Source organism: Crocuta crocuta, unplaced genomic scaffold (genome assembly GCF_008692635.1).
Source record: "Crocuta crocuta isolate KB4526 unplaced genomic scaffold, BGI_CrCroc_1.0 scaffold24, whole genome shotgun sequence".
Classification (NCBI taxonomy): Eukaryota; Metazoa; Chordata; class Mammalia; order Carnivora; family Hyaenidae; genus Crocuta; species Crocuta crocuta.
In genome coordinates this window covers 15,088,909-15,160,997 of record NW_027530974.1, presented here as the reverse complement: position 1 = coordinate 15,160,997, position 72,089 = coordinate 15,088,909, and the positions used below count along the sequence as shown (strand labels likewise).

At 43.5% G+C, this 72,089-nt stretch overlaps 1 protein-coding gene across 1 annotated transcript; it reads right to left on the bottom strand.

The window, feature by feature from the left end:
* Positions 1 to 23,906: 23,906 nt before the first annotated feature.
* On the bottom strand, positions 23,907 to 59,076 carry STMND1 (stathmin domain containing 1). The gene is made up of 8 exons (XM_077769986.1): positions 58,986 to 59,076; positions 57,058 to 57,230; positions 51,888 to 52,062; positions 49,473 to 49,561; positions 38,417 to 38,597; positions 33,428 to 33,579; positions 25,466 to 25,597; positions 23,907 to 24,576 (listed from the first exon to the last, which is right to left on the bottom strand). The coding sequence occupies exons 1-8, from the start codon at positions 59,074 to 59,076 to the stop codon at positions 24,289 to 24,291; spliced, it is 1,281 nt and encodes a 426-aa protein (XP_077626112.1). The 3' UTR covers positions 23,907 to 24,288.
* Between the last annotated feature and the right edge of the window lie 13,013 nt (positions 59,077 to 72,089).

The following is a 72,089-nucleotide window of genomic DNA, read 5'->3' as shown; positions in this document are numbered from 1 at the left end:
CTCTCTCCTCTTCTCAGGTGAGACTTGGCCTCTCCTTTCAGAAAGTCTGACCCAAGGGGACAGAAGCTGCACCAGTAGACACCAACCTAGGGTGATGAGCTCTCTCCCATTCTCTATACCTGCTGTCTAGCCTGAAAACACCCTTCCTCAGCTGGCCTCCTCTCCTGCCCCTGCCTACTTGCTTCGCCCCCAAAGAGGGATCTGATTCCACCTGAGATGGCTTCAGGCTCAGAGTGTTTTGAATGTGATAGACTGGTGTTCAAGGGTTTGGTCCAGGAAAGAAATTATGAGTGGCCTTCATTCACGTAAACGTCAGTCTCTAATTGTCTAAGCGTTTTTGTTGGTTTCTGCTACGACTTGAACGTGATTGGATCCCCTCAACCTCGCTACTGAGTACTATTTTGAAATTTTCATCTCTACCTACAAGGGCTTGGTCTCACAGCCCCATCAGTGCAGCTTTTTTTAGGCAGCGCACGAGCCTAAGGGTGGAGTGTTGGCTTCTTATTAGCATTTTCCAACCGCCTGGCTTGTGTGCTCTTATGCAGATGTGCCGAATGCTTTCCTTTTATGTAAGTGTCTGATCCACCACCCTGACTGCTTTCATCTTGCTCAGATCTTCCAGGGCCCTTTTAAGGTAGCAACAATTTGGCAGGTCTAGTCAAAGAAGCTGGCCTCCTTATATCAGAAGTTAAAATTCCGACATAGCCCTAAAATTTCGTGAGACAAATAGTTCATGGATTTTCAGTTTGATGGTACATTAATTGCGAATTGTTGTTGTTTTTTCTCTGTGTGATAAAAGATCAACTGGAATGAGCTGGAGCATGAAGAGGGATTTAATAGAGTACTGGGGTTTCTTACATAATCAAAGGAAACCAACAGCCAAATAGCGAGAGGGAAAGGATGTGGCTCCAACTCAAGGAAAGATCACGACAGCCTTGAAACAGCCCAAGGTTTTGTGCTTTGTCTACACTTCCCTCTATGTGTTGACCTCATTATCACCCCAGACCAGCCCAAATTTTACATCTTGCTGAGGCCACAACTAGAACAGGGCCAACTCACTCTCTCCTGGTCCCTTGGTCCCACGGTAAAATAAAGCGTCAGGGAAGGGCTGTGCTCGGTTCAGCTTAGGCAAGAACATTGCTCCTGGATCCAAGAGCCACACATATCTGGAAAAGTTGCTTCCTTTGGACACTTTCTGAACTTACATCTAGGTCACTGACTGTAAGTCCTGTCTTCTTTTATGTAATGCAAATCTGGATGATTTTGGTGTGTACCTATCTCATTTTGAAGACATTGATGCTTTGAATACTATGGTGTTTTTTCCCTTCGACAGAACCTTCTGGAACAAGCAGAAATATCCATCCCAGCAAAAAAAAGTCTACTATTCCAAGTTTATTAAAATGGGTCAGAAATTTTATTTAAAATACTGTATTAAGTACTATTTCATAAAGAATATTTAGTGTTGGGGTGCCTGGGTGGCACAATTGGTTAAGTGTCTGACTTGGGCTCAGGTCATGATCTCACAGTTCATGGGTCTGAGCCCCATGTCGGGCTCTGTGCTGACAGCTCAGAGCCTGGAGCCTGCCTCGGGTTCTGTGTCTCCCTCTCCCTCTCTCTGCTCCTCCCCCAACTTGTGCTCTGTCTCTCCCTCTCTCGAAAATAAATAAACATTAAAAAATTAAAAACGGGTGCCTGGGTGGCTCAGTCAGTTGACCGTCCGACTTTCGCTTAGGTCATGATCTCGCGGTTCGTGGGTTCGAGCCCCGCGTCGGGCTCTGTGCTGACTGCCAGCTCAGAGCCTGGAGCCTGTTTCAGAGTCTGTGTCTCCCTCTCTCTCTGACCCTCCCCTGCTCACGCTGTCTCTCTCTCTCTCCTAGAAATAAATAAAACACTAAAAAATTAAAAACAAAATTAAAAACAAAAAATATTTACTGTTACGGATATAAATTTAACAAACTATAATATTGTGTCTAGCAAAAAAACCCTCTTTTCTGTTTTAAATATTCATTTCATTTGTTGAGGAACTAACACTGAGATTTAAAAGGGATGGTTGAATTCTGGAAAGCAGTATGGATATTCCTCAAAAAATTAAAAATAGAATATGACCCAGCAATCACACTACAGGTATTTATCCAAGGGATACAGGTGTGCTGTTTCAAAGGGACACATGCACCCTAATACTTATAGCAGCACTATCAACAATAGCCAAAGTATGCAAAGAGCCCAAATGTCCATTGCTGGATGAATGGGTAAAGAAGAAGTGGTATATATATACATACACAAAGGAGTATTACTCAGCAACCAAAAAGAATGAAATCTTGCCATTTGTAATTATGTGGATGGAACTAGACGGTATTATGCTAAGCGAAATTAGTCAGGGAAAGACAAATATCATATGACTTCACTCACATGAGGACTTTAAGATACAAAACTGATGAACATAAGGGAAGGGAAGCAAAAATAATATAAAAATGGGGAGGGGGACAAAAACATAAGAGACTCTTAAATATGGAGAACAAACAGAGGGTCCCTGGAGGGGGTGAGGGAGGGGGGATGGGCTACGTGGATAAGAGGCATTAAGGAATCTACTCCTGAAATCACTGTTGCACTAAATGCTAACTAACTTGGATGTAAATTTTAAGAAAATTAATAAAAAATAAATAAATAAGAGGGGTGGTTGATAACAGCAGCTCTGGGTTATGTCCCCATATGTTAAAAATAAGAGTGTGGGCAGTATGTGTCACGGTCCTTTAAAAAGACAGGTGCTCGTTCCAACAGAAAAGCAGACCGGACTCAACCACGAGGCTCAGCTTTGTTGCACTTAGTCATCATTTCATAGAGCAAAATTCTTCCCTTCTCCCGTGCATTCCACCATCCTGGTTCCCTGGAGTAGCTCACACTGCATTCAGGAATACTTCTTTGCCCAGTTCGAAGGGTGAGCCCAGAGGCCAGAAGACCAAGCAGAAACCGCCATCTCTTGCTGGCATATAGTGCAGAGGGGGAGATTTGGAGACCAACAGTCCTGGCTTCAGACTTAGACTTCATTGTGCTGAACACAGTATTTAACCCTTGAGGGTTTTGATTTTCTCATTTGTAGAGTTGAGACGATTTTACACAGGGTTGTGTTGAGTATTAAAGGAGATTATCTGTGTTAATGAGTTTGGCACATGATTACATGGCAAGACTTTCACTTGGTTCTAACCATACTCTGACCTCACCCCCTTTTCTGGGTTGTTCCGGTCTGTCTCCTTGGTCCCCTGCACGTCCCCGGCACCAGGCAGGTGGGAAGGGCCATAGCCCCACTCATGTTAGCTTTCCCTCCGGTGGTGTCATTTAACCAACAGGTTCCCCTCTCTCTTCCCTCCTTACTGTTTTCACATGAGTGCGGGGTCATTTCCATTTGGCTGGCCTCACAGGATGAACACTCATCCGATACGGACTGTCCTCCATCCTGTGTGTCCAGAGGCCCCATCAGGGTGAGAAGTTTGTCTTGAGCAGAGTATTACGGTCTTTCAAAAGCTATGACTTGGTAGGTGTTCTAGTTCTTTCTTGTCACCATCCGTATTTACTTGTGGGCTCATTCCAAATACCCCATGTTCTTTGCAGAACATTTCTTAGAAAGAGGAAGCAGAGTTTGTGTAAATACATCAGCAACAGATTGAGGGGCACTTCGAACAAGGGGGCTGGCGAATCCTTTCCACGGCTGGCCCGGTCCCCGGAGGGAGAGTGACAGAAAAGAGAGTCAACTGGCGATCCGAAATAGTGCCATGTAAATCCTCAGGCACCAACATCCTCATCCAAGAAACTGCTATAAATGTCAAGTGCATCACATTTGCTGAGGCAGGATCAGAGGACAGCCAAACTCTCGGCCATTGCCAATGGAAGGATGATATATTACCGTTGTTTTCTGTGCTCATTAATATCCGGTTTTCCTGAGGTGACATTTCTCCTCTTGCTAGAAGGAAGCAAATATGTCTTTGGCTTTCTCTGGCTCTGGATATCAAGCTTAGTTTTCCAACACAAGAACCCAAATTCATTCTGATGGTCTGTCTGCGTCAACATAAATGTCAGAAAGGAGAGCCATGAGGCAGCACACAATTTGGCATTTGGGACACCCGGACACTCCAAAATCCTGCCCTTTCTGGGAGAGCTTAGAGGAACGGCAGTGACTGGCAGCCCCTGGAAATGCTGATCAAACTTCCCGAGAAGCTGCACAATCATTTTTGGGCAGTGACCCCACCTCGAGGGGGTGTTTTGGGGCCCAACCCGGCTTTTGCTGAATCTTGTATATTATTCTAGCTTGAGGACTCAACCGCAAGGCCCAGGGCCAAAGACGGTCCTATTTCTGTTTGAGAAGAGTCAGAAACACTTGTCATTTAATTCTGTCTCAGATAACATTCAGATGCTTTAACCCATAAAAATAAATCCAATTCTTTGAAGTCTGATGTGTGTTTGGATCTTTATACAGAGACAATGGGAGCTGTATTTCATTATTGGCTTTAATAGCAAGAGCAAGGACTAAATGTCTGTAAGATGAAGCCTGTGAAGCCATTTTAGAGCCTATAATTGTCTTGATAATTGGGGGGGAATGCACTAGAATTCAATAAAATAGTAAGGTAGATTTAAAACATTCTCGAGACAATATTTAGACTGATAGTTATAAATACTGTTCAAGTGGGCCTAACTTTATTTCCCAATTAGCAAAAGATAAGAAAACCACCTCTGATTGCTTTAGATGCAGACCATGAATGAAGAGCCACAGAATGAGATAAGGGCGTCTCTAAAGCTCACAGCTCATGAATTTGTCCAGAGCGCCCCCTAGTGGAAAGATCGGCACGGCTGCAGGCCGGCAGGGAGGGATAATGTAATGAGTTTAAATTTAAGAGAAAGTGAACACCCTTTGATGCCTCATTTAAGAACGATTTTTCTAATATGTCCGTATATATTTTGCCTCGATAAATATAGTGAGCATAACCAGCGATTTCTCAGGCAAATCGGAATGATAGTGCTTCAAAAGCATCCTTTAGAAAAATCAGTTTCCTGTGCAGAGAATCAGGTTGGTAGTGCAGACAGGGAGAGATGGTCACAGACTCTCTCAGCCTCTGTTACATGTTTTGAATAAGTCTCTTTGTTTTCATACAGCTTACCTCTTAATGACAAGAACTTAGTGTATACAATTTTATAGAGTTGATGCCACTGGTTAATGAATTTGTAAGCTATAGTTAATAGAGTGACCATATATGTGTGCGTGTGTGCATGTGTGTATGAGTGCATATGTAAACACACACACGCATGCACACACATATATGTACATATACATATATACATATGTGTATATATATTGAAGCATTCAGAGTGGGTTTACCTCCCACACCCCCTAGCTGGGAGGTCCCTGAGGACAGGAGCCATTGTGTATGGGCCTTGGCACCTTGAATGCTTCGCATAGAGCTCTCATGATGGGGGATTTAAAGCAGTGGTTCTCAACTTTGGCTGTACTTTGGGATCCTCAAGAGAGCTTTTCAAAAACACTGATGCCAGTTCCCACCCCAGAGACTCTGATTTAATTGGTGTGTAGACATGTGCTTGGCATTGGGAATTTTAAAAGTTCCCCAGATGATTCTAATGTGCAAGTCAGTGTTGAGAGCCATTGATCATAGGAGTAAATTCTCCAAGTGCGGAAACAGCAGTATCCCTTCTCAGGTGGTGGAAGGAGGCACGAAGAAGGGCTTGGGTGACACAGAGGTCCCCGGGATTTGCTTGTGAACACACGGCAATGTGTGTGTCCCTGCAGAGCTGCCTGGCGTGAGAGTAGAGTATTGTGGGAATTTTTCTGGCCTGATTGTCATGAGTAGTTGGGATGAGTTCTGTAGAACGGGAAGAGCTTGAGGGCCTTCGAAGATTCCAGAATTAAACTTCACCCCTGCCACAGGTTTACAGGCTATCATATAAACAAGCAATTCACAAAAATGGAAATAATAAAACTATATTAAAAATGTTTAATTTCAGCAATAACAGTATGAAGGCAAATGGACCCTTCTTCCTCTTAATTACAATAGAGTTATTTTGATAATACTCCGTGTTAACAGGGAGAGTGTAAAACTGAGTTTTGCTCAGCAGCGTGGATCAAGGATGATAAAAATGTATACCCTTTGACCCCCTGATTCCCCTTCTGAGAGTCTATTATAAGGAAACAATTCACCATTCTGGAAAATCTACATGGACAAAATATTCATCATGGTGGTCTTTAATGGTGCAATATCAGAAATAGCCAAAGTATCAAATAGGAGAAAGGTTAAAAAAGATATGAAAGTGATCTAATCACTGGGTGGAATATTATACAGCCATTATAAATATAGAGAAGAAAACGCTGCACACAAAAAATGAGCTCTGGTGCTAAATAAATCATGATATAACACTATTTGCAAACTATGATTTCCATAGGTTTTGTTTTGTTTTGTTTTTAGAAAGTCACTTGGGACATACTCAATTCCAAAGTATTTCTCTCCTAGGAGTTATTTTGACACACCAAACATTTGTTTTCTGTGTGGATTGGCTTACGGTGCCTCCCTTTTTGGATTCAGGTCTTCGATCTAAACTGTCTCTCCTCTGAAATGACTGTTGCTCCTTTACGTCAGAAGTTACTATGACTGGGTACAGACACTTTCTAAGTTTTTGACTATCTCGCACTTTCTTAGAAGAGCCAGAGATCACCAAAAGGGGGAAGCTATTGAGTTCAGTGAAAGTTCTCTCTTTGTGTTGCACAGAGGAGAAATGACAAGCCTGTCCTATTCATCTTTTAGCACCTGTTCCTTAGGTCCTTCCCCCTTCGGTTGAAATTTCCACCTGTTCTTAAATCAGAGAGCCTTGCTGACCACCTTAAAAAGTTTTGCATGCCCACCCAGCTGGGGACATGACTTACGAAAGGCAGACCAGAATCTCCAGCTCCAGAAATGATAAAAATAACCAAGCAGCAAAGCGAATGCACAGACAGGGAATTGCTACAAAATGAGTAAGGATTCTCTCGCAACCCCTTCTGTGAGAATTCCAGAATTTACACGGATGCTGAGGCTTTGGAGTAGAATGGAAAGAGTTACGCACGAGAGAGCGAACTGGGCCACCGCCAATCGATGGACGCTTACCGAGCTACATGCCTATTAAGTTATGGTAGCGGACCTGTAATCTATTATTAACTTATCACAGGCTTATTAACCTATTATTTAAAAAATTAGTTAGTCCAGGCCATTTCCTACACTGTGGTCTGANCCACGCTCCTCCTTCCCCTCCTCTTCCTCTTCCTCCTTCTTCCTCTTCCTCTTCCCATCTATTCCTGTTCCTATTCTTATTCTCTCTCTTTCCCTTCCCCCTTCTCCTTCGTCTCTCCCTCCTCTTTCTCTTTCCTTTAAGGAAAACAAAGAGGACTTTTATTGTCCTTCTTAACTACAATTCCAAAGGCTTATTGTTTCAGGTATGACCCAGGGGCTCAAAGGGTGATTTGATTCTTTCTGTATCTTTTGGCTTTATCTCCTTTTTGTTGACTCAAGATTTCTTTCTGTTGGACGGAATGGAGATCATTCTAAACAGATGAGAGCGGCCCTCGGAACAAGGCGACAGAGGAGGCTATTTGGACTTTAAGACTCTCTATTCATTTCTTTGTTTATGATTATGGTAAAAAACAAACAAACAAACATATACCATAGGGGAGCTTGGGTGGCTCAGTCAGTTAAGTGTCTGACTATTGGTTTCTGCTCAGGTCATGACCTCAAGATTCTGATTCTGTGGGTTCGGGCCCCAGGTCAGGCTCTGCAAGCTGACAGTAAGGAGCCTGCTTGGGATTCTCTCTCTGCCTCTCCCTCCCTCTCCCCCAAATAAATAAATAAACTTAATAAAAAACCTACAGAGCATCAAATTCACCATCTTATCCATTTTAAAGAGTGCATCAGTGATAAGTATGTTCACGTTGTTGTGCAACAGACCCTTGGAACTTTTCATGTCACAAAACTCTAAGCTGCCTGGACGCCATCTCCTTACTGCCCCTCCCCCGTGGCCCCCAGCCACTACCATTCTGCTTTCTGCTTCTGTGAGTTTGGCTACTCCAGACACCACACGTAAGTACAATCATGTGGCCCGTGTCTTTTCATGACTGGCCCGTATCTCTTTGAGAACATCCTCAAGGTTCACTCACATGGCGGCATGTGTCAGAATTTCCTTCTTCCCTAAGACTGACAAGACCCATTTGATTACTTGCTTTCTTTAGCCTACAAATATGCTCAATGATTCCATCTCATAATAATAGAAAGAACGAAAATGATAACTTCTTCTATTTTCTCTGATAAGCCCTTAAACTGGTGTCTTTCTTCTTTTTACTTATTATCGTCAAAAAGCCCCAACTAACCTGTATTCGGTCCTCTCATCTTTGAGATTTGGATTGTAGCTCATCACTTTTCTACAGCTATTTCTTTGAAGAGTGTTAGAACGTTCTGGCATTTAAAAAAGAAAGGGTGCCTGGGGGGCTCAGTGGGTTAAGCGTCTGACTCTTGATTTTGGTCCAGGTCATGATCCCCATGGTCCATGGGATCAAGCCCCAAATCTGGCTGCTTGGGATTCTCTCTCTCCCTCTCTCTGCCCTTCCCCAACTCACACTCTCTGTCTTTCTCAAAATGAATAAATAAACTTTAAAAGAAAAAAAAAAAGTAGTTCTTCTATAGCATGATGCACTCACGGGAAATCTATTTCTGTTTCTTGGCTTATGTTTTCTTCTAGATGAGGTTCTTTGTCCATGCCTTTCTTTCCTTTCGCTTTACTTTTCTTTTAGTTTAATTTTGGGTAGTTTTGTCCTTAGCCCCAGAATCGCCTGTAGAGCAGACAGAAATTCCTCATGCTTTAAACAGACAGCTCTTCTCAGACACCTAATTGTTCTTCTGTGGTATAATGGATTCTTCTTGACATGTTCCTCACCTGATTTTGAGGGCAGGTTATTATGTCTTCCCAATGTTAAGGACAGGTGTTGCTGTCAGCTCAGTTTTCTGTAGGCTGGAGGCAGTAAGAAAGATGGAAGCTGACATCCAGGCTGAGGCTGACATCTGAGCCTGGGTACGTGAGTTCTGAAAGTGTTTTGAGATTCTTTCCAATGTGACAGAGCCCACTTCACCCAGTCAGGGGGACGCCCAACCTCTAGAAGGTTGGGCTCATCACCCCAACTCAACATGATGTCTTGGAGGGTGGGAAGCCTTCCTAAGTCTTTCTAACATCTTTCAGGACCCTACGAGAGAGAAAGGCTTCTAATCTGGAAGACTTTTCCACAGGTTTTCCGGGAATGCCATTCTGTGTCCTTGGTCTACTTCTCCATGGATCCGAAGGCGTTAGTGAGAAGGCTCGAGATTTTGTTGACTCATTCATGTTCTTTCCTCAGTAGTGCTTTCGGGGGAGGAGAGAGCTGTCAGGAGCCACAGGGATTGTATCACTGCAGAATCGTGTGTCCCTCTGTCCCTGTCTCTTTTTCAAAGTGTAGGACATGAAGGGACTTCTTTTTTTCTTGCTTGATTACTCCTGTTAAGTTTTTATTGTTTCTTTTTAGCTTTTGTGGTTGTTTTCAATGTTTCGCTCATTGCTTTAGCAACAGTCTCTGGGTTGGCTTTGGGCGGCCATCTGTGCCTCAAAGTCCGACAGCAGCGTCCTCATTATGAAACGAAACGATCTTTTCTTGGTACTCACCCCCCTCCCCACCTCCTCAGCATTTTAACACAGCTAACTCTGCCCTTATCCGACCCAGGTTATGGGATATGCTCCTGTGTGGCCCTAGGATCTCTCTTTTTTGGATTCCTTCTCCCTAAAACGAAGCTGTTGGACTACTAGCCAGTTCTTAATGTTGGCTGTACATTAGAATCACCGAGGGAGCATTGTAGAAGTATGTCAGTCCCAGGAAATCTAATTTATTTTGCTTGAGGTTGAACCTGAGCATGAACACTTAAAAAAAAACACCTCTTTTCAGGGGAATCAGTGAGTGGCAGTAGTTGAGAGCCACGGGTCTCTGCATGGTGACAGCCCCACTGGGCTCTGATGCTATAAGGCTGTCCTCCCCTATAAAGAAGGCAAGTGGCCCTTACCAGAAATCCCTCCACAGTGCAAGTAGTTGAACAACTTCAGTGAGAGGGAAGATTCCATGAACAGAAAACACGAAATACAGAGAAGACCTAAGTAGAGCGGAGGAGGAAGACCCCCCTAAACAGGATACTGATTCTGTTTAGTAAATCAAGAGTAGGATCCGGAAGTTATAATTTTAAAAAGCCACCCAGATAATTTGGGTAACTGGTCATATTTGAGAACCGGATGTCTGGAGATATCCTTTGCTTGTCTCCTGCCAAACCTTCTGAAAGGTCTTTCTAATGCATCCTGTCCCGCTTAAACTCACGCCCCTGGCTTTTTCTTTTTTCAGGCCTGAGCTATTTGGCGGTGCAGATTCAATCTGTCTCTCCCCAACTGTTACTAGGACAGTGCGTCTCTAATTTGAATGTGGATCAGAATTAGCTGGACGCCTTGATACCATACAGATTCCCAAGCCCCATGACCAGAAATTCTGAATTTCTGACCCTGAACTCTGAGGATGGGGCCAGAATTTGGGTTCTTACCGGGTCCCCAAGCGAGGCTGCGGCCACTGGTCTGGCCCACACCTCAGGGAACATGGGACGGGAGCAATCACCCTACACCCATTGGTGTGCTTACCAATCGCCTAAAACCCTATCGTGTTTACAGGATCAGGCCCGACCGTGGAGCAAGCCACGTCTCTCCCCTCGGCATCGCTGGCTCAGGCACAGCAAGCATTCCTCTGTTCTACCACCCTGCCTGGTACTTTCACACTCCAGGCTTTGCACATCCCATCCTCTGCCCGGAGTCTCTCCCTCCTGCTTCTATATTGGGTGGACTCCCACTCATCAGTCAAGACTCTGCCTAAATGTCACTTTCTTCACGAAACCATCGCAGAGCCCGTCAGTAACGCAGTGCCTCTCCTCTCTCTTCTGTGCTCTGATATGGAGTCGTCACCTCGCATTTTGATCATCTATTTGCACATCTGTCTAATGCCTTGTGAGCCCCTAGAAATCAAGCTCAACATATTCTCCTTATCGTTACCTTAAGACCTAGCACAGTGGCCAGCACAAAATACATGCTAAATGAACATTTGCTATATGAAAAGTTGGCTAGTCAAGCTATAAAAACTAGCAAAGAGGCAGGTGACTTTTCCCTTAAGGCATGAAAATACTGCAAGTGAAAAGACAGATTCACTCATGAGATGGGGGGTGGGCATATCGGAACGACCTGGAAAATGTTTTCAGGGCTGGACTTGGTGGAAAACATGTAGATTTCCTGAAAGAACCTCCTGAGACCATTGTCTTCTCTACACCTGAATTCAGACCACCTTCCCCAGTCCTTACTCCACTCTTCCAGAAAGGCGTTAGTATTTCAAATCTGATCAGTACCAAAGAGAGTCTGGGTGTGGTCTCCCTCTTCTGAGCAAATATAACTGCAATTATTTCAGTGACAAAAAGCCAGAGAACTGACTTGGTAACCCCCTTCACATCTGAAATGTAGGACAGGCTGTAATTAGGAGGATAGAGATCCAAGGTTCTTCCTTTTATTAAGATGAATGCCAGTTTCTTTGGGCTTAAAGACACTTAAGTGGTCACAGAAGAAACTTAGTGTCATTCAAACAGAATAAATTACAGTCATCTATTCTCAGGTGTCTAAAATATTGGCTGGGCGGGGGGAAACCCTACATTTATAGATGATTGTGAGGGTGAGGATGTTTTTCTGTCACTGGCTGGTATTTTGTAAAACATGTCATTGTGCTCAGCTTTGCAGAATTTATGCCGCTAGGAGTTGTACATTCCGATGAAAGCTGGCTGCAGGACAGGGAGCCGTGGGCAGAGCATAGGTTGGTAAAGGATTTACAAAGACATGGGAGTTGGCTTGTTCTGAGTTTTAATCTTTCCTTTCAGTAATACCACGACCTTGCAAGGACTTGGAGATCTGCCTGAGCTTGTAGTCCAGAAGGGCAAAGTACTGTCTGTCACGAGTGGTAGGTGGTGTCTGTGTCTCCAGACATATTCTGGGATTCAACCACTAATGTGGTCCAGAGAAGTCACCCGTTCACTCATCATTCAACAAGCTTGTATGGGGGGCCAGTCCTATGCCTGGCGCTCTTGTAGGCCCTGGGGAGACAGCAGTACACAAAGCAGACGCAAGTGTCAGCCCGCATGGATCTTACACTGTAGTTGGGGAGACAGGCAAGAAACCAAATGTGTATCTGTATGTGTATGGGGGGTGTGTGTGTGTGCCTGTGTCTGTGTGTGTTTAAATCATTATGGAGAAGAAGAGAGCTAGAAACAGGCTAGAGAATGATGAGAGTAGACAGCTTGCGGTTTTCCACTAGGGATTCAGGGAAGACCTCACTGGTCGGAGGAGTTGGAGGAAGGGCCCCGCCACCATCTGGGGGAGGACGCTTCCAGGCAGAGGAAACTGGCACAACTGGTTTGAGATGGGACCAGACCTGGGGCGCTGAGGAACTGAGAGGTGCTAGCGAGACTGGAGCAGAGTGAGTAGGGAGCACACCAGAAGGTGAAGTCTAGAGAGCTTGGGGTGGGGTGGGGGCATCCTTGTATATGGCTTTGCAGCCATTGTAATGATTTGGGCTTTTACTGAGTGTGAGATGAGAGGTCGGGCAATGTCAATTAGAAAAAGGATGGGGGTGGGGTGCCTGGGTGGTCCAGTCGGTTAAGCGCCCAATGTGATTTCCCCTCAGGTTTTGATCTCACAGTTCATGAGTTCAAGCCTACCTGGCACTCTGTGCTGGCAACGTAGAGCCTGCTTGGGATTCTCTGTCTCCCTCTCTCTGACCCACTTGTATTTTCTCTTTCTCAAAAATACGTACACTTTATTTTTTTTTTAAAAAAGGGTAAGATCTCTTTTATGTTTTAACAGAGTCACTTTGGCTGCTGTTTTCAGAATAGACGGGAAGGAGACAGAGCAGAAGCTGGGGGATGAATTGGGAGGTCACGACAGCCGTCCTAGTGAGAGGTAGCTCTGGCTTGGATAGGGACATGGTACACAGATGGTGAGAAGTGGTCAGACTCTGCATATAAAGAAGAGCCAACAGGATCTGCAAAAGGATGGGGCAGAAAATGGGAGAGAAAGAGAGAAGTCAAGCATGACATCAAGGGTGGGGCCCAAGCCACGGAGGTGGGGATGCCATTCATTGAGATGGGAAAGGCTGTTAGAGAAGCTCTATTTGGAACATGTTAGGCTGAGATGCTGATGAGACACTCAGGTGGAGTCCGGTCTTAGGGAAGACATCAGTGTTGGATAGAAGGTCATCAGTCATCTGCATGTAGGTGGTATCTGACTGGACTGGATGGATATCACTAAACATGATGTAAGTCGGAAAGAAAAGAAGCCCAAAGGAAAATGTCTTGGGCTGTTTAATGGGAAGAGATCAGGGATACAAGGAAGTGAAGGAACTGAGAAGTCAAGATGTGGGAAGGGTATTCACGCAGATATTGAAATTGCCAAGAACTGGGACAGGAAGAATGTTGGAAATCTAGGAGCTGAAATAGCGAGGGATAGACTATCCGAAATTTTGATTATCATGCACTCAAGTAGAATAATTCAAAATGCTCTAAACCCGGTAGGTATTTAGTGTACTATTGAGAGGCATAATGGCTTGGATTAATTATCCTTCAGCGCCACCTGCTGGACACAGACCAAAGTAAATAGCTATAAGGATGAAGCCTCTAAGGAAAGTCTTCCATGTAATTTTAATAAGTTTCATGACAGGTGCAGAAATATAGAAGAGTCCTTAGTGTGCTGTGATTAATTAGATAGTCACTTTGGCATTTCACCAGAGGTAATAAATTTCTCAAAGCTTGGCTTCTGAAATATCTAGAGAAGAGACAGAAGAAAGAGGAAGCCCAGGCCCACAAAGGGATAAAAGAAAAGGAAACAGGGATAAGACAGAAGAGTTGTCTATTCTATAATTTGGCCTTTGGGAAATACAGCTGCCATTTTATTTTTTTCATGTGTACATGTATTTCCCCCTACCCCACCGCACGCTAGTTCCTTAACATTTTCTATAATCAAGCACTCCATTTTAAACATTATTAGTGACATGCTCACCCTACCAATAAGTCCAGTACAGGTCCAGGTGGAAAGTAAATGTTTAATATTGGCCAACAATTGGAGTAAGAAGAACTCAAGAGTGAAGCTAGTTGTACAGCAATGTGAATGTACTTAATATACCAAGCTGTACACTCAAAAATGTTGAGATAGTAAAGTTTATATTATGTGTGTTTTTTATTCCACAATTAAAAATTTAAAAAGAAATAAGGGCAATACAAAGGATCCTTGTGCTGATGGAAATATCCCATACCTTGACTGTATCAATGTCAATATCCTGGTTGTGATAGTGTACAACAGTTTGGTAAGATACATTGATACATTTCTTTATTGTTTAACACGGTGCTAGTTTGGCTTTTTATCATTTTTAGTTGAAAGCATCCTCACTGATAAAATGACTTGGCTAGGGGTTTACTCCAGGAATGGTAGTATTGTTCAGTATTGGCAACGACGCTGGTATAATTCATTCCATTAATAGGGCAGAGGGCAGAAACAACACATCCATTTTGGCATATTAAAGAGACATCTGGGGAAATTCAAAATACGTTTGTGAGTGAGAGATTCTCTATTATCAGATAATAAGAAAAAATGAATACAAAAATACTAACAAGCTCTCTCAGAGGATGCGGAAACATTTGGGGAACAGAGCCACCTGAATGTGCCCATTTCTCTCCCTTTACTCCAACTCTCATCTCCGTGGGTTTTCTAGGCCACACGGCTGCTGTAGTCTGTAGGAAGCTGGAGGAAAGCAAGGTCTTAGGTTTAGTTGGACTCTAGCGGAGAGAACCAGAATAAGGCTTTCTCTCCCAAGAGCAGGATGTTTGCCTGGAGACCAGGCATTTGACAAGGGTGGATATTGGGAAGGATGTAGCTTTCGGAGATAAAGGGAGCCCCTGGTGATAACCACCATCTGCCTTAACAAAGTGTGCCCGGCTACCAGGGTTCTATAATGTTAAGAAGTTAACAGGGTTAACTAAGCCTTCTTTGCCCATGAGATTGGTAAAGTACATGGAGACCACCGTCAGGGAACTCTCCCCATGTACACACAGCACTGGGGGGCTGGTGGCCTGACTTCTACGCGTGAACTCCCTGGAATGGAGACTGTTTTTCTTCCCTCTTCCTGTCACTGCTGCCTCCCGGGGTATTTAAACAATCTTATCTGGGTGCTCCTGTTGGACATCCAACAAGAGTGTTGGCAACAACAACAAATCCCACCTTAGGATGGTCTGCAGTCGAAGACAGAATACAAGTTGTACCAAACAGAATGCATGCCCAAGGAAATGGAGCTGCTGGAGAAGACAGATGATGACAATTTAGTGGAGGAAAAACAACATCACATAGAGGGGATCATTGGCAACAGGGACAAGAAATGCTGAAGCTAAAAAAAAAATACATAATTTACCAAATAAGCAATTCTAAAGATAAATACAAATTTGCTGTTAAGATCCAAATTAGTGGGCTTAAGAAGGCAAGTCCAGGGGCGCCTGGGTGGCCTAGTCGGTTAAGCGTCTGACTTTTGCTTAGGTCATGATCTCGCAGTTCGTGGGTTCGAGCCCCGCGTCGGGCTCTGTGCTGACTGCCAGCTCAGAGCCTGGAGCCTGTTTCAGTCTGTGACTCCCTCTCTCTCTGACCCTCCTCTGCTCACGCTGTCTCTCTCTTTCTCTCTCTCTCTCTCCTGGAAATAAATAAAACATTTAAAAAAAAAAAAAAGAAGGCAAGTCCAAGAGCTATCTCAATGACCACAAGAAGGGAAGTATATACATACATAAATAAGAGACTTGGAGGACAGGCCTAAACACTTAATTCTATAATGGAGCTCTGGAAAAAGAGGCAATACTTTAAAAAATAATAAAAGAACATTTCTGTAAGTTAAATAAATATTGGTGGCCTACAGATTGAAAGGGTATCCTGATTTCTAGACTGTGTATATGAGAAAAGACACACACCTAGGAAAATGCCAATAAAATTCCTGAATTCAAGAAAGGAAGAAAATCACAAAATCTTCAGACAAAAGGTCAAAATCACTTCCCAAAGAAAAAGAATCAGACTGGCCACGGACTTCTCATATGTAATGCTAGAAAATGAAAGACAGTAGAATCAGATCTATAGACTTCTCAGAGAAAAGAACCACAAGCCACAGTCCTATACGCAGCCAAGATATCCCATTTCACACACCGAAGAAACTTGAAAGTATGCATGAATTCAGAGACAGTATCACTTAAGTGGCCCCAAAGGAGGAATTTTCTCAAGGAAATGCTCTCATCAGATCACAAACCTAAGGAGACATGAAGTCAAGAAGATAACAGAAGGGGCACCTGGGTGGCTCAGTCTGTTAAGCGTCTGACTTCGGCTCAGGCCATGATCTCACGGTTCGTGGGTTCGAGCCCCACGTCAGGCTCTGTGCTGACAGCCAGCTCAGAGCCTGGAGCCTGTTTTGGATTCTGTGTTTCCCTCTCTCTCTGACCCTCCCCTGTTCATGCTGTCTCTCTCTCTCTCTCAGAAATAAATAAAACATTAAAAAAAAAAAAAAAGAAGATAACAGGAAACAGTCATGGGCAATGAAACTTGAGATATTTACATCTGTGATAGATCTATATCTGAGAATCTGTATCTAAGTGCAGACAGGGACCCCTAAAAAAAAAGCATCCCTTACAGACAATGTAACAATATTAAAAGTACTAAATTATTTCACACACACACACAACGGGGAGTTAGAAGGAATAGTAACTAAAACCATTCTTAAACATTCAGCTGAAGACCAGATGAAGAAGGAGCAAAAAGGATATTGAAAAGTATTCGCGGAACTTGTTGAGCTGATGTGGGGCTGTACTGGAGATGTGGGAGGGCTCAAGCTGGCTGGTTGTTCAGAGGTTCCGGAGGGCGCCGTGACCACCCCGGTGTCCCCCACTGAGCTGGGGACATTGCATGTACAGGCCCTGCTGTGGCCCTTGATGATACGAAATAGCAGGCTTTTATCAGGCCGAGCGTCATGAAATTGGCGCAACTGGACCATATTTAACCTCTGAGCTTTACATCACAGACGGTGGAATGTAATATTTTAGCCAAGCCAATACTCCAAGGCCACCTGCCCCGGGCATCACTTTCTTCCTTTTTGCTCTACAGCACGTCGCACTGGAGATGTCAGCCTTTCTAGCAGCTGATTCACCGGCCAGAAATGGTTCACCTTGGGCTGAGGACTCAAGTCCACAAGAACCTCTCCACCTCAGCCGCTGCAGCCAGCGACCACTCGTTTGTCTTTTCTGGTGTGGATTTTCAGCATGTTAGCCGCACAGGTTACAGCAATGTGGAGGGAGGAGGGAATAAGGGTCTCTCCTTGGAGAATTACACACATAGTTCCAAGCCATCTGAGCTCATCAAGCACTCAGTCATTGCCATGGTTTTCCTGTCCAAATGGCAATTTCCTGAGTCGTCAAGTTTTCTGCAATGGGAGACTCAAGATGCAAAACAAAAATTTCCATTTGGAAGAGCTTAGGAGATAAAATTGAAGACATTCAAGACTAGGTTAATAAACTAGCCATTTGTATGTTGACTGCAGAATTATTTACAATAACTTATAAAAGTGAGAAATTGAAACTAACCAAAACTTCCTGTAACAGGGATTAATTAATTAAATAATAGCAGTATCTTCCAACTTTTTTGGAAATGCAAATCCCCTTAAATGGTTTAAAAAACTATTTTCAGCAATTTTGTATGGCATGCGAGAAAGAACTGATTCTAAATAAAAAATACTTTAAAAATTTTGATCCATATATTAGAAGCTGTGTTATAAAATTCTTTTAAAATATAATAGATGTAGGGGTACTTGGGTGGCTCAGTTGGTTAAGCCTCTGACTCTTGATCTTAGCTCAGGTCATTATCTCTTGATTTATGAGTTCAAGCCCTGCATCAGGCTCTGCACTGACAATGTGGAACCTGCTTAGGATTCTCTCTCTCTTCCTCTTTCTCTGCCCCTCCTCTGTCCCCCCATCAAAATAAATAAATAAACTTAAAAAATAAAACATAATAAGTGCAATCAGGTATGGGAGATTATTAGTTAATAAAAAATAGTCAATTTGACAGAAAGTCTTAAGAAACTATGTATATATGGTAAGCAGTTTATTTTAACTTAAAACATTTACATAAACTTTCACTTGAAAATATTTTGACATAAACCAAAGCGTGATTGGAATTCTTAACATGAGCCACATCCGTAATGCACTGTCTAGAGCCAAAGTTTTAGTTGTCTTAATTGGAGGGTGAAACTTGTACATTTTATGAAATGATGTGAGTGTAGAACCTCCGAAGATTTTTTTTTTTTAATAATCTTATCTATTCCTTTCCAGGCCACATTTAAAATAGAGAAGCTATTAAAAATTAAATATAACAGCCAGTACAAATGGCATTAGTAGGTTATTGAAGAAACATCACTGACTTGGTAAGTATTTTTTTTTAAGTTTATTTATTTTGAGAGAGAGAGAGAGTATAAGTGGGGGAGGGCCAGAGAAAGAGGGAGAAAGAGAATCCCAAGCAAGCCCCGCACTAAGAGTGTGAAGCCCCACATGGGGCTCAGACTCACAAACTGTGAGATCACGACCTGAACCGAAACCAAGAGTCAGATGCTTAACCGACTGAGCCAGCCAGGTGCCTCTGACTTGGTAAGTATTTAACTCAATTCTGGGGGGTAGGGGTCCCTCAGCCTGACGGAAGCTGGCCTGAACTGAGTGCCTACGAGGGAATGGAGGCACAGGGTGACTTCGGTGAGCATCGGAACTGCCTGGAAGGCTAGAGCAGACCCAGAACGCTGGGCCCCACTATCTGATACAGAAGGTCTGGGGTGGGGGCCTGAGAATTTGCATTTATTACAGCGTGGGGAGGCGCACGCCCTGAAAACCACTGGAGAGGCTGGGGGGCTGGTAAACAATCCTCTCCATTGTCTTTCTCCCACTTACCATGTGAGCATTGCTGTTTCAGTGAAGCAAGGAAAAAGCATGAGTTGTTCTCATACGCATTTTAGACGGTACATTGTGTTTACTTTAGGCATTGAGCTGTATGACACTGAAAGGAAATTAATGTATTAATTACTAGAAATTACTAGGAATTGAAGTCCAGCTTTCAGGACCTTAATGTTTAGAATGATTGCCCTCTGTGCTTAACATAGCCAATCGCTCTATTTTTAAGACTACTTTCTCGTTCTGAATGATGAGAAAAGCTTTCAGACCCTTAACAGCAAACACTCTTCCACCCATGGCACTTTGCAAAGGCGGCTCGTCTTTATGCCTGGTCCACGAAAAGCCAACTCGGATAGAAGATGCAGTGGTCAGTCTTGTCCCTCTTTATCACACGGGTATTTGAAGCAGACTTGGGGTCCTGCATGCTCAACAGCATCTGTGATGAGGTGAAGTCAGGAGTGGAGTCTGGAGGTGGGTCTGTAAAACCGATTGCATCTGACCTTGTGTTCTTTTGCACTGACCGCCCTGCAGCGTAGGGCCGTGGAATAGAGCCCAAGCCAGGAAAGCCAGCCGGGCAGTTCCTGCCTTCCAACACGTTCAGACCATGCCGTTTTCACCGGGAAAGCGTTCACGTTATTTGTTTGTTACAAACGTTTTATTTATTTTTGAGAGAGAGAAAGAGTATGAGCAGGAGAGGGGCAGAGAGAGGGAGACGAGACACAAAATCCGAAGCAGGCTCCAGGCTCTGAGCTGTCAGCACAGAGCCCGACGCGGGGCTTGAACCCAGGAACCGTGAGATCATGACCTGAGCTGCAGTCAGATGCTTAACTGGCTGAGCCGCGCAGGCGCCCCATGTTCAAGTCATTTGACTTATCCACCCTTTAAATACAGAGATGGTGCATGCGTTCTGAACGTCTTCAGCTGTGGGAACCCTTAGAAACGTGACAGGAAAGCCATCCAGTATGAATGATAGAAGTGGGTGTATTTACGAATGAGAATGAGAAGGTGTGGATGGAATGGAAAAAGCAAGTTTGCAAAAGAGTTTGTGTAGCCTGAGTCCACTTTTGCTGGAAAAAATGTGTTAAAATACATACGGCGAAATGCTCCCAGCAAGTTATCTTAGCTGGAGGGAAGCACGTTGGATTCCTCATGTTTTTTTGCTTCTTAGGTTTTTCAGTGTTTGGAATTCCATATTACTTAGGTAATTAAGAAAAGGGGGGGGAGGTGGCTATTATTTTTAAAAAGCAAATACAAGAGGCACAGAGAGACCATAACGGCCATCTCCCATAGATTATTTTAAAATAGAATAATACCCTTTCCTGACCGGAGATGCCCAGTAAGAAGGTGTGGTGTCACAGATTCTGTGGGTGTAAAGGAATCTATCTGCTGACACCCCAGAGAACCACATCAGCTTTAAAATGCAGTATTTTCCGTATAATTATGGCTTCAAATACTAGCTGCTTACTGGTAGTGGAATAACACACAGAGATAGGCACAGTCATAAATTACTGGTAGTCACCATAGCAACACCGCGATAAATTCTATTTTTGTGACTGTGACTGCACAATCACTTTTGATCTAACATAAATAAGAATCTTACAACGTGTATTATTTTAAATATATGTGAAACATTTGAAATATACCTTTTATTTTTTTTATCTTTTAAAAATGTTTATTCATTTTTGAGAGAGAGACAGAGTGTGAGTGGGGGAGGGGCAGAGAGAGAGGGAGACACAGAATCCGAAGCAGGCTCCAGGCTCTGAGCTGTCAGCACAGAGCCCGACGCGGGGCTCGAACTCACTAACTGTGAGATCATGACCTGAGCCCAAGTCAGATGCTTAACTGACTGAGCCACCCAGGCACCTCTTAAGTACACCTTTAAAATATTAATTTAGGTATAAGTTATTCATAAGGGTTTTTCTCATCCCCTTAAACTGGAGGGTTTACTAAATATCAAGGTTACCTCCTATTAGACTGGACCAGATCATCTTCCACAAAGAAACCGATATAGGCATTTTTCCATTACCCCCAATTAAAATGATTATAGGACATTTACCTAAGCTTGTCTTCCTGACTCATAACTTCCTGAAGGTTGTGGTTGGATTTGAGTTAAAATTCTCTGGCGGTTGTTCAAAGCCTTCTGCTTTAGCAATGAGAAAACCAATTATATTATTTTCATCACATAAAATTAATGTGATCCCACAGGCTATATTTTAGAAATCTCTTTCTTTTCCATTAATTTTCAGTATAAACCATTCTTTAAAAAAAAAAAAAGGAGGATCATGGGAAAAAGTCATGTTGACATTTTAAGTTGAAAAAAATACGTTGCCTGGATGGGCTGGTAGCGAAGATTCAGACCCAAGCCAGACCCCCACTGATGCCAGCGTCTGTGAGGGTGAAAAGGACTGAGAGCCTCTGAGCCTGGTTCTTCGTCCCTAAAGCCTCAGTCTGTTTGGTGAATAGTAATGTACTTAGAGCCTAAGAGCCATTCCTTGTATCCAGTTGTCTATTTTCATCATCTTTCTTCCCACCCTGTTAAAGTGTTTCTTGCTAAGAAAATACACAGCTAGTCATTCTGGATGTGTTACTCTGGTGTATTTAACTCTATGTAGAAAGCTTTCTGAGTCAGGTTACCAGTGATGATGTTCACATCTATAGNAAAGCCACTATAAATAACATAAGCAAGAGCATAGAAGTTCAAGAGAAAGTGTCAGTTAGTGGGATATTTATCAAATTGGGGAATTTAATTTACAACAATTACTACAGAGGAACCTGGGTGGCTCAGTTGTTTAAGCATCCGACTCATGATTTCGGCTCAGGTCATTATCTCATGGTTCAAGGTCTAAACTGACAGTGTGGAGCCTGCTTGGGATTCTCTCTCTCTTCCTCTCTCTCTGCCCCTCCCCCACTTACGCATGTGTGTGCTCTCTCAAACTTAAAAACAAAAAACTTTAAAAACAAAACAAACCAATTACTATACATTTGCACTCAATATATATTTTGGTCATTTAAAGTTTTTTATTTACAGGGATCTAATGATACCTAAATCCTTTCTAAGTGGCCTAGTGCAATCATTTCAGCTACTGTAATAGTTTATAAGATTAGCCCATGTCACCAGCAGACAATCACCAGAGAAAAATCTCAGGATAATATGGAAAACATCTGTTGATCACCTGGGATTTTACATGAACAGTATTCTATAATATTATGGCATATCCTAGTTTACCCAGTACTTTTCAATCCATTATTTCATTTGGTACAAGTTGATGAAAGTGGTTATCCCGAGTTAACATAGAAGGTAACGGAGACACAGACTATCCTGGACCAGGGCTCTGCACGTCACACTGTAAGAAGGAGACTGTGCTTCTTAAAGGTGGGGGCTCTGGAATGAGTTTCAGAATGAATGAAGCCCTTCCATCATACCAGCATCACACCTGGCTACCGGATCTTCAATGCTACAAGACTCCAAAGGGAATGCATAAACAGTAGGTGCCTCATGCTCCTCAAGCCAAATTGCACTGTTCCCAGCCACCGGTTCCCATGTTCTGGGGCTGCCCTGCTTCTGCAAGATGTATGGCTATACCGACTCACCCACTAACAAAATATGTACACAGCACTTATGTGCCACTCACTTCCTGAGGTACAGAAAAATGCAACTGTGAACAAGACACTCATCTCCTGCCTTGTTAAAACCGAAATGTCTAGTGGTAGAGCTGAAAACACATCAGGCAATTCCAAGTGAATGGCAAGTGCAGAGATGAATGGGTCAGGGTGCCAAAAGTCGAGTGTAGCAGAGCGGCACCAATCCACACCAGGAGCTTTGGACTAAGTGGTCTGAGTGGAGACATGAACGACAAGAAGGCATCAGTCAGCCCCAGCTGCGAGAGGGAGAGAGAGGAAGGCGGGAGCTGCATGTGCAAAGACACTGAGGCAGAGGGGAAGGAGTGTGTTGGGTTTGAGGAACTCAAGTTCAGTGTAAGTGAGTTGTGACAGCAGAGATCCTTACTGTTGCAGAAAGGGGTCTGAACTTTGCTTTGACAATGAAAGGAGGCCAGGAAAGCGTTTTAACCGGAGGAATGTGGTATAGGGATCAAAGAAACTTTTGTAGTGATCCAGTTGAATGATAGGTGGGGTGGAATGAGGGGAAATGTGTGAAAATGGATGGGGCATCTTCAGGATGTAGACTTATCAGAGGCGCTCGGCTGGTTCAGTCTTTTAAGAGCCCAAATCTTGATTTCAGCTCAGGTCATGATCTCATGGTTCATGGGATTGGGCCCCGTGTGGGGCTCTGTGCTGACAAGCCTGCCTAGGATTCTCTCTCTCCCTCTCTCTCTGTTCTTCCCCTGCTTGCATGAGTGTGCTCTCTCTCAAAATAAATAAATAAACTAAAAAAAAAAAAAAAAAAGAGTGTAGACTTTTCAGATCTCATAGGTGATTGGGTGTGAATGGTAAAACAGAGGAAAGAAGCAAGTATAATCCCACTAAGATAAGAGCCAGCAAAACCAGCCTGGAGTGTCTACAGGGAAGCTGGGCACTGGCATTAGGGTCTCCTGTCAGTGTACCCCCTCCTGGACATCCCTCCACTCCTGGACCCTAGTGAAGTCTGTCTTTTTTCATACTTCATTCTCACAACTGGATACTGCTTCCTTAAGATATATGGATGAAACTGTAATTCAAACAGCTTCAAGATATCGCTTCCATCCTTCACAGCACAGAGAATGAAAACAAACATGGAAACATACAGATAAGAAGCACAGAGATCGTTCAAACATGTAATACAAAGCCATGCAATCTGTCTGAAGGGGCCCTCAGAGGGTGGGTATAGCCAAGGGGCAGGAGCATAAAAGAAGGGTTTCATCTGGCACAAACACGTGAACGTAAGCTGGAAGGTACTCATAAAGACGTCCTCACAGCGTCTGAAGCCACGCTGGAGGAGAATGCCAACTTTACAATATGGAAGCTGGTCAGATATTCCTGGGTTTTTTCCCTTTGGGTACCTAGCATAGATATTTACTTGACTCAGTCAAGTTCAGCCCGTGCAGCTTATACAATCACTCCTAAATCCATGGCAGAGCCCAGCGGGGTGAGATCAGGCCTCCAGAAAAACGTGCAACAGACTAAGATTGTCACAAGCAGGGAGAATGGATGGCTTCTCATGAAATCCACATAAGACGGCTTATTCAAATACATCATCTGCTTGGTTGTAAGACATGTCTGACTCCACCATCCCAAATCCTTCATAAGTGAAGTTTCTATTACTCGATGTTGGGTGGCTCTTCTTCTGTTTCAAAGCCTTTCCTCCCTCCTGGTCAGACGGCTCAAACTCAAACACAGCAGAACTCACAGCGTGAAGGCCTTTGGCAAAAGGGACCTTACCCCCATCTGGCTCAGTTGTGTCTGAAGGACTGGCAGGGGACAAGAGTCGACCACTCCGTAGCCTTTTTCTTATTTCTTCTTCTTTAGTCTGAAAGGCGGTATCAAAGAATGAAAATGAGCCCTAATAACTTCTTCGAGTTCTCATTAATATGCCTGAAATTAACCTATATCGCTTTTCCATCTCATTATCCAGTCACTTAACAAACATGTGTTGAGGAACTACATAAAACCTTGGTTTGCAAGCATAATTTGTTCCGGGAACACGCTTGTAATCCAAAGCACTCCTCTATCAAAGCAAATTTCAGAACCATTGGTTCAGTTGCAATCACGTGATATTCAGTGTCAGGTATGGCTCATATTGCAAGACATGGCTCTTTTATCGAGTTAAAACTTACTAGAAATGTTTGCTCATCTTGCGGAACGCTCGCAGAACAAGTTACTCACAATCCAAGGTTTTACTGCGCTATTAAAGGCACACACACACTCCCTACCCTAATGGAGCTTAATGGGGAGCCCTTGCTCCCCGAGATGCCAAGTAGAGGGATGGAGACAAAGGCTGTCAGACCACAGCTGTGAAGGCTGTTTCACGGAAGGATGGACGACGGAGGGTAATGGCGCCCAGGGCAGGTATTGGTCTAATGGTCTGGACGGCCTCCTCTCAGCCTTCATCACACGCCTCCTCCCCTCCCCGCCCGCCCCAGATGAAGCTTTTCTAATTCCAGATGAAGAAAGCTCCATGCTTCATTCTGAAAACTGAATATTGCTTCCTTAGATTATATGGATGAGCCCATACTTCAGGCAGCTACAAGATGTTGCCTCCCTCCTTCATCACAGAAAGAGAATTAAAGTAAAATTAAACATCCTGCAGAGGAAGCATACACTAAGACACTTAATCTGAATCTTAAAGTGGCAGATAGGAAAGGCCTATGCGGGCTCATTTCAGCGGGTAGCACACACTCACGCAGGAGCTCAGGTACCTTCCTGCGCCGCTCCACCGCCCACATCTTCTCTTCTAGATCGTTCATTGTGAAAGCCTTTGCTTCCTTTTTGATCTTCAGTTTTTTCAGCCTGGCTGGAGGCTTTCTCAGTGGCATCTCTGTCGTGTTTACCTGGAGGAAGGAAAGGGAGGAAACAGAAGATTTGTTCGCTGGTGGAGGAGGGAGACAGGAGAGGTAGAATGAACACAGTGTAGAACGTCGATCCTAAAAATCCAAATAGATATTTTGGCAGATTTAAAAGTCACAGTGTGAACGCTGCTCACCACAGAACTCGTTCCTAAAAAAGAAGAAAAAAAGGTCTATTGGATGCCTAGGGAAAAAAAAAAAAAGACAGGCTCTTCCTGAAACACACTGAAATAATCCAACAATGGTCTGGAGTGGGTAAAAAGGCTCAAAACGAAACCATTCTGGGGAACGAACACAAGATGGAAAAAGGTGGCAGACTAGTGATGAATGAATGCCTAGCTCAAGGTAAAAAGTGAAACCCGACAATTTTGTAATACGCCACAGCTACAAACGCCTTTCACTTGGGATCGAGGTCAGTTTTGAGCACTTTGGGTCTCGTGCAGGAGAAAATTATTACTGAGCAGCAACCTTGGGCTGGGCTTTGCCGTCAGGACTTTGTGAATGTTTTCAGGATGGGAGGAAAAATCCCCAACTGTTCCACGTGACTGACTACCCTTTCCATGGTTCAAAGCAGCGATAATGACTTTCTGATGACAATTTCTTGTTACAAAAAAGTAAAATTGTTGTCAAGGCTTTATAAAGAAAGCTTTAATGCACGTGTTTTTTTCTTTTTTAAAGTTAGCTTTTTATAACCTGCATCAGTTATGAAAAAGTAACGTGTACATAAATAATTCCCTAGTCTTCTGCTGAACCACCTGACCCCCAGTCCTGCTTATCAGCGTGAACTATGCTGAAAAATTTGGTATGTGTGCCTCCAGGCATACTCTGTGCACATATATTTATAGACTTATGTATGTGCAGTACATCTGTAACGTTAAACCAAACATAAATGAAATTATACCCTCTACGGGCTGCACAATTTGCCTTCTCTGCTTAATTTGCTATGGACATCTTTCTCGGTCAGTACATATAGATTTATGACAACCGGGGAAGATCTCCATGAACTCTGGGCTTCGTTATAAACTAAACTTAATGTTGTAGGTAATTTCTCTAATGACTTTTAAAGACAAAGGAGCCATTGATATCCACTGCAATATTTAAAAGAGTCTACAAGGCTGCTGGTACTGAGAAAATACATCAGAGAGGCAGTCTAGCACAGTCTAGACTAGCAGAAAAAGATGCCTGGTCAAGACACGGACAGACCTAGGTTTGAGTCCTGGTTTGGCCACAGTGTGCCTTTGAGTGAGTTCTTAAGCTCTGTGAGCTTGCCTCTGTCACTTAAAAGATGGGTTTAATGGTACTTATTTCTCAGGATTTTCTTTAAAAAACTTTTTATAAATGTTTTATTTATTTCTGAGAGAGAGAGGAAGACAGCATGATCAGGGGAGGGTCAGAGAGAGAGGGAGACACAGAATCTGAAGTAGGCTCCAGGCTCTGAGCTGGCTGTCAGCACAGAGCCCAACACGAGGCTCGAACCCATGAACCATGAGGTCATGACCTGAGCTGAAGTCGGACGCTTAACAGACTGAACCACCCAGGCGCCCCAAGGATTTTCTTTTTTTTTAAGAAAGTGTAGAGTAATCACTCAGGAAATGGTAATTACATTTCATTCAGTGAAAGCAGCGACTGTTTTAATGAAGTTTTTAATTTTAATTGCAGTACAGTTAACATATAGTGTAATATTAATTTCAGGTGTACCATATAGTGATTCAACCGTTCCATACATCACCTGGCGTTCATCACAAGTGCACACCTCTTCTTTATCCATTCATTCATCAGTGGACATTTGGGTTGCTTCCATAGTTTGGCTATTGTAGATAATGCTGCTATGAACATCAGGGTTCATGGATCTCTTTGAATTAGTGTTTTAGTATTCTTGAGTGAACACTTAGTAGTGTGATTACTGGATCAGAGGGTAGTTCTATTTTTAACTTTGGGAGGAATCTCCATACTGTTTTCCCCAGTGGCTGTACCCATTTGCATTCCCACTGACAGTGTGCGAGGGTTCCTTCTTCTCCATGTTCTCACCAATACTTGTGGTTTCTTGTGTTTTTGATTTTAGTCATTCTGACCGGTGTGAGGTGATAGCTCATTGTGGTTTTGATCTGTATTTCCTTGATGATCAGTTATGTTGAGCATCTTTTCATGTGTCTCTTGGCCATCTGGATGTCTTTTTTGGAGAAATATCTGTTCATGTCTTCAAGCAGTGACTTATTTCTTTACTTTTCTTTTTAATGTTTATTCATTTTTGAGAGAGAGAGAGAGAGACAGAGCACAGGCAAGGGAGGGGCAGGGAGAGAGAGAGAGGGAGACACAGAATCCAAAACAGGTTCCAGGCTCTGAGCTGTCAGCACAGAGCCTGACACAGGGCTCAAACTCATGAACTGTGAGATCATGACTTGAGCCGAAGTCGGACACTTAACCGACTGAGCCACCCAGATATCCCCAAGCAGTGACTTTTTTTCAACGACAGCACACAGAATCATCACTAAGATACAATATTTGTCCTGAAGGGCAGGAATGGGAATCTGAATCACAGGGGCCAGCAGGCGGCCTGGGCTGTAATCTGGGTCGGCCTCTAATACCCATGGCATCCCCTGAGACAAGGCACCCCTACTCTTTGGACTCTGTTTTCTCACATGTAAAAATAGTGAGGGGGCTGAGGACCGCTAACGTTCCTTCCAGCTTTAAGAACCATGTTTCTCAGAAAACTGTTTAGAGGGAAACATTTGTTGAAGTTTTGGCTCAGTTACAGCCATCAGACAGTTTGGTGTGGTGAGAAGTTTTTCACTACATGAAGACCGTGGAATGTCTGTCAAAGCAAGTTCCCCTTCCCCCATCACTGTATTATTTTTATGACAATTGGCTCTTAGGCTCCCTGCTGGCAAAGCCATTTGCTGCAAAGAGGGACGTACTTGCTGTAGTGGCTCAACTAAAGATACTGTGAAATTAGTATGAAAACAGTTCTTTAGGGAAGTTCGCTCACAGAAGGCTAAAAGAACATGAAATGGTAATCCCAGATTCATGAAGAAAGGCTCCTTGAGGCTTGACACAGGGGTCTGAATCTTAACTAAAGGAGTACGCGAGTAGCTCAGAGACTTGGGATTTCTGGTCTGGGTGGACTCTTCCTGTAGCTTTATCTCAAAGTGATGCCTAGGAAATCAAGTACTTCCTCCCGCTTCTGGAAGTTAATCCTACCTGGGCAACCCTCATCCTTTCCCAAGTTTGACATTTGAAGTAAAGGCCTTGGAAGACCTGAGGGAAAATACCTGTATTCTTTCCCACTGGATTTTATGAAGTCAGGATTGGCCAACTGTTGGCACTTAAAAATAACATGATGCTTAGAGAGGGTGCTCCCCATAAAAATTCTAAACCTGTAGATGTTACTAGGTCAATTATGTTCTTAAAGGGTACCATCAGAAGACTGTCAAGCCTAAAGATGCTGTGATAAAGTCTGGATCTTGTTTCTAGCCAACCTGGCTTGTATATATTACAAACCTGTGACCACTGGGTAGTCCTCGGAGCTTCCCTAATTAACTGTTGATCCACAGATAAGCCTACGGTGGCTATGTTCCCTCCCCAAAGTCTTGTGCTTAGAATGGGTCAAAGCTTCCAGAAGACCTGTCATTCCTGTTCTGGCCTCGTGAGACCTCCCAGGCAAGGTGACAGCTTTAGCTGACATTAGTCTTACCCAGTCTACTTCCTCCTCCTTAAAACACTCCCTGAGAGGTTCAACAAATAATGGTAGGGACTCTGATGCAAGGTGAATGAACTCCCTGACTGCACTGAGCGTTACCAAGGGCAGAAGTTGCCCAGAGAAGGGCATAAACTTTGGCCGGAGACAGCATGAGTCAACAGAGAAATCAGTCTTGTGTATGGAGACCCGGGACATGTAGGAGGCAGGGGAAAATGAGTCTGGGATAAAAAACACCTCAAGTGGGTAATACCAACGTGGATAAATGAGAGCCAATTACACCTCTTGCAGAGATATCTACCAGTGGTGACACGCAGTTACGTGTGTATATAAAGTCCATACACATTTATAATACAGCCACATAGTCTCTTTACAATATTTTAAAATACACTGAAAAATTAATTTAGTCTGATATTTAGCTTAGTAGTCTATCATGATATATTATAATTCATTATATCAATATAATTCTTTCTGAGTGAGGGTAAATTCTGTTTAGTATGACTCCGCTTGAAAGCGTGTTACCCCGGGAGCACTATGAAACTTCTGTAGTACTTGCCAACAAGCAAATGATAACAGTTAAGAAAAATGATGAATGGGGGCCTGTGGACAGATACTGCCCTGGACCTCCAGGGAGAGACTGGCCCACAGGGGAGTCTCTCCATTCAGCAGATGAATGGAGGGCCTATCTTATTTTTCAGTCTACATGAGAACTGTGTTAAAGAAGGAGACAGATATGGGGCATCTAGGCAGCTCTGTCGGTTAATTGTCTGACTTTTGCTCAGGTCGTGATCTCACCGTTTGAGTCCCACATCGGGCTTAGCGCTGACAGGGCAGAGCTGTTTGGGATTCTCTCTCCTTGCCCCTCCCCTACTCTCTCTCTCTCTCAAAATAAATAAACTTAAAAAAAAGAAAAAGAAGAAGGGGACAGATCTGTCTAACATTCCCTTGTATTTATACTAACGGTCTATGTCAGAAGTTTTGTCCTTATTCTCACATTTATTGCTCTATTTTTCCCCCCATAATATTTGCTTTAAAAGATTTTGCGAGACCAATGAAGAAACCATGTTACATGCCTTCATCATATTGTAGTAACTGCTGACATTACTAATATCCCTTTTGGTTTGCTTTTTTAGCCAATTTTATCATCTGCTGTTTTTTTTCTAACAAATATTATTAAATGTTGGAGAGTGAAAAGTATTAACTCTCTAATAATATTTCCATTCGTAGTATGTTCCCCTTTCAGTATTCACTACTCATCTTTTTACAGTGACTCATAACTTTTCCCAAAATATGGAGACACCTGGTGTCTGATATATGTATGATCTTAGCTATACCTGCACTGTAAGAGACTGCACCTGTGACGCTAAGCAATTATCCCTCTCCCTCATTTCCATACATTCCTGGGGATACGCTTTGTCCTGTGCCTGGAAATATGTTACGCTTTCAGGAATCTTTTAGAATTCTCTTTCACAATGGGGGGTTTTGATATCAAAAGCTTTTACCCTTTCCAGCTTTATAATGAATTTGGGGGCCTTGTGTATGTTGGTAGAAACTTCAGGGCACTGGAATCACGGGGAGCTTTCAAAAGCACTACAGCCAGAGCCCACCTCCAGTCACTGGTCCTGGGGGTGCCCAGGCACTGGGATTTTCTTTTTCTTTTTACTATATTTTCTTAATGTTTATTTCTGAGAGAGGGAGAAAGACAGTGCTCAAGCGAGGGAGGGGCAGAGAGAGAGGGAGACCAGAATCTGAAGCAGGCTCCAGGCTCCGAGCTGTCAGCACAGAGCCCAATGCGGGGTTCAAACCCATGAACCACAAGATCATTACCTGAGCCAAGGTCAGACGCTCAACCGACTGAGCCACCCAGGTGTCCTGAGAATCCCAAGCAGGCTCCACACTCTCAGCACAGAGGCTGATGTGGGGCTCGAACTCACAAACTGTGAGATCTTGACCTGAGCTGAAATCAAGATTCGGACGCTTAACCAACTGAGGCACCCAGGCGCCCCTGGGATTTCTGAAAGCTTGCTAGGTGATCTGAATGTGCAGCCAGGTTAAGGACCACTGCTCTAGACAATAAAACGTACAGCTGTGTGTTCCTGCTCTGGCCTTTTGCAAGTCTAGATTATGCTGGGACATCGTGGCCCAATTCCAAAGCAAAAAGCAAAAGCAAAGAGCTGTGTTTTTCTTACCTATCTCTGTGGTCCTGTCACATTGACATCCTTTTGAGAATGGTCCAGCTACGCACCTGACAACCATTCCATTTCTATAGAATACCAACACACTCTTCATCTTCCGCTCACATAATGCTGTTATTGAAAGTCAAGCCTGTAGTTTTCATTTTTTAAGTAGATGTATTTCTTCACGATGTTATGTTAATTAACCTTGATGTGCCCTTGTAAGGTCTCAGTCTGGACTCCTTCATCTCTGGTATCTGCTTTACTGGAAAATATTTTAATGCTCTTCCCATTGCTGTTAGCATCCATGTTCTATAGCATTTCCCTAAAGAAGGCATCGCTTAGCTACTGAAAGTATCCACAATTTATCCTCCTCCAGATTGTTCTCTTGTCTTTTTTCTTTTGACACACCTTCCTTTTTCCTGACCCCCAGACACTCCCCTAGAGCTGGAAAAGAATCTCTCCCCTCCTTTTCCATGTTCAAAACACATCTAGTACTTTCAAGTAAGATACTGTACTCTAAAGTGCCTTGCGTCTCACAGATGTAAACTGTCATTATACTGGCATTATCTTTTCCACTATATAATCTATTTTTACCTTCCCCTGCCCCCTACATCCGCTGATTATTTGCAGCCTGATAACATCATTCACGAGGTTAGCGATTTCCTATTTTCCCCAAATACCTTCTGCGGGATGCATTTTCCTTCTTCAAAAGAAAACGCCACTTTGGTTTTTATTCATGAGTCTTCAGCAATTCCTACACGCAGAGAAGGAAATTACCTTTGTTCAAATACTTAAAGTGACTTGGTCTAGGTGGCAACCTTGATTTAAATAATGTGCCTATTTATTCCCAATTGATTGTTTTCCCTACAAGGCAGGGATGGGCGACCATCGAGGAGCCTTTGATGTTATTTCTGGTGCTGATTTCCATCCTTTCTGTGTCCTCCTCGTCTTTCTCACTCATCTCTCCTTAGGCTTCTTTCCTCTGTTTATTCTTCTTTGCACCTTCTTTAGACAGTGGGGTTGCCTGGGAGCTTTGTTAAACAAACACAGGAGAAAACAGAACAAAACAGCAACGACGCCACCAGCCATCGACTTTACAGGTTTAGACAGAACTTATTAAAACATTAAGGACTCAAGACTTCAGCCACAACCAGTTAAAATCAGAGTAAAAATTCTGCTCACACTAGGGAAACACAACAACTGGTTAGTCAAGATGAATCAACAAAGAAAGATAAGAGTATGGATTTTTACAACTGGATTCATTTCCTCCTGTTTGACTTTAGGGTCAATTCATAAATGTGTACATATAGATGTATATATACATGTGTAAGCATATCTGTTTTAGCTTTAACATTTAGGCCTATTTTTGAATTAGATAAATCAGAGTTCATTTTTATACTCACAATACCAAGTACACAGGCCATACTTAATAAAAATTCTTCGAAGAATGAAGGCCTTATTCAATGGGGCTTACTATCTCTCAATTTCAGTAAAACCCAAGATATGTTTTACTGGATTCATTTATCATCAGTGATTAGGGCAATTCCCGGGTGCCTGGCTGGCTCAGTGTGTAGAGCATGCGGCTCTCACTCTTGAGTTGTGGGTTTGAGCCCCATGTTGGGGGTAGAGATAGATTAAATAAATAAATTTAGTATTTATTATTTAAAAATTTTTAAACTTTTCTATGAATTTATTTTTCAGTTTTTTAAATTTACATCCAAGTTAGTTAGCAAGTAAATAAACTTTAAAAAAAATGATTAGGGCAATTCCTGAGTCTGTGGAGAAGGATGACATGGAGACGGGTGACAGAATTGATGGGAGAAGAACCCGGTGTAGATAAATGCTATAATCTGCACTGTGACTTCGGAAATCGTAACTTGCAATCAATCATATTCTATTGCTATTATAAACTATACGCTAATGTTCAATTAGGGAATTACTTGCCATGACGTCATACGATTCTCCGTGTCTAAATACTTTGCTGTGGCTTTGTATTATTCCTTGAACAATTAATTCCTCCAGAATGTCTGATGACTTTTGTCGCTCTCGGGTCTCGGGGGGTTGGGGGTTATGGATTAATCCACTGGTCACTAGGGCTTCCAAAGGAAAAGAAAGAAGAAATAGGAATTTAAGCATTAACATTTTATCAATTGGATGCTAAATGGATGCCTTATAAATTATGCCACTTCATTAAATCTTGTCTCAACACTCTTACCTACATATCTGTTTCCGTTATAAATCTTTGAATCCTTTGAAGTTCAAATTCTTCCTGTTCTTTCAGAGGATGCGCATCACCAGAATATACTGTTTACTTAGCAGGCCCCATACTAACATAACAAAAGTCTCTCATGTGCTGCTATGTACTACTTTTTTTGTTGTAACAACACTTACACACTGGGGTAGGGCTGCATGGGTTCTCTACACTAATTACTGAGCTAAAACACAGCTAGCAAGGAGATATTCTTTTGGGGACTCTTGTGAGTTGCAGTTTGGTTTCTATGCTCTGTATACAAAGGATAAACAGTGGGATGTTGCCAAGAGACTTCGAGTTCCGCAACCTTGAGTTTACAATGACACCATCTGCTAAATTTATGTAAGTAAAAGTAATACCTTTTTGAAAAGAGTCTTTGAACCAAATCAGAATTGAAGTCAAGCGATGTCAGCTACATTTTTATTAATGATTCTAAAAATGGCACCGAAAGGGTTTCTCAGGAGCCTTTATAAACTGCACTAATGAGAGAGATCCCAGCCTCCCATTACAAATCGTCCAGGTCTCCAAATAGGCAAGCATCTGTTTTTACAGACTCACATCATAAAATAAAGGTGCAATGTGTCTTCAGAAAGGAGCTATTTCCTACTTTGTAATCATCAGGAAGTCCTCATAGTAACCACATTCATTCCACCTAGTGGACACAGTCTTTTTAGAAAAATGTCTAACCTCACTGGCTGACAAAGACAGTTTTCATGAATCTGCAGTGGGAAGAGAGAAAAAAATGCACACCTACACATGAGCCTGATGTCTCTTACTTCAGAATATCTGCCTTCTTGTTACAAGAGACTTCTCTAATTGACCCCTGCAGGTAACCTCAACAAATTGCCTATAATCTCATTTCTTGTCCGGTGCCGTGTCTTCCTGCTACCTTCCATGTGTTTGAAACAGACTCGATTCCCACTTTAAAGAGCTGTATAAAGATTTTGGTACAGAGTGGTAAAGCATGTCTTTCAAGTAGGTTAACTAGAAGCTAGAAACAATAGAGAAAAATTCAATAAAAGAGCTAGAGGTAAGTCCTCTTCAAATAATTAGATGGATTTTGTTGTTGTTGTTGTTGTTGTTTAGAAGGTGAGCTTAGCTGGAAGGGTCAAAATAATAACAATGACTATTTGCTGAGCATTTATGTGCCTGGCACCATATTGGGTACTTTATATACTTTATAATACTGTGAATCCTGTGAGAGAGGTACTGTTATTCCTATTATATAAACAAACTATATGAGAAGGCGTTAAATTAACTTGCTTAAGTGACATGGGTAGGAAGAGAATCAACTAGGATTTGAATTCAAGAATATCTGATTTCCACATCTGTGCTCTCCGCCACCTCCCTGCACTCCTTACTCAAGGTCATGGAAAGAGGTCCACTGCATGATCCATTATTTTTCTGAGTCCACCAAACTATTTCGTTTGACATTGACAGTGGCTAACCTACAAAGAGACCCCTGAGCTATGTTGGTCACTGCGACTAATTCTCATGATTTCTCGGGATGCTAAAGACGATTGGGGAAATGTTTGAACATGACATTATGCTTTTTTCTGATTATGAAAGTGATACATGGTTATCATAGTAAGCTTGGAAAATATAGAAAAGAATACAAAAGAAAAGAAAACTGCCCATCCTCTTACCATTCAGAGATCACCACTGTTAATATATCAAATTTTACTTTTACCAACCAGACGTCATACTGAACATACAGTTATGTTTCCTATGCAGTTAACATCACACTAGCATTTTCTCATGAGATCAGAAATTCTTCACTAGCATAAGTGTCAAGAGTGATGTAAGAAAGTGTATGTGAATTCATCTTTAACTGTAGTGTAGGAAAAAGCTTCCTAACTATGACTCAAAATCCAGATTCAAGAAAAGAAAAGATTGATAAATTTAACTACATTAAAAAAATGTTTGCACGACCAAAAAAAAAATAAAGGTCAAATATAGATACCACGTACCTCCTGATTTGATGTACAAACAGGGTACAATATCATTTTTGGTATTTTTGCTAAAAATGCATAACCTCAAGTTAATCATGGGGAGTTATCAAACACAAATTGAGGAACTTCCTACAAAATAGAGAGCTTATATCTCCAAATAGATCAATCCGATAAAAGACAAAGAAAAGTTGAGGGACTGGCTCTAGATTAAAGGAGCAAAACACCACATGACATCTAAATTAAACATGTGATTCCCGATTAGATCTTGAACCAGACATTTATTTGTAAAGGACATCTGTGAGACGATTGATAAAATTTGAATATGCAGATGAGATGATGTACTGCATAAGGGGCAATTTGCTGATTGTGATCCCTGTACCATGATTATGCAAAGAATATCCTTGTTTTAGGAAACACATACTGTACTTAGGAGTAAAGTGTCATTATGTCTGCGATTTGCTCTCGGAAACAATTTAGGGGTGTGTGTGTGTGTGTGTGTCTGAGAGAGAGAGGGACAGAGGGAGAGAGGGGGCCCATGATACATGAAATTGTACCACATACAAATGTGATATAATGTTTGCATCTGGCAAATCTGGGGGAAAGACTATAGGCGTTCTTTGTCTTTGCAATTTTACTTAAATCTGAAACTATTCAAAATAAGTGTTTTTTAAAGAAGGAAGTACTTGAGAAGTGTTAGTGTGAAACCTGAAATTTTAAACAAATACGTCCTGTGGCTGGCAGAGCATGGATGCAGAAAGGACACAGAGGAGAAACCGAGCAGAGAATGACTCTTAGGCTTAGCGCGTTGGTTCTATTTCATTCTGTGGGAAGGTATCTTCTGGAAACGAATCTACACCACATAGTGCTTTGGGGTGCTTTGGTAGCTCCCTCCCTCCCCAGGCTGGTGTCTGTCAGCTCTACCCCACTGGCTGGGCTGATGGAGGGGACACCCAGGTCCCCTCCCATCTGACAGTCTGCAGTCTGTTAGTTCCGTGGACATTGAGCATTCACGGCGCTCCCATCCACAAAATTATCAGAGAGAAAAAAATATAGGTGCTGGCCCACCACACAGAGAGAGGAGAGGGCCCCCACTCTGTCCCCTGCCTCCTACCTCGTTCTCCGAGGTCATGAACACCTCACATCGGAACTACAAGATGAAGGGTAAGAGGAAATCTATCATGATTAGCATGTACCATCCAAGTCCAAAGAAAAGAATCTCATTTATTAACCCATCTATTTTCCACTTCTAATCTGAACCTAGGGAAGAAATAATAACGGTGAGGAATGACATGCAGGCCTCCCCCTCAAATAAGACAGAACACTCTTCCTCGAGTTCTGTGGAGTTCAATTTGTTTCAGAGGCTGATGAAATGTCAATGGGAGAGTTTAAATCAATACCAGGGGGGTAACTCAAGGAAGGCAAACACAACCGCAGGAAAAATCAAAATAGTTGCTAAGGAGCACACCAGGGCATAATTACTTCTCTCATGTTTTTGAAAGATGACTGTTTTGTATTTTCGCTGATACTTTGGATGGGAGACACAAGGGAAACGGTCTGATGTAGGTTTTATCTAGTCTTTCAAATGTAAAACTTTCTCTTGGAGGCGCGCCTGGGTGGCTTAGTCGGTTGAGCGTCCGACTTTCGCTTGGGTCATGATCTCGCGGTTCGTGGGTTCGAGCCCCGCGTCGGGCTCTGTGCTGACTGCCAGCTCAGAGCCTGGAGCCTGTTTCAGTCTGTGACTCCCTCTCTCTCTGACCCTCCCCTGCTCACGCTGTCTCTCTCTCTCTCCTAGAAATAAATAAAACATTTAAAAAAAAAACTTTCTCTTGGAAAGATGTTAACACAGTGGAAGTTTTCAGGAATCCAACCAAAGCCTGTGTGACTCCTATTCCCAAGGCCTGTTCCTAACCAGTAAGGGCTCTCGGCTAGGAAACAAAAAAGGTAAAGAAAAGATAAAAAGAAAAAAACAAGATAGTTTTAATTACTTGATCTACAAGAAGATTAGTGGTTAGCATTATTTACCCACATAATGAAGGCCTCAGGCTACATCCCAATGTCTCAGAAATCGGGATTTTGCTCTTTGGAGCACTGCCTGGCCCACAGAACTGTGATAAAGGGGTTGCTAACATACATTATACTTGTGTGTGTGTGTGTGTGTGTATAAACATGTATATGTTTTTTTTTTTTGATAATGGAAGCACCCCCACATCCTCAATGGAAGGATGTCTATCTTTTTTTTTTTAATTTTTTAAAAAATTTATTTCTGAGAGAGAGAGAGAGACAGCGTGAGCAGTGGAGGGTCAGAGAGAGAGGGAGAAACAGAATCCGAAACAGGCTCCAGGCTCTGAGCTAGCTTGTCAGCACAGAGCCCGACATGGGGCTCGAACCCACGAACCGTGAGATCATGACCTGGGCCGAATTCGGACGCTCAACTGACTGAGCCACCCAGGCGCCCCTACGTATATGTTTTGAAAAAATATTTATTTTGAGAAAGAGCACGTGTGGGGGAGGGGCAGAGAGAGAGAGAGAGGAGACAGAATCCCAAGCAGGCTCCACGCTGTCGGTACAGAGCCCAATGTGGGGCTTGATTTCATTAACCGTGAGATCATGACCTGAGCCAAAATCAGGAGTCAGATGCTTACTGACTGAGTGACCCAGGAGCCTCTACATTTCACGATATATTTAGAGAGACAGTATTTTGTGGAGATTAGTATAAATGGGGGCTGTTACCTGAATTTCTTCTTCTGTTTCTTTCACTAAGAGATGGGGGACTTTCTGCTATGGCTCCAGGTAAACTTCCCAACTGAGCCTGTTTTCCCAGGCCCTCGGGGCTGCTCACAGTGTCCTTGGGCAATTCAGCTTCAGTCTGGGGCCTGCAGTTCTCTCCGGAATGAGTTGCACCAACATCAGCCTGTGACAAGGGAACAGCTCCATGAGAGTCAAGATTTCGTAGAAAATAGTTTCTTTTTTTAATTTTTTATTTTTTTAATGTTTTATTTATTTCTGAGAGAGAGACAGCATGAGCAGGGGAGGGTTAGAGAGAGAGGGAGACACAGAATCTGAAACAGGCTCCAGGCTCTGAGCTAGCTATCAGCACAGAGCCTGACATGGGGCTTGAACCCATGAACCATGAGATCATGACCTGAGCCAAAACCAAGAGTCAGTCGTTTAACCAACTGAGCCAGCCAGTCTCCCCTAAAAAAGTTTTTTTTTTTTAAATGACACTGTCTTTATTGCTTATGCTGATTAAAGAAGTAATATAGACTCATTGCAGAAATAAATAATATAAAAGGAAATTGTTGATGATCAGGTCTATGTGTCAACTAAGCTAGTCTATGGTATTGTTATCCAATCAAACATGAATCTAGGCATTGCCATGAAGGTATTTGGTAGATGTGGTTAATGTATACAATCTGTTGACTTTAAATAAAAGAGATTATCTTTGATAATCTGGATGGGCCTCATCCAATCAGTTGAAGGCCTTAAGAATAGAATTGAGGTTTCCCTGAGGAAGAAGTTCTTACTGTGAACTGCACTTTCAGCTCCAGTATGGACCTGACCACCTGACCATCTGTGTTATCATGTGAATTGCGGACTTGGATAGCCAGTCCCCATAACTTTATAAGCCAATTCCTTGTAATACATCTATCTATCTATCTATCTATCTATCTATCTATCTATCTATCCATCCATCCATCCATCCATCCATCCATCCATCCATCCAACCATCCAGTCATCCATTATACTGGTTTGTTCTTTTGGTAGAACACTGAATGATACAGAAACACAGTAAAAAATAAGTACCATCCCCTAGACAAAAGCATGGTTAACATCTTCGTATATAACTTCTCAGACATTTTGCTCAAAGAAATACAATCTTTAAAAACAAACTGGAATTGGGGCGCCTGGGTGGCTTAGTCGGTTAAGCGTCCGACTTTTGCTTAGGTCATGATCTCGCGGTTCGTGGGTTCAAGCCCCGCATGGGGCTCTGTGCTGACTGCCAGCTCAGAGCCTGGAGCCTGTTTCAGTCTGTGACTCCCTCTCTCTCTGACCCTCCCCTGCTCACGCTGTCTCTCTCTCTCTCCTAGAAATAAATAAAAAATATTAAAAAAAAAACCAAACTGGAATTGTCTAATTAGCACATGAAAAGATGCTTAATATCATTAGTCATTAAGGAGATGAAAATCAAAACAAGAATGGGATACTACCTCACATTCTCACCAGCATGACTACAAAGAAAAGTACACATAATAACTGTGAGTGGGGATGTGGAGAAATCGGAGCCCTCGTACACTGCTGTGGGAATGTAAAACGGTGCAGCCACTTTGGAAAACAGTTTCGGAATTTCTCAAAAAGTCAAACAGTTAGCATATGACCCCAAAATTCCACTTCTAGGAACCCAAGCAAAATGAAAATGTACGTCCACACAAAAATTTGCACACATATGTTCAAAATTAACATTCAACATATCTAAATAAAATGTGGTCTATCCAGACCAAGGAATTTTATATGACAATAAAAAGAAAGAAAGGACTAATGTGCACTGCTCAGAGATGACATTTGACAACATTCTGCTGAGTCAAAGCAGCCAGACACAAAGATTGTTCCACTTACCAAACATTCAGAATAGGCAAATTAATAGGAACGCACTGTAGATTTAGTGCTTGCTTAGGAAGTAGAGGTTGGCCGCTAATGGGTAGTGGTTTCTTTTGTGGGCAGGATAAAAATGTTTTATTAGATTAGATTGTGGTGACAACAGTGAATTGTATCATATGTGGATTATATTTTAATAAAGCTATATATGAATAATATACATCAGGTTATATATTAAATGGGATTGTATTATATTTCTGTAACTTAATTTTTCCATTAAGGATATATTAGACATTTGCTTACATCAATATATATAGGCCTACTTCCTTCTAGTTAATGGTGGGGAGTAGTCATTTATTTGATAAATGTAGTGTAGTCTATTATGTAACATACCACAATTTATTCAACCGATTCCTACTGATGGCCATCTAGGTTGTTTCTATATATGCTTCTATATGTGTTTCTATATGTGTCTGCAATATAATGAACTGTGCTGGCCTAATATTTGAGCATATATATTGGTGTGAATTCACCCAATCATCCTATGAGAATAATTCCCCACATCTAAAGATGTACACATTTTATATTAATATGTGTTTCTAGAGGGTCCTCCATAAATTCTGCACTGGCTTACAATCCCACCCTTTCCTTGTTAAGAATGTCTATTTTTCCACACCACAGTTCCATTGATTATAAATAGGTTAACACACTGTAAAAAGGGTCCATATGTCATTTAGTAAGCCACTGACTCCAAAATGCTGCCCAGGTCAAAATTTTCATAGTCCCACAGGAAAAGAAGAAAAGAAAAATGTAATGAATTTTCCAAAAAGCTAGATTTTTAAAACAAATGTTTATTTTTGAGAGAGAGAGACAGACAGACAGAGCACAAGCAGGGAAAGGGCAGAGAAAGAGGGAGACACAGAATCCCAAGCAGGCTCCAGGCTCTGGGCTGTCAGCACAGAGCCTGACGCGAGGCTCCAACTCACAAGCTGTGAGATCATGACCTGAGCCAAAGTCAGACACCAACCGACTAAGCTATCCAGGTACCCCCCAAAAAGCTAAATTAATTCAATTTAAAGAGCTGGCATTTATTTGAGAGGCAGCGTGTTCTAAATATTGGTATGTTCAGGAACACTTTTCTCTAATCCCCACTAACTCCCCTGCCCCTTTTCTCCTAGTGCTGACCTTTCCTTCCTTGTTTGGGTCGATCAGACAACCTTTTCTCCATCAGACACACCAGAGGAAGCCTCCTCAGTGTTCCCAGAAGACCTATAACATAAGCATCTTCTACAGAGTATTGCCTTCTGGCTATTCTTCTCATGTCTACTGATTTCATGTTGGTCCAAGGGATGCTCTTCTTTTCCCCCAGGACTCTACCTCCAAGGCCCTATGGTTTCCAGTAATGCCCTGGTACGCTGGTACCGGGCTATATCTTCTTTGGGCAGCAGAAGGTGTTAAAGAAGAGAAGATGCTTGAATTGGGTCTTGAGGAATGAGTTGCTGGTGGGCAAGAACAAAAGATCATTGTAGACAGAGAGGTGAAGCACACACGAAGACGGGTATGAAACAGTATTGTGACTGTATGAACTTGAACTATTCCAGTGGAGCAGAAACAGATGGAGGCAGAACAGGGTAGGTGCTGAGGTGGGAAAAGGAAGTCTTTTGTGACGAGTGAAGGAGTTTGATTTTATTTTGAACGCAACGGGAATCCTTTGTAGGGTTTTTGTGCAGGGGAGCAAAATAAAATGATCAGGCGTGTGTTTTTAGAAAGATCACTGGGGTCAGTTCAAACAAGGGTCTGAAGGAAGCAAGGAAGGGACGGAGAAGGTCAGTTACGATGATTTCAATTGTCCAGGTGAGCTCTGATTGAACATGACCCAGGATGGTGGCAGTGAAACTGGGGGAAAGAGATGGAAGAAACATTAGAAAGGAAGGCAACAGACCTCCCAGATCTTCCATTTAAAGGAGGGACAAATGGGACATCAGCACGAAACCCCTGGTATTCTCACAATGAAAACCATACAGATTGTTTAAATACCCAAGCACGTTTGTTCACTTCCTGAAAGCTCTCCAAAGGGTCTTGAAATCCCTCAGATCTGAGTAGAAACCATAGTAGCCAGGTCATGGCAGCTCCAACACCCATCCTCGGGGTCCCGTCATTCACTTCGGGTTTCTCGAATGTTCGCAGGGAGACTCACATAGCTCCTTACCACAATGTTTACATAACATGCTGGCGGCGGCTAAATCAACATCAGTTCATTGTGTTGAGGGTTAATTAGTTCTGTGCTTCAGGACTACACGGGAAAGTATGAAAACCCAACCAACTGAACAAACAAGTCAGCCAACAAAAAGTCAACAGATCTGAAATATAAATGGCAGACGGAGAGAGCATGAGAGCCACTATGTGCTCGTTCTTTCTCTCTCCATTTGTCTTTCTTCATAGACACAGTTACTGTCGCGTAGTTCCTGTAAGCCGACCCAGGAAAAGACTGTATATACATTTTGTGCTATTATTTTATTCTATAATAATAATTATATTATATCAGACAGGGTGTCTCTCTCTCACGTGCACACACACACATTTACACACACATATATCACAAATATATAAAAATATATATTGTTACATATAACATAGGGAAAGGAGATTCTGATGATTTTGCAGGTGCTCAGCGTTTATGCTGAAGGTAAAGAGCAAATCATGGCGCACCTGGGTGGCTTAGCTGGTTAAGCGTCTGACTTTGGCTCAGCTCATGATCTTGCGGTTTATGAATCTAAACCCCACATTGGGCTCACTGCTGTCAGAGCAGAGCCAGCTTCAGATCCTCTGTCCCCGCTCTCTCTCTGCCCCTCCACCACTCACACTCTTTCTTTTTCTCAAAAATAAACATTTATTTTTAAAGAGCAAAGCTCGCATTAGGTATTCTTGACCTTCTTTCCAAATAAAGTATTAAAAACCAATGTCTGCAATGGCCATGAGATAGGCAATTTCACGAATTCATTTTGCTTTGCAGATGCTTCCTTTTTTGAACCTAGCAGGGCAGTGAGTTACACACAGGGACACATTTTGCCATCTAACATTTCCCATCAGAGACCCTGAAAAATTTAACAACAACAAACCAAAAAAATGTCCATATTGCAGCTGAGAGCATACTTGAATATTCTCAATTTATTTATTTTTTTTTCTAGGAGAGAGAGAGAGACAGCGTGAGCAGGGGAGGGTCAGAGAGAGAGGGAGTCACAGACTGAAACAGGCTCCAGGCTCTGAGCTGGCAGTCAGCACAGAGCCTGACACGGGGCTCAAACCCACGAACCGCGAGATCATGACCCAAGCGAAAGTCGGACGCTTAACCGACTAAGCCACCCAGGCGCCCCGAATATTCTCAATTTAAAAGGTGGCTTTTCACAAAGACATTCTGTCATCTACAAGTCAGAAAAATATATTTATTTATTTGGTTTTTAGCTTTTTATTTATTTTTGAGACAGAGAGAGAAAGCATATGCTGGTGGGGAAGGGGCAGACAGAGAGGGAGACAGAGGACCCAAAGCAGGCTCTTCTCTGACGGCAGGGAGCCAATGTGGGGCTCAAACTCATGAGCCCTGAGATCATGATCTGAGCCAAAGTCAGATGCTCAACCGACTGAGCCACTCAATCCCCCTGTAAGTCAGAATATAATATATTTAAATTCCATAACCCTGAGTGACCCCCATTGGTTTCATAAAAGTGAGGAATCCAGGCCTTAGTAACACTCTCAACCCATTTCTGCTTGCTTAGATCCAGTTGCCTTCAAGCTCTGTTAGTGACCAAAGCTTAAATGGTAGCAGATGAAACAATCTTTCGGCATAAAATAACATACATCAGCCTTCAGTTTCCAGAGCAGAAATTTAAGGTTTTTTTCTCTTTGAAAAACTAAGCATGTCTTTCAAATATCTTATCTATGTGCAACACATTCTGGAAATTTTAACCCAATTTCATAATCTAGCCTTGAGAAGAGACACAGTTCAAAGGCCAGAGATATTGATGAATTAATTATATCTATGCCTCTTGGGGATATAGCAAAAACAGTTTTCTTGTTCTTTCTATGCATGCAGGGTTTACATTTTCACATCAATGAGAAGTCTATGTGCTGTGGAGGGGATGGGGAGGAGTGTGGAGGTTTGACTTGTTTCCTTAAAATGAAGTTGTGGCAGAAATACAGATTTGAGGTGTGCTCTGGTGGCTCAGTCAGTTAAGCCGCCAACCTTGGCTCAGGCCATGATCTCATGGTTCTGAGTCTGAGCCCCATGTCAGACTCCGTGCTGACAGCTCAGAGCCTGGAGCCTGCTTCGGATTCTGTGTCTCCCTCTCTCTGTCTCTTCCCCTCCTTGTGCTCTCTGTCTCTCTCTTAAAAATAAATAAACATTAAAGAAAAAGTACCCAGATTCGATATGTTTCTATATTTTGTATCAATGCTATTTTATACTTCATTGTCTTGAGGATACAATCTTATCAGTTTTCGACAGAATTGAAACGCTGTGAATTCTAAGCTAACAGCTCTGCATGGGAATCATCAGCACTTCAAAAAAGGTATTACTTTTAATTACACACAGGGCTGTTTTTTGTTCCTGTTTTGTTTATTTGTTTTGGGTCTGGAAGTATTATAGGTTCTGTTCTAAAGCTCTTGGGAAACACATTATTGGCAGATGTATTTTATAAATATATTTATCTGCAGAAATACAGGAAAAAAATGCATTCTTCAACATCTGATTTTCTAGTTTATGTCTAATGAATGTCATAACAAATAGCAACCCTCTAAAAACACTCAGAAATATCCTCTCTTAAAAATTTGGACTTGAAGAAGTCATTTAGTCCCTTTTACTGTTGATAAACCAGAATTTTCTTGTCAAAGGTTAGGGAAAACTGTGAAGGGTCCTTAGAGATTGTCTATTCCAATCTAGTCTGTTCCCTTTCATAATAAGACAGAAGCTCAGAGTTCCTCACACAGAACATTTTTCTGACTGAGAAAAGTTCCCCATGCTTTTCTATTTTTTCAAAAAAAATTTTTTAACATTTATTCATTTTTGAGAGACATAGAGCACAAGCGGGGGAGAGGCAGAGAGAGAGAGGGAGACACAGAATCCAAAGCAGGCTCCAGGCTCTGAGCCATCAGCACAGAGCCCAACGCGGGGCTCGAACTCAGGAGCGGTGAGATCATGACCTGAGCCGAAGTCAGACGCTTAACCCACTGAGCCACCCATGCTTTTCTTATTATGCATTATTTTACTACTGTGTCTTCTTGCCATGTTAGAATAAGGTACAAGTGAAGACAAAGTCAGCAGGCAAGTCTCGAGAAGTTTGATTCGGAATATTTTAAAAGTTGTGCCGCTAAGAAACATAAATATTTCATGAAAGCAAATAAGTTCATCTCATTTTAAAGAGCCCAGTGAACTCGTAAATTTTCAGCCTGTGCATTTAGGAAGTTAGCAAAAGTAGCACTGTTCTGATAGCTAGAGAGTGTCTGATTCAGAATTACACCTTGGCTGGATCAGATTCTCAAAGTCTAATGCTTGGGGTGAGGAAGGAGCTATGCATGAATTGACTCTGAGTCTATTTTCAGGCTATTTATTTTTATAATTTTTTTAAAGTTTTTTAAAAAAATGTTTTATTCATTTCTAGGAGGGAGAGAGAGAGAGAGAGACAGCGTGAGCAGGGGAGGGTCAGAGAGAGAGGGAGTCACAGACTGAAACAGGCTCCAGGCTCTGAGCCGGCAGTCAGCACAGAGCCCGACGCGGGGCTCGAACCCACGAATCGCGAGATCATGACCCAAGTGAAAGTCGGACGCTCAACCGACTAAGCCACCCAGGCGCCCCTTAAGTTTTATTTTTTAAGTTTATTTCTGAGAGAGAGAGAGAGAGAGAGAATCCCAAGCAGACTCTGTACTGTTAGCCCTGATGTGGGGCTTGGGCTGAGATCATGACCTGAGTTCAAGTCAAGAGTCAGATGCTTAACCGACTGAGCCACCGAGGCGCCCCTATTTTCAGGTGATTTTAATATTGAATTTTTTCCTTGCGGACTGTCATTGGTCTAGTTATGCAACTAGGAGACAAGAAAACACCAAGGAATCAGAGGGAGCAGAAGGGACACGGAGTCCCAAGAAATGTTCGTTCGTGCCTGGTCTGTGTCAGGCACTGTAGAAAGCAGTGGGGATTGCAAAGACCACGAGCAGTTCCTGTCCTCAAGAAGGTAAGAACAACTCCGGATGGGAGACAAACACAAAAACAAATGAATACGATAAGATGTTTTGAAATACGGTAGGAGAAGGTGTAAGGTCTGCCAGTGTGGTGGCCTAGCGGCGATGGGGAGCGGGGTCAGGAGAGTGGTCTTGAGTTGTCTTGAAAGATGGGTACGTATCTGCATGCGGCCCAGCACGGAGGAGGGGGGTCTGAAGGGAAAAGAGCAGGTGTAAAAGTGTGGCGATCGAAACAGAACGGATTTGGGGAGCCATGAGTAGGGAGGTTTGACCAGAAATGAACATGGGAGGAGATGAAGGAAGCTGGAGAATTTGCCAGAAGGCAGCTCGAAGATGGCTGGTAAGATGTGCTATGGAGTCAGGACTTTATCTTACATAAATCACTGTAATAACAACAATTGTACTAACTCATATGAAGCACTTACTCTGTGCCAGGCATTGATACGATCATTTTACATGAATCGAATTCATTTAATCTTTGTGACGACTCTATAACGTAACTATTATTATTATTTTACCCTCATTTACAGACAAGGAAATCAAAGCACAGAGATGTTAAATAACTTGACCGAAGTCACACAGCTAACAAACAGAGAACCCAGAAATCATAACCGAGGGAGTCACGTTCTTTAACCCCTGGTTTGCGTGCTTACCTAATGATCTGGGAACTGTTTTTTCAGCAGAGGATGACATAATCAGATTTTACTGCAGAAGGATGGCGCAGGAGGGGCACTAATGTGGGAGCATGGGTGGGGGTGGGCAGCGGAGGAGGGATCCAGGGAGACCAGTTATGAGACCTGACAAACCCCCCCAGGAGAGAGGCAATGACTTTCACACCCAGGGAATTCAGGAAGAAACCCAGAAACCCTCCCAAACCCAAGGAAGCTTGGCTTCTAGGGACCCAGCGTATCTGACACTCAGCGAGGATTGCACTTCTCCTGCTCTGCGCAACAGAATCATTTTCAGTAAGAACCTTGAAATGAAACAAATGATAATGGCCGGATAAGAAGCACAAATAGTGAAAGTGCCCTTCTATGGAAGTCTTACGTGTAATCATCCTGGTAAAGTAAATAAAAAAGATTTTCAGTGCCAGCACAATGGATTAATATTTTAAATCATATTCATATAGTTTTTGGAGAAAGGGAGAAAAACGCATTCTTACATATTAATCCAGACCAGTAGAAATGAGTAATTAAGATGGCGCAATGGTTTCCAGCTGTTTAAAGTAGAACGAGCTTTCAACATACGTTTTGTTTGCAAGAAGGGAGTACCACAGGGGTGGCATTTGGGCTCAGCGCTGAAGGACAAGTAGGGATGCATCAGGACACCTGGGAATGGGGCCTGGGGAGGACATTCCGGGAGGAGGGAATGGCATGGGGAACAGCATGGACGGTGCTGATGACTGGTGGAACTGAGCACCATCTTCTTGGTCTGGCAGACCCGAGAGTGCACTAGTGCGCGGGGCTGGACAGAATGACATTTGAAAGCCTGGTGGCACCACGTGGAGAGGGTTCTGGATGCTCCAGGGAAATTTTTCTTAGAGAGAGAGGCGGCAGTGTGGGAGGCAGATGAGGTAGGGTGCTCATGGGGGATGCAGGAAGTCCCAGTAAGAGGGAAAAGTGCCCTAAACTCAGAGGCGGCTGGAACAGAAAGCAGAAAACAGGGCACCTGGGTGGCTCAGCTGGTTAAGCGTTCAACTCTTGGCTTCCGCTCAGGTCTCGATCTCGCGGTTCATGAGTGTGAGCCCCACATCAGACTCTGCACTGGTGGCGCCGAGCCTGCTTGGGATTCTCTCTCTCCCTCTTTCTATCCCTCCCTTGCTTGTGCTTTCTTCCTCAAAATAAGCAAATAAACTTAAAAAAAAAAAAGAAAATAGAATATAGAAAAGAGTGTCTAGATAGGTAGGCACCTGGGCACAGGCTTCCACAAAGCCACCAGGTCCTAAGCCTGAGTTTCAGCCTTTCCTAGCTTCCGGTTTGCATTTTGATGCACTCCAAGAGCCCAGAAGGTGTTCCACACACACACACACACGCATGCACACGCACTTGCACACATGGTAGGTGCCCTCAATGGCACCAAACGGCACCTTGCACATCGTTTGCTGAAAGAATGCTGTGCTCTTGAGACAGTAGCTCCAAAAATGCCCATTAGGAAGGGCGACCTTAAAATCCTGGTTTTCGGCCAACTAACTGTATGGGCTTAAATCAGACGAGGCAAATTTATTAACAGTGTTCCTTGTCACTCTTAAAGTACCCTGCTTTTGATGATCACTTATATGGTATTACTATCTTTGGGTGACCCCTCTCCAAGGTGTACCGGTGCCTTCCCAGTCCCATTTACGGAATACTGATGGTGGTGGGCGTAGGAAGAATCCCGGACCTCGTTTCTGCCTGGACCACCCCAGCGCTCCATGCCCCTCCCTGGGAACAAATTCCCCTCCCCGTCTCCGGAAGGATTACCGGGCTGGCAGCCTTGCGAGAGAGGAAAGAGTAAGGGAAGGAGACTCTTTGACAATGAGATTCTGGCTCCAGCTCTGCCCCCAAACAAGCTGTGCAGCCTCGGGCAAGGACGTCCCCGTCTCTGGGCCCCAGGGTCCTCAGGTGGGAAGCAGGAGGGCTCAGCCAGATGCAAGGCCTCTACCGCGTCTTTGAACTCTAATTCTCAACGGGCCCACTTGCCGGAAGCCGTAGCAGAAGGCACGTCCCGGATCTCCCCTGAGCATCACCGCCGCCCGCAGTGGGGACACACGGCTCTACCCGGTAGTGCCCCGGGGTGGGACCCCCTTCGAAGGTTCTTGAACCACAAAAAGCCCTCAACGCTAGTCCTGCAGCNGGCCCCGCCCCCTGCGCCCTGCGCCCCGCGCCCCGCGCCCCTGCGCCCCGCTCCCTGAAAGCCTGGGCTGGAGGCGCGCGGCCTCGGGGCAGTTGCCGGGAGCTGTTGCCACAATAAACCGCATCACGCGGACCTGGGACCTGGGCGGCGGCGGGTCGTCTGTAACTGAACCTGGACGGCGGGAGGCGCCTCGGTCACGCCGAGGATGCGGACTGCAGCCCTCTGCAGAGGAAAGGGCGGGGAGGGGGGCTCACTGCCCGGCCGAGGCAGGCTNCTGCGGCTGCCGGGCTGCGGGCTGCGTGGCCAGCCGCTGCCCGGGCAGCCCCAGACGGCAACGTCACAGGCACACCTCGGGACGACGGCCACACAGGCAGAAACCCACACAATGAGGAAAACCAGGCATTAGGATCCTTACAGCTCAGCAGCCGCGAAATGGGTCCCGCGGATCATTTTTATGGAAGGCACGGTCTGTGAGCTGTTAACCTGGGAAGGAGTTGCATTCTCAGAGAATTCAATGAAAAATGCAGTAATCCGCCAAACAAGGCAGGCCAGGAAGACTGAGCAACAAGTTCCTTCCTGGATGTTTTTTCTTTGTGTCCTATTTTTAATTCTTTTTTTTTAATTTTCAAGAATTTTTTTAAAAAGTGAAAGGGGTCTTAGACGTCATCTACCACCATCCTATTTTACAGGCTGTAAACCTAGGCTCAGAGAGGGTGATTCAGATTGGGGTGTGGAGGCTCGTTAAGGAGGAGTCTGGAACCAGGAACCAGGTGGCCTCATAGCAAGAGTCTTGCACAGAGTCGGGACCGGAGGCTTTTCTTTCCAGGAAGCAACTTTATTCCAGCCAGCACTGCTCAGTTGGATTCGTACCCTAAGAATGGAGCCCCCAACGGCCTCATGGCGTAGTTTTTAAAATGCATTTTTTACTTCTTTGCCTCCCACATATGGTGAGGCACAAATATGTAGTCTAATTAAATGGTCTCCATGTTACAAGGTTGTGATGGATGCTGTCATGTTCGCGTCTACAAACCAGGTTGTCTTGAGGTGCTTTTTTTCTTTCCTTAGGGAGGGGACCCTGGCACAGCCTGACTCAGTCCCATGAATCAGCAGCACCAGGAAAATCCTAGGAGGGATTCTGGGAAATGTAAAAATCCTGGGTCTTTCCAGGGAAATTACTGGTCAGTTCTGTTACAGACGTTGATTATCTGGGTTATAGCGTTTAACCTCATTTCACTGCCTCTCTTTACTGCTTGGATGGTATTCTTGTCAATTTTCCTTTTACTAAAATTGAGAAAAGAGGAAACGTGGGATAAAACTCAAGTCAAAGCATTAGAATTATTGAGCAAGGAGCAGTCAAGATTTGTGAATGAAGAGTTGAAACAAGGCTCAGATGGCATTTGGGGAATGTCTCTGAGAGAATTAACTCCCGGGTGCAATAAGTCACATGAGACGTTCCAACTGGAGACTGAGCACCCTCGACCAGAATAAGCCCACACAAGACAGCAAAGAAATGTTCTTGAGAAAGTTTAGTGAATATTTGCAGGATGAACCGTGTGATTTTTTTTTTAAGGCAACCAGGGAACAGAGATTGGATAGGACATCAGTGTGAATACATGGGGTAGAATCACGGTGTACCAAATGTGTTGTGCGAGTCTGCCTGGAACTTCAGTCCACGGTTGTGAAAATGTTCTTTTTCTAGCAATGTGCTACAGCTTGCTTGTACTGCCTCAGGAGAGCTGATTGTCAGGAATATTTGGGCCGGGTTGTTAAAACAAAATCATTATTAAAAATGAAGTTATATAAATGTACCATCAAATTAGTTGTATTAAAAATAAAGGTAATAAATACAACTCATCAGCTCCTAATTATTTTATTACAATTTACCGTTGGGCACCTGGGCGGCTCAGTCGGGTAAGTGTCCGACTTCAGCTCAGGTCATGATTTCACTGCTCGTGAGTTCAAGATCCGCGTCGGGCTCCACACTGACGGCACAGAGCCTGCTTGGAATTCTCTCTGTTCTTCTCTCAAAATAAACAAATAGACTTTAAAAAATAAAATAAGGGCATCTGGGTGGCTCAGTCGGTTGAGCATCCAATTTCATCTGAGGTCATGATCTCACGGGTAGTGAGTCTGAGTCCTGTGTTGGACTCTGTGCTGACAGCTCAGAGCCTGGAGCCTGCTTTGGATTCCGTGTCTCCCTCTCTCTCTGCTCCTCACTCCCCCTCCCGCTCTGTGTCTCTCTCCTTCAAAAATAAATAAACATTAAAACAATTAAAAAACAATTTACTCCTATGTTTCTGAATGTATTTATCATATCTGTGTGCTCTACTGCCCTGGGTCTCTTTCCAGCTCCGTGTCCAATGACATCACATCCGTAGTTTGAAATCAGCCAAGGTGGGGATATGGACACCATGAAAATCAATAAAAGCTACGAATCAGGGCTTTCTGCCTCCCCACATCCAGCCTCTGGAATTCGTTTTAAACGTCTGCCAGCACACCACTGCCTTTTCCTTTCCAGAACACCAAGGAATGGCTCTGCTCTGCTTACCCTTCGCTGATTTCTGCAGCAAAGTGGCATTGGCCACCCCTAGCCCCAGCCACAGGATGTGTGTGGCTATCATCTCCCCTTCGCCCTTCTCACTGGAGAGTTGCCCTGAGGCTCTGTGCTGCTGGCCCATAACGATCATACTCTGGTCCTGGATAACTTGTTTCCACTTTGAAGGCTGCCAGTGTGAAAAAGCCTTTGATTTTCACCCAAACAGGGCCACATCGCTTGCCCATTTTTTTTTTTTTACCTCTACGCCCAAGGTGGGTCTTGAACTTACCACCCTGAGATCAAGAGTCATATGCTCCACAGACTGAGCCAGCCAGGTACCCCCATCACTTGCCCATTTTAAAGTTTGACCACCATCCTTGGTTTTCCTACCCAGTTTTGGATAATCTCAAGACGGTCAGCTTTCCATTTCCCAGTGGCATTTAAGCCTGAGGTTTGACTGGGGTGATGAAGACATTGAAAGAACTGGTGCCTCTCAAACTACGATGTGTGCGCCCTGGAGACCTTGTCAAAATACAGATTCCCATGGGGTAGGTTTGGGGTGGGGCCCAAAGACCTCATTTCTAACAGGCTTGCCGTCTGCTGTTGACGGAGAATTGCACTTGGAGTAGGAAGGTATGGAACACATGTGGCTGTCAAAGCATTACTTCAGAAGACAGAAAGGAAAAATGGCAGGAGGAGAAAGAATTGAAGAGGAAGTGACAGGAGTTGGGAGGGGGGAGTATGAAAATTAAGTCCATACTTCATTTTACTCCCATCTGGGAAGGACCTTTACACGTAAAGTTGCGAACCGGAACGCACGAGCTTCTCACCCCTCTTCTCTGGTGGAGGATGGGTAACTGGGTTATGGTGAGGGAGAAAATTCTCATTTGCTGTTACCCAAGCTCTGGAGTTAGATTTTTTCCTCTTCTGTTCGTTCTGAGATCATTACCTTTCCAGGGATGGCGGGTGGGTAAACTAGAGGGCAGAGTTAGATGTCTCTCTGTAGCGCTCAGAGCGTTAGTGCACAGGGTGGGTTTGGTAGAGGCAGCTGAAAGGTTTCAGGTTTCAGTGATTAGAAAAAGTTATGTGTGGACCTTCATTCCCAAACATGTTCCAAATGACGAATTTCTATAATAATGGCTATTATTAAAATTTTTTAAAAATGTTTATTTATTTTTGAGCAAGAGAGAGATGGAGCATGAGCAGGGGAGGGGCAGAGAGAGGGAGACACAGAATCTGAAGCAGCTCCAGGCTCTGAGCTGTCAACACAGAGGCTGAGGTGGGGCTCGAACCTACGAACCATGAGATCACAACCCGAGCTGAAAGTCAGATGCTTAACCAACTGAGCCCCCCAGGAACCCCCTGGGTTTTTTTTTTTTGAGTGCTTGCTAAGGATTAGGTAAGAGAAGGAAGCTGACAGCGCTGTGGGTATTGCTATTTTATTAGCCAATTATTGGCTTCAAGTGTGGATTGGAAAAATATGACCCACAGGCCAGATCGGGCCCACTGCCTGTCTTTATTGGACATCTGAGCTAAGAATGGCTTTTATATTTTTAAACAGTTGAAAAAAATATTGGAAAAATTTTTGAAAAAGAAGAACATTAGTCATTTGTGACAATTATATGAAGCTCCAATTTCAGTGTCCGTAAATAAAGTTTTATTGGAACATAATCAGCCCCATTTGTTTACATATTATCTACACCTCCTTTGTGTCGTGAGTGACAATGACCATATGGCCTGCAAAGCTGAAAGTATTTATTATCTAGCCTTTAATGGAAAATGTTTGCTGATCTATGATTTAAAATGATAAAGTCATTCCTGCAAGGATCTCAAATAACTGTGTGGAACCCTAATGGCCTGGAAGAGTTTGCACTGCTTTCAGAAGGGCAAAAATCTCCTAGGGGACAGATGCCACCCAGGGGGAATTCATCTAACTAACTAACAGTACTCCCAGCCCTGTAAACCACTCTGTTAAGTGGCTTCATTCAGTCCTCCTCCCCCACCCCCACGCCTCGCCCCAACACCCTGTTCAGCAGGGTGGGGGGTGGGGCACACCACCTCACTGTGTTGACATGGGACGTGGTGCAGGGAGCACCTAGCTTCTGGAAGAAGAGAAGAGAGCACCAGATTGTCAGAAACCAGGGGCGGCACTTTGAGTGTCTCCTTGAATTTAAAGACCTAATTAAAAAACCCCATATCGCTCTGGTGTTTTACATTCCTTTGTCAGACACTTCATCCTAAACACTGTATATCTGGAAACCAGTCCCCTCTTTTATGCACATGTTGTGTCGCTCCGATGTGAGGGGCCTCTAAAGTCTGTGTCTCTGGTACGCACTGGGGAGGGTTGCTCAGTAACAGGACCAAGAGCATTTAGAAGCCTCACGAATCTGTCTGTGAATAGTTGTGAAAAGAAAACCACCACTAGTAAAGGAGAAAGAATTGTACCAGAAGATCATCATACACAAAACATACACAGCAACACATTTGCATAATTAAGATTCTTGTTGTCTGTGTACAGATGCTTGTAAGAACGCCAGCAATGGACTGATGGAGTTGCCCCAAAGTGCCGAAGACAGCCACAGCTTAGGCGTCCCTTTAAAGGACTTGATATGAGGGGCACCTGGGTGGCTCAGTTGGTGAAGCGTCGACTTTGGCTCAGGTCATGATNGATAAATAAATAAATAAATAAATAAAGGACTCGATATGACAGACTCTTGCAGAGTACATGCAGAAATAAATAAATAAGCCCCCAAACAGGGGAAGAATTGTTTGCCAAACTTCCGCATGAAGTCAACAATCCCGACGTTTGCCCATTCCACACAAACTGGGTAAATACAGAGAGAAAACACCAATCTCAGGGTAATAGTTTAGAGAATGGCAGCCTAACAGTAAATTTAGCATCCGTTTCCATCCACCTGAAGAACCTGGTCTGGAGCACATTTAGGTCTTATGTGAGTCTAACACGGGCTGAGAGCTTAAAGGGATGTGTAAAAGGAGAAACAATCCTCACTGAATGGCAGTTGGAAAGGAAAGCTTGCTTTTCAGAAAACGGTAACAACTCCTAAGGTTACCCCTGACAATTTTCACACACTGATATTCTCACAATTAAGGAAAAGTAATAATTAAATGATTTTCACCGCTTCCAGTTTTGGCAGGACTCAGGCACAAAGCCCTGAGATTTCTCGAATCGATGGTGTGATTTTCCCGTGCTGCCCTTGAACATACTGTTTGACGCTCCAGGGAAGTGCAGCTGCTGGGAGCGCTGAAAGACCAGGGAGACCTGGANGCTCCCACCTGACCCAGTCCCTCTCTGGGCTCGTGGACCACCCTCCAGGAGGTGATTTCATTGCTGGTGGTGGTGGTGGGGGGTGTCTCTCACTCTTCTAATGAAGGGGCTGGACTAGGAGATGCTGGTTCTCAAAGTGAGGTACCATAGCACCTGTCTCAGATGGCAAGCTGCTGCTGCTGGTCATCAGTGCAGATTCCCAGTGACAGGGACACCTGTACGGGATGGGAATCTCGAAAGACGCCGCCCCGGATTCTGTATTTTCAGGAATCTTCTTGGGTTGTCCACATTGCAAGAGCCGGAGGAGCCTGGGCTCTGGAGGGAGACCGACCGTTGACTGTTGGGAAATTATTTCTCATCTTTAAAATACGAGATAGCAATGGTGCCTACCTCCGAGGGTTTTTCCTGGGAAAAAATAATCCTGAGGAAAAAAGGCACAGGAAGTACTGCATGTAGTTGCAGTGACTATGCAGTACATGGAAGCTAAGCGGACTTTGGCGACACTTTAATAGTTAAGGTTGACCTATTTTTTAACAATTTTTTAATGTTTATTTATTTTTAAGAGAGAGAGTGTGAGCGGAGGAGGGGCAGAGAGAGACGGAGACAGAATCCGAAGCAGGTTCCAGGCTCTGAGCTGTCAGCACAGAGCCCAATGCGAGGCTCGAACCCACAAACTACGAGATCATGACTTGAGCCGAAGTCAGACACTTAACTGACTGAGCCACCCAGGCGCCCCAAGGTTGACCTATTTTTTATTGTAAAGTAGATAAAATTCTAAATTCTTCTTTTGCTTTTAACAGGACAAAATCAAATTTAATAGGCATCCATATGGGGAATCCCCATAGGCATGAAGTTCTGGATAAAGTTCTAAATTCTGACTGAAGGTCCCCAGCTCCATCAAACTGACATCACTGCAAGTAAAGAAAACACTCTTTGTTGAATAATCTGGCCTTTCAACAAAGATTTAATGTTTTTGATTTTTAAGAATAATGTGTATTTATTTTGAGAGAGAGGGAGAGAGAGATTGAAAGCAGGGAAGGGGCTGAGAGAGGGGAGAGAGAATCCCAAGCAGGCTCTGTGCTGTCTTTGAGGAGCCCGACGCCAGGCTCGAACTCACAAACCGTGAGATCATGACCTGAGCTGAAATCAAGAGTTGGACCTTCAACCCACTGAGCCACCCAGATGCCCCTGATTTTTTTTTTTAACTACAAGTTTGATTCCATCTCACTTTTACACCAGTGAGAACAGTTCAGCTGGCCTTTACCTGATGCGCCCGGCCCCCAAAACTCCAGAAAATTTTAAAAAAGAGTACAAGTGTCACGTGTCACCTACCCCAAACCAGAGGCAAGCATGTCTCCAGTGGCTATTGCCAGCACTCTTTTCTGCAGAGAAGCCCCTTCTGAGCATGGACAGATGGGGTTCCCATGAACCCTACAATTCGTGGCTTTGCCTTCCGGCCCTCTGTCTTCCTTCCAGCAGGCCGTGCAGTTAACGCAGCTAACAGTCTGTGCTCTGTCCCCTCACCACGCACGCTGCAGCGAGGGCTTCACGTCACAATTACCTGGAGTGAAATCACAACCCTGGTCCCCGAGGAGTGTGCTGAGTCTTGCCAAGAGCATCATCCCAGGGAGGCTGCTACGGATCTCTCTCTCTGGCTGCGAAGGCTTGAGACTCATGCACAGGCATAGTTGTTGGGAGTTAGAGACAGAAGAGGGAGAGAGGGAGACAGACACAGAGAGGGATCATTGAGCCTGTTCATAGGTACAGCTCTCCCACGCAGGTGAGGTGCTAGGTGTGCCCCGAATCGGCCTCTGCTGGGAGAAGAGGGACTCAGTTCCTCAACTGCCCGGTGCCTGAATGGGTTTCGGTCAGGAGGGCTCCTGGGTCACTGCTTACAGATAGGGCTCCATTCCGTGGACCGGTGACCTGCGAAGGCTCAGACGCCCTACGGGGCCCATCGTCTGCCATGGGAACATCTGCGTCAGGCCCCACCTGTCGGCAGTGTGCTGCGGGTGGACTTCTCACGGTCACAACCATTAGAACAGAGGACTGGGGCAGACACTGTGGCCCTGAAATGAGGACATGGGCTTTCGTTTAGAAGTCTGTGCTAGACATGCCAGGGCGGAAGGGAATGTGCCAAACTCGAGCTCAGTTTTGTAAGTCATCCGGAGTGGCTGCTGATAGTTTTTGATTACTTAGGTAACTTGCCACCGTGCTTTTGGGTGGTACTACCGGCTAACTACATGGGTCACGGAAAGGCTGTGCGGGCCCCCTGTCTACACCAGCCTGCTGCGGATGATTGGCGAGATGTGCGGTGGAGGCTCTGTCTTCCAGTGGTTCCTGTTTCTAATTCTTTTTTTTTTCAATGTTTGTTTGTTTGTTTTGAGAGAGAGAGAGACAGAGCACAAGAGGAGGAGGGGCAGAGAGAGGGAGACACAGAGCATGAAGCAGGCTCCAGGCTCTGAGCTGTCAGCACAGAGCCCGATACGGGGCTTGAACTCACAAAACATGAGATCATGACCTGAAGCTGGTTGTCCACTTAACCGACTGACCCACCCAGGATTCCCTAATTCTTTTTTTTTTTTAATGTTTATTTATTTTATTTTTAAGAGAGAGAGAGGAGAGGAAGAATTCCAAGCAGGCTCAGCGCTGACTCACAAACTCGAGAGATCATGACCTGAGCAGAAACCAAGAGTGAGCGGCTGAACCAGCTGAACAACCCAGGCGCCCCTTGTTTCTCATCCTTTCCTGCGGGAGATTTTTCAGGCCCAGCCTGCCCCTTTCTTATGAATCCTTCCTCGTAGTCACTTTCCTAGATTGCTACCCAGATATGCCCCTCCCCCCATACCCACAGACTCCTACAATATCTCCAATTGCCCGATGTATTACATTTTAATTTATGGCCAAACATCGTTTGTTACTTTGGTCTAGTCAAGCCAATTTTCTTATGATCCACTCACACTAGTTGCCTGCCATCTGTTCTAAACTCTTGCTTATTTATTCGTTCAACAAATATTTATTGGGCACCAGGCACTGTCCCACGTGCCGCGGAGAAGAGAGAGACCAAAGCAAAGGCCCTGCCTTCATGGAGCTTATAGAGCGTCCGCGGAACAAACAGATAAGTAGACATATACGACAGGAGGTGGTGGAAAGTGCTCTGCAGACACAAACACAACCTTGGAAAGAAATAGAAATCACCTGGAAAGGTAGAGCAGAAAGGACCCTTAGGGGTGGGGGTGCGTGGAGAGGGGACAGGAAACAGGAATGCTGTGTGCGGAAGCGTGCTTGGGGCGTGTGGAGGAGGGTGTGTGGGCTGGTGTGGCTGCAGAGGAGACAGGACAAAGGAGGGACAAGGTCAGAGAGGTACCTGACGTCAGCATCATTGCTCTTTGGAGCGGGTGGGGCCTCTGAGAGGTAGTGCATTCCAGTTCGTGTCTCATTCTCCATGGCCATGTATTATTATAGTCGTTGTATGAAATGCTTGAGGGTCAGAAAGGGGGATCATTTTTTTAAGCTGTTTTAATTTTTAAGAAAAATTTTAAATTTCATTTCAGAAAGAGAGAGAGAACACAAGCCAGGGCAAGGGGCAGAGGGAGAGAGAGAGAGAGAGAGAGAGAGAGAGAGAGAATCCCAAGCAAGATCCATGCTCAGCATGGGGCCCAATGTGCAGCTTGATCCCATAAGACTGGGATCACGCCCTGAGCTGAAATCAAGAGTCAGACACTCAACTGCCTCAGCCACCCAGGCACCTCTGAAGGGGGGATAAATTTGGGGGCTATGGACCCAGGATGTGGTGGCATCCGATTCTTCCACATCTGTCTTGCCTGCGTGGATCTTGCTATTTCCTATTCCCTTTGCAAAGTTTCTCTGGCACCTGTAGAGAGTGACATTGTATTTCAAGGCAAAGCCCTCCATCTTTTCCCCCAGACATATTTTACTTTGCAAACAGGTGGTGGTAGCAGCAATGGTGCACCCAGGGCGCTGCGCAGACACTGATGTGCCCCAGCAAACGTTGCAGCAGGGAGCATTCTTCTCCCCTGACAGGGTTCACAGCTAACAGCACCCTCGGCCCCTTTGAGCACAGTGTCTGAAGACTGAAAAGGAGTAATTGAATAACCCTCCATGGTGGGCAGGCCTAAACCTTCCCGATGAGCTTATTTTTGTCTGCCTCTAGAGTTAATCCCAACTGACTATTAACTAGACTGAGTATTTACCAGCTAAGTGCTGAAAAGGCAATAGCAAGAGAGATATTTGGTGATATTAGCAGGGAGAATCTCACTTTTTTTTTTTTTTGAGTTTCCTTATTTATTTTGGAGAGGGAGAGGGAGTACATGGTGGAGCGGCAGAGAGAGAGAGAGAGGAAGAGAGAGAATCCCAAGCAGGCTCCATGCTGTCAGCACAGAGCCCGAGGCAGAGCTCAAACTCACGAACCACGAGGTCTTGACCTGAGCCAAAATCAAGACTCAAGTGTTTACCAGACTGAGCCACCCAGGCGTCCCAGGAGAATCTTACTTTTAAAGGACACTGGCCAACATCATCAAGTTGTACTTTCAATTATTCAGAATAGATGTGGTATCACTGAATACTTCTAGAAGGAAATCTTCAGCTTGTTTTCTTATCCATTTGGCTTTGGTTGAATTAAATTAAGCAACAATTTAAAAATTCTTTTATTTTCTGTCCTGTTAGGGGGGGAAAAGGCAAAGAATATTTCAAACCACAAAAGAAAAAAAAGAGACAGCTCACCTGTCTTCCTTTCTCTATCTGTTCTATAAAAAGAAACAGAGTGAGACACAGAAAAACCATCTCAACGATATGATTATTCTATACCTAGATAGCTTCAAGAATTTCTGGAGAACGATGTCTATCACCATCTTCCCTTTTCTCCGATGTTACATGGTCATGGTAGACTTCTGTTTCTGGTCAAAATAAATGGTTACAGGACACATAAAATCACCCAGGACCCAACAAGGCAAAACTGATTATGCCAGATGTCTAATAATAATAATAATGATAATAATAATAAACTTACCAAGCATGCAAAGGAACAGGGAAATATGATCCACAATTAGGAGAAAAATAAATCAGTCCACTGACCTAGAATGAACGCAGATGTTAGAATTAGCAGACAAGGACATTACAATTTGGGATCGCTGTATTCTGTGTGTTCAAAGAGCTAGAGGAAAGACTGAGCATATTAAGTGGAGACACGAAAGTTCTTAAAAAAGACCCAAATTAAACTTTTGGAAACAAAACTATAATGTCTGAGAGGCTTTTAAAAATTTTTTGAATGTTTATTTTTGAGAGAGACAGAGCATGAGCAGGGAAGGGGGCAGAGAGAGAGAGAGGGAGACACAGAATCTAAAGAATCTAAAGCAGGCTCCGGGCTCTGAGCTGTCAGCACAGAGCCCGATGCGGGGCTTGAACCCACAAACTATGAGATCGTGACCGGAGCTGATGTCAGACGCTTAACTGGCTGAGCCACCCAGGCATCCCTGAGAGGTTATTTATTTATTTATTTATTATTTTTTTTTAATGCACTGAATGAGGTTACTGTCAGGACTAGTCTGTTCAGGCTGCTTGCTCTAACAAAGCTTCACGGGCTGGATGACTTAGGGACAGGAGGCTTGTTTCTCATGGTTCTAGAAGCTGGAAGTCTGAGCTCAGTGTGTCCACGTGGTTGGGTTCTGGTGAGAGCCTTCTTGTGGGTTGCAGACTTCTTGCTGTGTCTTCACTGCGGAAAGAGGGTGGGAGGGCTCAAAACCAGTAATAAAGGGGGGGCACCTGGCTGGCTCGGCCGGTGGAGCATGGGCGTCCTGATCTCAGAGTTGTGGGTTTGAGCCCCATATTGGGTGTGGAGATTATGAAAAAAATAAAATCTTTAAAAAAGAAGGGATAAAGAGAAAATCTTAATAGCAGATGGAGAAAAAAAATCTATGTGCAGAGGAACTTTTAAAGTATATTGAAAGTACTTTTAAAGTATCTGAATATACTGCAAGCAAAAGTAGTGACCTATAATTTTATACCCTGTGAAAATATCTATCAAAAACAAAGGCATGGGGGTGCCTGGGTGGCTCATTCAATTAAGCATCTGACTCTTGACTTCAGCTCAGGTCATGGTCTCATGGTTCGAGCCCCATGTTGGGCTCTGCTGCTAACAGCGTGGAACCTGTTTGAGATTCTCTCTCTCTCTGCCCCTCCTTGACTTGTGCTCTCTCTCTCTCTCTCAAAATAAATAAACTTAAAAAAACAAAAATGAAGGCAAAACAAAGAGTTTTCAGATATGCAAAAGTTGGAAGAATTCATCACCAGCAGACCCATATGTAGAAATGTGACAGGAAGCCCTGAGGGAAGAAGGCAAATGAAACCAAATGGAAATATCCATCTACACAAAGGAACAAAAAGCACTGGAAACGGTAACGACATGCATGAATAGGTAAGATGTTTTATGACTATTTAAATTTCTTTAAGATATAATTGATTGTTTAAGCAAAAATAGTAACAAGCTGTGTGGGGTTTATGTTGTAGGTAAATGTACCATGTATGACTGCAATAATAGCTCAAAGGCCAGGAGGGGAGGAATGGAAATATACTGGGAGCATTTGGGGAAAACCAATAATATGACCTCTGGGTAAGCCCCCAGATATTTGGAAACTAAATAACATTCTTCCAAATAATCCCCGAGTCAAAGAAGCAACCAAACAACTAAAAGAAAGAGGCTTGACATCTGGTTTCTTTGCCCAGTTCATTGGGAAATTAAAACACCAGTGAGTACCACGATAGTATTTTGGGTGAGTAATTACTAACAGTAATTGGGGAGTGTATTTGTTTTCCATAGCTCTATAATTAATCTCCACAAATTTAGTGGCTTTAAATAACACATATTTGTAGTCTCAGTCTCCATGGGTCAGGAGTCCATGCATGGCTTAGCTGGGTCTTCCGTTTTGGAGCTCACAGGCTGCAATCAAGGTATTGGATGAGGGTCCAGCTGGGGCTCAGGATCTTCTCCCAAACTCATGTGGTTAGTGGCAGAATTCATTTCCTGGCAGCTGTGGAAGTCATTGCAGCTTTCTTCTTCAAGGCTAACAGGAGAGACTGTGCAGCTATTCTACCTCTGACCCATAGACTCTCCTTTAAACGGCTCACCTGATTTGGTCAGGCCCACCCAGGATAGTCGCTGTTCTGAGGAACTCAAAATCAACCAATGTGGAGACTTAATTATATCTGCAAACGCCTTCACCTTTGTCATATTATGTAACCCAATCATGACTATGACACTCCATTATAATCACAGAGCCCACCACATTCAAGGAGAAGGGATTATATGAGGGGTATCCACCAGGATCCTGGGATTTTAGAGGTCATCTGAGCATTCGGCCTGCCCCACTGAGAGGGAAGGGAATAAGCATAGGAAAGGATATGATTAGTCAATTATTTGTCACTCATAATCTCTTGTAAGTGACTGCATATCATTCCTGGATGCGAAGAATTAGCTTTGATTGGCTAGTTTCTTTCTCATGTTATTATTATTTCCTTCCTCAAGACCATTTGTAAGGTTTTAATAACCTTAAGAATAATTATAGTAACAATAACAGCTAGCATTTCTCGAATGCTTAAATCTGATATTTTGCGCAGTATTTTACATACAATATCACATTCGATTTTCACAACAAGCATAGGAGGTAGGTGTTATTATACCCATCTTACAGATAAAGAGAAGATCCTAAAGTTTAAAAGTCTTATATAACTCGCCAAAAGTAACATAGCCAGTAAGGGAGGAGTCGAGATTCAGACTCAGAGCTGCCAGATTCTTTTTTGTTTTTAAGTTTATTTAGTTATTTTGGCAGAGAGGCAGAGAGAGCAAGCAGGGGATGAGCAGAGAGAAAGGGAAAGAGAGAGAATTCCAAGCAGGCTCCACACTCTCAGTGCAGAGCCTAACACAGGGCCTGAACTCACGAACCTGGGAGATCATGACCTGAGCTGAAACCAAGAGTTGGATGCTTAATCAACTGAGCCACCTAGGCGCCCCAGAACCAGAGCTGTCTCATTCTAAATCCAGTGCTCTGGAGAAAAGCAATGGGAAGGCAGATATCAGGAGAATCTGTGTTTCCATCACTAATTCTGCTTTTTGAACAGCTTGTCATTTCTTACTGAATTGTTTCCATTAAGGATAAACGCAGCCGTCTTCAGCTTTTGGGAAATGCTCTCGGTGGAAAGAACGTATAGCCAAAACTGGTATATATATCACTGTGTGAGTGTGTGTGTGTTTATGTGTGTGTGTATATTTCAACTCTGCCAAACCATTTTCTATCAGTTGGAAACATTGTTCCCCATACCCACCTCTCCCCTACTTTGTCTTAAAGGCTAGAGCAAGGTTGTATCGTTGTGAGCAGTTGGACTGTGTTTTATGAGTAAGTTTCTGATTTAGGGAGTGAAAACACATGGAGATATGAAAACGTGTACAGGTGGCACTGCGTTAGCATGCAATTATTATATGTAACGCATGTACCTAACTTCATGTCTGATTGTTGGCAGTGGTATATACTTTTATACGTTTGAAAAAATTTTGCTCCTGAATGTCTAAGTCCCTTTGAAAAGCTAGCTCCTACCAGACTGAATATTGCACAGATGTTCCCTAAAACGGGGGTTCCCTTTGTTCTTCGAGACCAAATGGCTTCATGACTCTGGTGGCTGCCTTCCCAAGAGGGGACAAAAAATGTTTTCTAGGGGATGAGGAGCAAAATGAGTAGGTTGGTAGGTCCTCAGAAGAGGTGTGGGTGGGGTCGACCCAAGTTTTTGTCAAGCACATACTCTGACGCTTTCGTCTCTAGTTTAACTGGGAGAGAAATATAGCCACCATCTCCAGGAAAATGTGTGCACCTCTCTTAGAAACAGCAGCTTCTACAAACGTACACAGCTAAGTAATCATCATCACCACCAGGGGGCAATAACACCACAGCGATGCTAGAATAGTAATAAACTTGCCATTGTGTCCAAATCATCAAGAATAATCTTAGGTGAATGGATTATGTGCTACTCATGGTCTTTGATACAATTAAGTACTGATATACTAATTACATTTCTACTATAAAGTAACAGTAATTGGGACCGTCTAGGTGGCTCAGTCTGTTGAGCCTCCAACTTTGGCTCAGGTCATGATCCCACAATTGGTGAGTTCGAGGACCCGACAGACTCTGTGCTGACAGCTCAGAGCCTGGAGCCTGCTGCGGATTCTGTGTCTCCCTCTCTCTCTGCCCCTCCCCCACTTGCACTCTGTCTGTCTCTCAAAAATAAAATAAACATTAAAAGTAAAATAAAATAAACATGAAAAAATGAAATAACAATAATAATAATGAAGTAGCGCTGGGCAGGCCCTTTTTTGGGGAAACTTTTATTCGTCTCTGCTACCTTCCCCCTTAGAAGGAAAACTTAGCGGTGGGAATCATGGGGTAGGGAGGGGGATTGGAATGGACAAGCGCAGGGAAGCTTCCAGGTAATGAAAATGAGGTCCAGAGACATGAGAGAGTGACTCCTCCAACATCGTCTTCCTAGAAACACAATCAAGGCCCAGAGATCACGAGTCACATCCATTGGAAAGCCCACAAGACCATGCAGCCTTCTCGGTGAGGGAAGGGGCACCATCTCCTCCATGTGCCCTCAGCATTTACCATGGGCTTCTTGAGTTCCTAGTATGGGCAAGGCACTGTGCTTGGCCTGGGCTGACCTGGGGGCAATAATAATTAATAATAAAAACAATAATAACAACTATGGCACCAACAATAATAATACCGACATAATCTCTGCTCCCAGGAACTCAGGGTCCCGTAGGAATATAGATGAGTTAATGCTCAAACAAACATCGACTCACAAAATGTGTTAGATGATGTAAAAGAAAGTATGTTAGTGTGAGATCATATAATGGGGGTAGGGTGTCAGAAACTGACACTTAACCTGAGAAGCGAGGGAAGAGAAAACAAGATATGTCATATGACTTCACTCATATGAGGACTTTAAGATACAAAACAGATGAACATAAGTGAAGGGAAGCAAAAATAATATAAAAGACAGGGAGGGAGACAAAACATAAGAGACTCTTAAGTATAGAGAACAAACAGAGGATGGTTGGAGGGGCTGTGAGGGGGTGAAGGGCTAAATGGGTAAGGGGCTTGAGGAATCTACTTCTGAAATCATTGTTGCACCAAATGCTAACTAACTTGGATGTAAATTATAAAAAATAAAAAGTAATTTTAAAAAGAACAGAATAAACAAAACAAAAACAGGGAAAAAACTATTCCAGGCTGACTCTGAGGCTTATATATAAAGGGAGGTAGGGGCCATTTCATGCCAAGTACCCTGTTGACCGTGTCCAGGGATTGGGATTTCATCCTAAGGACAATAATAAGTGTTGAAAAGTTTTGTACACAGGATTAACATTGATCCATTACATTCTGTAAGACCAGTCTGGCTTCCATTTGGAGAAACAAAGTGAAAGAGAACAAGAGTTAAGGCAGACAGAATTATTAGGGGACCATCATAATCATCTGGTGACAAATAATGAATGCTTAATAGTGACAACAGAGAGAAGTAAACAGATTCCAGGTGTATTCTGAGTGAGACGAGGCAAGACTTATTGTCTTAGATGTCAAGGTGAAGTGAGAAGCAGGGATCGAGGATGAACCCCCCGAGCGCTGGCATATGATGGGGCAGGTAGGTGACATTTACTGAATTAGGGAAGGCAGGATGAAGGACAGAAGGCCAAACTTTCAGTTTTAGTTGTGATACCCTGGAATGTCATGGAGATACCCAAATGGGGATATTAGGTTGGAGCTCAGGAGGAAGATGTAGGCTTGGGACTCGTTTTTAGGGATCATCAGCATAAAGCCCTGAGAGTAGATGACACTGTGTAGGAAAACAGGGTAGAAAGAAGCAAGGGCCAGGAGGAGTCTCAGGAGGATGCCAACATTTAGAGGTGAGGCAGGCAATGGATTCATGCAAAGGCGACTGCCAGATATGTTCAAGAAAAATTAGGAGGATATGGTATCATGGAAGCAAAGACAAGAAGATTTTTCCAGAAGGAAGGAGTAATCCACTGGGTCAAATGCTATTGAGTGATTACTAAGTAAGATAAGGCCTGTAGAGGAGAATTGGATTAAGCAGTACGGAAGCCATTAGTTACCTTCCCTAGAGCACTTTTCAGTGAAGCGATGGAAATGGAAGCCAGATCAGAGTATTTGAAGAGGAAATGGGCATACACAATACTCCAAAATAAACTATCGATAGTTTGGGGACTTAAATGTGAAACTAAAAACTTGGAGAAGAGAATGTGGAGGAATATTTCCATGATTTTAGAATGAGAAACAACTTCTTGAATGATAAACAAAAAGGCACAAATCGTAAAAGTTACGACTGATAAACCTGACTACTTTAATGTTCACTGAATATTAAGAATACTGCTTCATAAAGAATGTAAAAAATCAAGTTGCATATCCCATGATCCTTCCACGTTCCATATTTAGGAATGTGGAGAAAATCTTGCCCATGTGCCCAGAGAAATGTCTAAGAACGGGCACAGTAACATTTTTCATAAGAGCAAAAACCCAGAAACAGTTCCGATGACTGATCTCCAAAGAAATGATATATACATCTGTGGTATATTCATTGAACAAAATGTTACACATCACAACATGAAATGAAAATGACTGAACTGCATGAATATCTCTCACACACGTCACATAGAGCCAAACGTTCAATGTGCAGAAGATTATGTAATGAGTCCAGTGAGACCACGTTTAAGAAGATGATTTAGAAATATGAGTATCAATATCCAAGGAAAAAGTGAAAAGAATTGAAGGTATTTGTCCTTTCTCAGCAGACTTGAGTAGAGAAAGTAGTGCAGAAGATAATGTTTTCAACACACTTGGTAATATTTGAATTTTTGAAAGTATGTACACATATTATTTTAATTAAAAAGTGTAAAGGTAATTGTCAAAGTCAAGGAGAGGTAAAAGTCAAGTGGAGTTTCTATGAGGAACAGCTCTGAACAACTTTGGATCTCAATGGAAATACAGAGAGGGTAGCTGGCTGACACACAGGATGGTATTAAGGGAGGGTTGTTTGTTTTGACTGCTTTTTAAATTATTTTTATCTTTGTTTTTTAAAGTATTTATTTTGAGAGAGAGGGGGAGAGAGAGAGTGAGTGCGCATGCACCACAAGTAGGGGAGGGGCAGAGAGAGAGGGAGAGAGAGAATCCAAAGCAGGCTTTGCACTGTCAGCACAGAGCCTGACACGGGGCTCAATCTCACAAACTGTGAGATCATGACCTATGTCAAGACCAAGTTGGATGCTTAACTGACTAAGCCAACCAGGCACCCCTTGATTGCTTTTTAAAATGAAATATATTTGATACTGTAAGGGCCAAGGGGTAGGGATAGGATAGGATATATATCCTAGGGATAGGATAGGATCCCCACCAGGGATAGGAGCTTAAAGTCGAGAAAGCTGTAGAAACAAGCCTCGCTACTTTTTTGTTAATCTACTACCTCAACCCAAATTCCACTTAGAATTCCTTACTAATAAAGCTCCTAAACATCTGTTTTCTTTTTCCTGTTAATTCTCACAAATTTGATGTCTTTGTCTAAAAGGTATAACAGCTGCCTGCCTGCCTTGGTCATTTCCTTAGATCTCAATTTCAATCCTAGGCCTCCATATGTATGTAATAAAATTTTGTTTTATTCTACAGTTAACCCGTCTCATGTAAACCATACTTTTAGTCCAGCAGAAAGGCCTTGAAGGGTAGAGGAAGAATTTTTCCTTCCCTGCCATATGGGAAGAACCCATTCAAGATGGGGAGGTCAAGGATACAGAAGATTAGAGAGATAATAACCCTGAGTATGGTCCTTGAGAAGGCAAGAGAGAGTAGGGTCTATACCATTTCAACAGGGGGACAAATACGTTGTGTGTGATAACAGGAAGCAGGAAGGAGAGACTGAGATAGAGGTAGCTGGGTGAGTTGTGTAGAGAGGGCATGAGAAAGTTCCTTTTTGATGGGTTCACTTTCCTTTTTTGCATGAGAAAGGATCATTTGTTCAGAAGGATCATCGGGTGGGGGGTGGTCAGAGCTTGAGATGGATTTGTCACTGTACAGCTGGCTGTGATGGATGTCCACTTGAAGATGAGGATCGTGAATTTATAGAGATATCAATTCTGTCATTTGTACAGTCACTTTTACCAGAACTAAAATCCGGGAATGTGTACCCCTCGCACTGTCCCTGTCCCATCGGCAACGTGCCAATGGTTACTCAAGGTCGAAGGACGAGCATGATATACTTTCTGGAAGGTAAGTTTTACATGATAATAATCCTTCTAGAACATTTTTGTTTAACATCCAAGAACATATATAATGGATTATTAGAACACAAAGTTCAAATAGATTTTTACAGTTAATCAGAATGTTAAACAAATTTTTAATGCTTATTTATTTTTGAAAGAGAGAGAGAGAGGTTGAGTCAGAGCATGAGTAGGGGAGGGACAGAGAGAGAGGGAGACACAGAATCCAAGACAGGCTCCAAACTCCAGGCCCTGAGCTGTCAGCACAGTGCCCAACGTGGGGCTCAAACTCACAAGCCATGAGATCATGACGTGAGCCGAAGTCAGACGCTTAGACTGAGCCACCCGGGGGCCCCCAGAATGTTTTATTTTTTATTATTATTTTTTATACTTTTATTTATTTCTAGGAGAGAAAGAGAGAGAGACAGCGTGAGCAGAGGAGGGTCAGAGAGAGAGGGAGATACAGACTCTGAAATAGGCTCCAGGCTCTGAGCTGGCAGTCAGCACAGAGCCCGATGCGGGGCTCGAACCCACGAACCGCGAGATCATGACCTAAGTGAAAGTCGGACGCTTAACCGACTAAGCCACCCAGGCGCCCCTCCCCCAGAATGTTTTAAATGGGATGTTATGATTATAAGAGGTGGCTCTCCCTCAAATTCCTGAGCAATCAACTTGTTTGCTCCCCTTTGCAGATGGGGTACCTGGGTCAAAAGTTTGAGAACCAATGACTTAGGCTGTAGTGGGTATGGAAGTTGCATAGAAGCCAAGCAGAGATTAGGAACTATATTTTTGGCCTCAAAAGCATGTGATTTTCCAACCTCGCCACATAGCATCTAAAGATTGTTCTTTAAGGTTGCTCATTTCTGCGTAAGAATCTTCTGTTAAACTGCGTTCTAGATGATGCATACAATAATCTTGTATTTCCTTTATTTAACAGACAATTGTGAATGTGGCTCCGGGATTCTGGCTGTAAATAGAATTTTATTAAAACCCATGGCAATCTCTGCCGGTCGTTGGGCTGGTGAACTACCTGACTATTTTGGGTCTTTCTTGTGGTAGAATTCAGAGCTGTACACATTGGGCCCCAAATTGTACTAATTCTGGACTCTGTTTAGGGAAATACATTTGCATCTATATCATCCTTGCTGTTTGACAGATGAGTAAAAAGAGTCACAGAGGTGTTGCTTGCTCGAGATCCTAAAACTCACAAGCAGAAGCTGCTAGTTTCCTATTCTGTCAGAGTAAATGGTGCTACTATTTTTGGTTCGGTGTTCTTTTCCATTTCTGGTTATCGTGATCAGAGAGAGACAAATTCTACTTTGTTTCTAAGATACTCTCTGATCTCTTTCAGGCAACTCACAAGCCGTGCATTGTCATGAAGCTGTCACATAGTAAGGTCCTCGGGTGGTGGTGGCTGGTGGGGGATTATATGACAAAGCTCGTGTAACAAAATAAATATATTACCTCAAACTCCGTGCCAGGAATTACAATGAAATGGGTGGACTTAACCCTTCTTTAATAACTTGTCAAAACCTGTTATCTCCTTAATGCTATGTCCTTTGAAAAGAGCCAGAGGTGAATAAATCTCTCCAGTATTGAGTATCACGCATTGAAAAAAGGAATTTGAGTCGTGTTTAAGGGGGTAAAATTATTTTAAGCATTTAGGAAAACTAAAAATTCTATCTATATGCTAAAAAGGATAATATGAAAATGGAGTCTAATAATATAGTCGTAATCAGATTAAGGAGAAATTTGCCATTGACAGGAAATAAGAGACTGGGATCTGGTGCCACTGTCATCCCGGGAAGGGACGTGCTTTCGAGGGTACGGGAGAGGTGCACCAATTCCCTGCAGTGACTGAGAAGATGGGGGAAAGAAAAGCAAATCAGGAGAATGTTATAGATCCAGCTAGAATTTTTCATCATGAGTTTTCAGCTGGGAGGCCATATGGGCTGAATATCTCCAATGTCCTGCCTTCCCCACCACTTACTGCTGACCTGTTACCGGCTCTCCTAAGTGGGAATGAAAGGAAAACGGTGGTAACGAAGAAGACTCTCCAAATGCCATCTTAGATCATACATGGAACCGTCTGTCTGTGGCAGGTAGATTCTAGATGCCCCTGCCCCCCAACCCCCTCCTTCTAGTATACGTGTGTTTGTGTAGTCTTTGTCTTGAGTGTGGGCTGGCCTAGTGTCCATTGCTGGCTGCTGGGTTGGAGGGGCCCACAGGACCAAGAATGGCCTTTGGCCAACAGTCAGCAAGGAACCGAGGCCCTTAGTCGAACAGCCCGCAAGGGATTGAATTCTGCCAATAATCTCATGAGCCTGGGAGTGGATCCTTCTCCCGGTCAAGCCTTAAAATCATACGCCCTGCTGGCCAACATCTTGATGGCAGTCTTGTCAGAGACCGCGAGGCAGAGAACCCAATTGAAAGGTGCTCAGGCTCCTGCCCCATAAAAACATATGATAACAAACATGGGCTGTTTAAGCCGGGGCAGGGGGGTGGGGGGGAGACCAGGGAGACAGAGAATATGACCATCTTATAACTGCATGAATTCAATATGTTCTCTCATACTTCCTTCCATGCTTTTGTCCAGCTGTGCCTTCTTCATTCCCCTTTTCTTTCCAGGAGATGCCGATTCTTCTTGCAAAAGCGTTGCCATGGTACTTCCTCCCTGAAACCTTCTTAAATCATCAGGCTCTTTCCCGCTATGCCCTTGAGGCACCCGGTACCCTTTCTAGTCACACTTGCTATAGTGTCGTTGATCACATATGACTGTGGGATCCTTGAGGGCAGGAGCCATGCCTCTCCGATTACTTCCCCGGCGTCTTCCAGAGTGCCTACCCTCAAAGTGCGTATTAATATCTACCACTTGGATAAAGAGTGTCCAGAAGAAAACTACCCAGGCCACACCTTTGAGAATGTGCCAAGGATCACAAACTCACCCTGGCCAAATCTCATTGTCACGGAAATTAAAAAAAAAATTCTTTTAATGTTTTATTTATTTCTAGGAGAGAGAGAGAGAGAGAGAGACAGCGTGAGCAGGGGAGGGTCAGAGAGAGAGGGAGTGACAGACTCTGAAACAGGCTCCAGGCTCTGAGCTGGCAGTCAGCACATAGCCCGAAGCGGGGCTCGAACCCGCGAACTGCGAGATCATGACCTAAGTGAAAGTCGGACGCTTAACCGACTAAGCCACCCAGGCGCCCCTGTCATGGAAATTTAAATAAGCAAAGATTTCCCAGTTCCTGCTGCTGGCCCACCAATTTTGAAATCATACTCATTGCACTAACGTTTCAGCACGGATGAAAGAGATACTAAGATAATTTGTTAACAGGACATTTTATTTCGACGAAACACAATGAGCATTAAAGCCGTCCAGACTCTTCTCTCACTTTGCATCCATTCGTGCTGACCCACTTCTATGCCCCTCCTCTCACCATCTTTTGTTTTTCTTTTGCCCAACCCCCTCCAGTCATGGCCTCCTTCCTAGGCTCTGTCTTGAAGTGTTGATAGGCATGTAGATGGTTGATAAAGGTGGCCTCTTGACCTTCCCTGGTATGCCGGTGACATTGCAGTCTGTGAACACCCTCTGTACAATATTTCT

Excerpts from the sequence above, each read along its gene's own strand:
- STMND1 (XM_077769986.1), bottom strand. The coding sequence starts at position 59,076 with ATGGAGGGCTTTGCCTTGAAATACAATGTCACTCTCTACAGGTGCCAG. Across the intron at positions 57,231-58,985 it reads AAATAGCAAGATCCACGCAG|GGCCACAGTGTCTGCCCCAG; the intron begins GCAAGACAGATG and ends TCCTCATTTCAG. Across the intron at positions 52,063-57,057 it reads CACGGAATGGAGCCCTATCT|CCTTCAAAGTGGAAACAAGT; the intron begins GTAAGCAGTGAC and ends TCACACTGGCAG.